The sequence below is a fragment of the Triturus cristatus genome, chromosome 7, assembly GCF_964204655.1.
Source record: "Triturus cristatus chromosome 7, aTriCri1.1, whole genome shotgun sequence".
Classification (NCBI taxonomy): domain Eukaryota; kingdom Metazoa; phylum Chordata; class Amphibia; order Caudata; family Salamandridae; genus Triturus; species Triturus cristatus.
Genome location: NC_140590.1, coordinates 1,672,253,807 through 1,672,325,895, shown reverse-complemented (window position 1 = coordinate 1,672,325,895; position 72,089 = coordinate 1,672,253,807).

The following is a 72,089-nucleotide window of genomic DNA, read 5'->3' as shown; positions in this document are numbered from 1 at the left end:
CCTTAAATGTTGCATCTAGCGTAAATTTCCTTGTTAATTGGATTCTGGAAGACTGGTGCCGCAAAATGGTGCATAATACATTTGCCCTTTTTTATATTCGCGTAAATATTCTGTTATACTGAGACTTAGCGTATTTCCTCTTTCCTTTTCTCATCTTCCCTTTACACTCTAATCCCCTAGTCTTCCTCAGGGGATTGTAAAGAAACATGCAACAGGATCCATGGCTTTCCTAGCAGCTTGTTGTTAAGGGTGGGCGTAGTTCGCGAAGTAGCACTTCGCGAAGCTACGCAAAGTGAAGTTCGCACTACGCGAGCTACGCGTAGCACTTCGCGAACTGCGAAGTAACATGTTCGCACTGTGCAAGATGTTGTTTTCAATGATTGCACAGTGCGGACAAGCAACCGGCACTGTGCAATCATTGAAAATGGCATCTTGCACAGTGTGAGCTGTAGTTTTCTGCTGCTCGAGTAGATTTTTACTCGAGCTGCAGCTTTCTCAACGCGAACTGGTAGTTTCTCATCGCGAGCGGTCGCGAGCATAGGCGACCCCTCGCAATGAGAAACCTGACCTTCTCGCGTTGGGAATCTCGCCGGGAGGTTTATTTTCCATGCTCGCGATAGCGAACAAGGAAAAAGTCTCGCCAGGATGTCATTTTGCTTGCTCGCGGTCGCCAACTTGACGTTGAGGACCGCGAGCAAGCAAAAAATGACCGCAGCACTACGCAACACTACGCTACGCGTGTTCGCACTGTGCTACGTGCAGTTCGCGTAGTGCGAAGTAGCGCGAACTTCGCAAACGACGCGAGCGTAGCGTAGTGCTTCGCCCAGGCCTACTTGTTGTGCGATTTCCACTGTCATTCACAGCTGAGAAACAGTTTTGCGTGGGCCTCACCACACGTCCTGACTGTGCAAAAATATGTAACATTCTCATTAAATTAAAATAAACCACGTACTGCTCTTCCTTTGACTTCAAGATTGTGTTATAAAATATATTTATTACCACCAATGACCACTCAGCAAATTATCACTTCAAAGCACCTCTCCAAATGTCTCCTGGGTGGTACCATTCTTCCACAAAGACAGAGAATACTTAAAGATGCCTTCTTCAGTCCTACTTATAGATCTGGTCAAAGAGATGCAGGAGTTGTATGCTTCAGTATCTGTAAGGCTGCCCTCTAGAGCCCAGTGGGAGCAATTACAGTCTTCCTCCCTGGGAAGATAACACGGCCTTGGACCCTCCAAGCCCACTTCACGGCTCTCCTGGGAGTTCTTCAGTACAGCTAACTCGAGAGAACAGGTGTCAGGGGAGCTCATTGTCCTAGACTTGGTTTTGTGAAATGCTTGTTTGCACAAATAATTACTGTGCCCAGACAGCATGCATCTGTGTTTGCAAGGAATAGAAGCAGCAGTGTATTTGGGATGAGAGACAGTTTCCCTGACTTTTGGAAAGGTGTGCATCTGTTTGCCATGTCCTTGCCCATGTGTCGCCCGAAATGCATCAGCTGCTATTTAGCCCTTATTTTTCTTATCCATTCTATCTGCAAATCTACTTTTAAGTATCACCTTTGCTGCTATGTAGAGCACTTCAGTGAAAAGGACCGCATGTTCTTTTAAACAAGCCTTGGCAAAGCCAATCGATCTAGTGATGATGCAGTGAATGTAGCAAATGACTGATCTTACAACAGACTAATGGAAGAAGATGGCTGCCTCAGAGCCCCTATAAATAATTTTTATATGCAATTTTATTAAAAGAAAATATACAAATGCGCATTTAGTTACCCTCTGGTGTATCTTTTATGGCAAATGTGTTTGTAAACCGGCCTACGCAAGTGCAGATAAAAGACACGCAACAGTCTCAGAAGTTGTTTATCCCAGTGACTCTGGCTTGTACGTATATCACCCTCCAGGCCCAAGATCGAGCTTTGTCCTAGCCGTTCGTACCTTCATGGAGTCTTCTATTGAATTTTTTAATTATACCAAATAAGGAGATTTCAATTTCCACCTTGATAAGAGTGATAACTCTGACACATCATATCTGATAGACTGCCTTTAGGACTTTGACCTACACCAGATAGTGAATCTTTTAACACATAAGGCCAACCACACATTGAATGGCATATTCACCAGTAATCCCAAGCTTAGCTTTGACTGTGTGATCCCTTTATTTGGACAGATCACAAAGCAGTCCACTTTACCATTTCAGTCCCTAATAAGGGTAATAGCAATTCTAATTTCCCTTAAACCATAAATAGGCACATCTGGCAGAAAGTTGATGGTGCAGAACTGGATCAGTTATTAAACCAACATTATCCAGATTTAAATTGAAACATCGATGCTACCACCACCAACTTTACCATTTGGCTGGAATTAGCAGCCTCGAAGCACATACTTGCCAAAACTCTCAAATGCTTCAGGAAATCCCCCACTGTGCCCTCAGATACTTCAGAGCTGAAAAAGCTAAATAAAAAATAGAGGGGCATATTTACAGGGGCTTTATCTCCGCTTTTTTGGCTTACAAAGCCAAAAAAGCGGTTATATAACCAGCGCCCTATTTACAAGAGGGTGCTAACATGCATAATCGCATGTTAGCACCCTTTTTCCAACGCCTCCATTTGCATCTCCAATGAGATGCAAAGTGGGCGTTACTGGGCGTACCCCGGATGGACTACCTTGCAAATATCGCTGATGTTTATATCGCGATATTTACAAGGCAGCCCACATGATTTTAGCAGACGTTAGATTTAGGCGAAAACAGCATTTTTCTTCTAAATCTAACGTCTGCTAAAATCCTGCCTTAGCTATCCTTAACATAGGGGGTGGATTATGCTGATACGACCACAGGGTCGTATCAGCAAGGTTATCGCCGTTTTGCAGGGAACATCGCTGGAAAATCAGCAATGTTTCCTGCAAAAGGGCGATAACCTCACTATCTCTGGAATTTTTATCGCCCTGGAGAAACGTGTTGTTAATAACGCGCTAACAGGGCGATAAATTCCAAAGATAGCCTGCAATAATATTATTATCGCTAAGCACGGCCAGTGATAATTATCCCTGGCCGTCGATAATATGCCCCATAGGGTTTTTGAAAGAAAGTGGCGAACTGACTACAGTGATGAGAAAAAAAGCTCAATATAAAACTGTAATAGATGAGTATAAAATGCTGATTGTGGCAGAGAAATGCAAATATTTTACTGATATAAATTCTCTCTGCTTAGGTCTCTGCCAAAGAATTGTTTAGGACAGTTACCTCCCTTACAAACTATAATAAAACTTAATCTTTTACTCCTATACAAGAGTTCCACAACAGGCTAGCAGAATACTTCTAGGGATTTTCGACAAATTTTCCTCTCTATCTAATGGGCTTTGCTCAGACATGACACCAAGTTTCATTTCCCTCTCCCGTGTGCCTATGAAAGATATAATACCAAGCCAGGCTCTTTCGGACCATTCCATCGCCTTTTCAGAGGACAGGATACATATCGAGTCTTTGGGAGACCACCAAATCAGGCTCTCCACTGGACCCTTGTCCACCTTGTGTCCTGCACTTGGTACCTAATATGGTGGTTAAACACCTTCCTGTATTCTTTAATAGAGTTATGACATCAGGTCATTTTCCAGCTGAATGGAAACATCTTCTTTCTGCCCGTAGCTCAAAAAGCCTTCCTTGGACCCCACTGCCATGAAAAGCTATGGACCTATCTCTAGACTACCTCTACCAGCTAAGATTCTGGTGAAAGCCCTTAATGCTGACCTCATGGCTTTTTTTGATACTAATAGCGTCTTGGACTCCTCTCAGCATGGGTTTAGGTCTTCCCATTGTCCCGCATCTGCACTGCTGGTTGCCAGAAGAGATTTGGAGACAGATGGATCCAGGTGGTAGGACTGCGAAGATTCTTCTCGACCTTTCTGACACATTTGATACAGTGACTCACTCACTGTCAATAAGCCGGCTAGAGAAGATCGGGGTTAGAGTCTCAGCCCAAACTGGCTTGTCTACTCCACTGAAAATGGTGAAAGTCTTCCAGGCTGGTCTCCAGTCACGTGCACTAATCTGTGTATTTCTAATGATTGAGTTTGGAACGTGAAATTATCACACTTTATATTCTGAAAAATTCAAAATGAGTTTATTGATCACTTTGATGGTTGCTTGTAGTTGCTAGAATGAACACATGCTACTATACATTCCTCTTTATGTCTCCAAGTGGCTAATTTAAAGAGAGGAGCGCCCATTTGGAGGAGCACCACTACATTTAGTCAGGGCTTTAAGTGGGCCGGGTCTCACCGGGTCTGAGCACTGGCAGTTTTTTAAGGGGGCCTCGAAACGATTCTCTATCGGGCTCTGTTTTGTGCGCTGGTCACAGGTGGTCCGTTTTTTTCCGGACTCACTGCAGTCCGGAAAAAAGTATCAGGGCGCAAAACAGAGCCGGATAGAGACCCGTTTTGAGACAGCAGGCACATCGATGTACCCTGCTCACACTACTCACAAGTGGAAAGTTACTGCATGACGTCATGCCAGGTGAGCGTTGTAGGGTAAGGGAAATCCTTTTAAGAGTCATTTTCTCTCTGGATTTCCCTTCTCTTTTTGAAACGCAAGAGCAGCAACATTGTCGTGGTGTCACCAGGGCTTTAAGTGGAAGCTTTTTCAATATTCTATACAAGCCATAGTTGCTGTCTTTATCTTATGCAACTAACAACCATTGACAAAGCCAATAGTCCTGACTTGTAGGTATGATGTTACATGTTGTATCATATACCTGGATGCAATGACAGAAACAGCAAAAAAAGTCGGGCGGCACACTATGCTAAAAACAGATTTTGAACGTACTGTTTTTAAGCCGCGCCCTCAATTACATTGGCCACTCCCCTTGAGAGACCCCACAGTTTTTTCATCCAACTATGGGGCATATTAACAAGCCAGGCAATACAATTATCGCCGCTTTAGCGGCAGAAAACTGCCGCTAAAACGGCGATAACGGGCTGGATAATATGCTCGATGGAATTCTAATTGAAGCCCGTGTTAGACATCCTTCACATTTAACATGGGCTTCAATTGGAATTCCATAGAGCATATTATCAAGCCGATTATCGCCGTTTTAGCGGCAGTTTCCTGCCGCTAAAGCGGCGATAATTTTATCTTCTGGCTTGTTAATATGCCCCTTAAAGCCTTGCATTTAGTGCCACGAATACAGACGCACGTTAACGTTCGAATGTGTGAAGATGGCCTGTAAACTCACAGTCCCGGGTGCCCTGCTGTATTTTCTACCCTGCTGATTCAAAGCCGCCGAACTCCGCGAACCGGAATAATGTCAGTGGCCTCGTGGCACTAATGAGAAATCCATTCTCCTCGCAGACGCCGCCTGACGTGACATGGCCGCGCGCCCTTCACTGCGCAGTGGATATATTTTTACAGACACGCTCTGAAGGCTGGAAGTGCTTTGATGGCTGAGCGGCTCGTCTGCGCACATCAGCTTGATGTCTTTTGACTTGGCACTAAGGTGTCCCCCAAATTTGATTTGCCGGCATGTCACTTCCATTATGTCTGGCAGGCATTTCAAACATTTTGACAAGGTTCTGAATTAATTAGACATTCTAATGAGGTCACATCAGACTGCATCGCCGTGCTTTTTACATGGCACAGATCAAACCCCGCTGACCGTGTTTGCGGCGTCGCAGGAGTATAATACCTATGCATAGAGGCGGGAAAGGCGGCACGGGTGCCCCTGGACTGTTGGAGAAACAGAATGCATTGGAACTGTAAGGAAGGGCAGGCGGAAATAGGTAATTTGCATTTGAGTAATTATGCCGCATTTCAGGAAAATTAAGCAAAATCCCGCAAAAATTTGAACTGACATTTGGCGCTATATTTTAGCATGAAATGCATCCTCCTGTCCAGAGGTATGGCGGACACCCCTGCAGCCCCTGAGGTGCAGGGGAGAGGTTGACTTTTCAGGGGGCCCCAACCCTTCAAAGGGGACCCCGCTTAGACCAAGGCCAATTAATATCTGTGAGATCAGGGGCTCCTTATCACATTCCGTAGGGTACCCGTCATTTGTGTAACACCCCTGCTCCTAAACGTTTTTGAATGTAAGGACATTATTTTATTATTAATATATTCTTTTTATTTTGATTGTGAGGGCACTGCTTTTTGTGCTAAAAAAATAGTGCAAAACAACGCAGGTAGGGTGAATAACATTCACTCACGTGCTGTCATTCTCGTATATCCTATGCAGTAATTACATGACATGTCATGATGCCAGGAATTTTGCGTAACCAGAGTAATGCGAATTTACCGAAATTATACAAGATTGCACTGCGAATTTTAAGTTTGTAGTGCGTGTGCCTTCTAGACCTGTGTGAGTGAAATTAGCATTGGTATAATTACTCTTAAATTACTGCAAAAATGCTGTAAAATTATGTGATTTTACACAAAATATTTTAGAGCTAAAAAGGCATCATTGTGTCCATTTAGGTTTTTTGGCTTGATGAGACTTTTAGTGCTAAAAAAAAAAAAAAAAAAAATAGCACAAAAAACATAAATGAGCAAACTAGAGCTGGTCACGTCCTGGTCCTTCACACTGTTCCTGTGCTCCCATGCCACAATTGTGCAAGAATGCAGCATAATTATGCCACGTGACATAATGACACAATTTCTGGTACGGTGTGTGACAAATTTATTGTAAAAAAGCACTAAATTACAGAAGATTACGCCAGTGTAACATATATTTTGTCAAGGCATATTGCCTATATTACATAAAACAGTTTCCCTAAACAATGTAAATTGCTATACAGGAGAGTCGGCTGCCAGGGCCAGCTTTAGTGCTGGTGGCTCCTGGTGCAACCATCTTTTCTGGCACCCCCTAATATGACCTCCTCCCTGGATTCCCTCACTTCGACCCGGCAAAAGTGCCCCTCATCTCTCAATAGCCCCTTTCTCAAATACTTTTAATTTGTTTTAAAGCGGTGGTAAAGGCTGGCTTTTCTAACCCACTGAAGCAGGTGCTTTAAAATCGTATGTTATTGCTAAACACAGCGCCCCACTGAGGTCAGTGCCCCCCCCCCCCAGGTCAGCGCCCTGTGCGACCGCTCCGGGCGCTCAGCCCTAAAGCCGTCCCTCAAGGGTGCTCTAGCGTGCACGTCTGCACTCTCTAAGACAACTCTCTTGAGAAGGAACTTTGGTCTACCTGCAGCAAGAAGGATGTCTCTCTGCGTACACTTCAGTTTCCAACACACATGCGATTGGAAAGCTGCATACAGGCACAATGGACTTCTTCAAGCATTGATTGCCTGTTGTTTTGTAATGCAATACTGAATCTGGTATATAGTACTAGGTACAGGTGCACCTAGGAATGGGGGTAACCTGTTAATAAAATATATTTCACCCATTCCAAACTGCAAAACTAAGACTCTACCTGTAAAGACAGATACCACCAGGTATAGAATTTGCCAGGTGCTGTATAACTTCTCAATTAAGAGTACTGCACCCTGGAATGGGGGTAAATTGGTAATAAAATATATTTCACCCATTCCAAACTGCAAAACTTAGACTGTACTGGTAAAGATTGGTACAGACTGGTTTAGAATTAATCTGGTTCTCTATTTCCTACATGTGACAAGTTGTGAACTTCTGAACAGGGTATAGCATGGTAATAACAAGTTCCCCCAATTCTGAACTGTAAGTCAGAATGTGATTGTAGACACCCATAGTGGGTACAGAATTTACCACGCTCCCCTATTCCGAGTTCTGCCATTTGAAAAAGGGGATAAAACAGCTATAATAGGTTTTCCACCTTTTCTAACTAGAAAACTTAGAAGTGATAGTGCAATGCCTGCACAAATTCTGCCCTTTTTTACTGTCAACATTTGGCCAGAGAAAGGCTGAGGTATTACCGCAAGTATTGCACTCACGATTCAGGCACAAATTGCGGTTTGAAGACCTAAGAAAGAGAAATGCACACTGTGGATCACGCGAATCCAGCACAACTCGCGGATCATGAGTATGGAAACCAGTCTTTGGGTCCAAATGATGGCATCGAGTGGCCTTCCGCTGTCTGAGACAGAGTCTCCATAGACAGATGGAAATAGTACACATACAAAAAGGCACCGCATAGAACGAACAGGGGCTGGTGACAGTGAAGAGACCTGACAGTCAGGGCCGCCTGGGGATAACAATCATTCTCTGATCATTTTAGGCTCAGTATGAGTTAACTGGGTGGTCGGGAGGTGATTAAAAATGTAAGACCCTTGCTGCCTTTGGTAGCCCTATGAAGTCAAAGAACAATCGTCACATTTTTTCCTTCTGGTCCAACTTCTTTAAGGAGGGAATTTTATATTTTTGAGATGATGGGACAAGGTGTATGCCACAGCGCAGCCGTGAGGCAGACAAATCGTGTAAAGGTGTTATCTAGTGGAGAAGTGGTATTTCTTGTTTTTTAGTACGGAAATTAGGCAAATGCTTGCAATTATTGAGCCTTTTGTAATTAGTTTTTAGCTTTCTTTTGGCTCCTAAACAGAGCAAGTGAATGCAGTGGAAGTACAATTTCGGTGTTCTGCCTCCTACCACATTATTAAGTAGTGTGGACATGGGGCTAATTTTCCAAATTCCATGGATATGGAACAAAAATACTTGTATTTTTGTTTATCTTGCGGATATTACGAACATGTACCTCTCCATTGGTATCCGCAAATTCCTGACTGTAGGGTTAGGTGTGACAGGAAGTCCAAAGATGAAGGCAGTGATCAGATTCGTCACTTCTGCTCCACAAAGTGACATTTCTTTTATCCCTTCATCCAGCTAATATTTTTACCTCTGTGTAGCTTCCCTTGAAAAGCTTTTTTTAACTGGGTCCTAACTGCCAGCAAGTCAGTGAAAATTTATCTAGATTTGTATGAATATATATCATCAAAAATATATATAATCACATCCACATGCACATAATAATAGATCATATTTGAAATCTTTTTATTGAATTTTCTTTAACTTCATGATGATGGTGCCTTATTTCTTGGCATGAGCATACAGAGCTACTTATACACAATCATCTGTTTAACTGTGGTCTCATGTTCATCTTACCGTCAATTTTAGGTAATTTATTCCATTACAACCTCAGCTATACACCCAGAATCTCCTTCCATCTACTGCCTGATCATCTATAAGGAAAATAAGTTATTTATCCAATTGCCCAACACACCCTAGCAGTGAGGTATTCTCTTTTAGCGATTGCTTGTTCAAATATGACACCATCTGGACGTCTTCCCCATGACATCCATGAAGTGTGGAGCTTCCAATGAGATCTAGCAGAGTATGATCTGGATTTGAGCAACCAGCAGAAGGTTGCTTAGTTTCTCTTCTTCTACTGTAGTTCTCTTTAACCTTGATTCATCAACTCCCAGGCTGTTGGTCTTACGGTACAGAGGGAAGAATGCCTTCTATTGTGACCTCAAAAGTCAGTGTAATGATCGCGGATGTTCTGCAGGAGCGTCCGGAGCCTTGGAGAAAAGTCCACAGTCGTCCCCCACGTTCCTCCGACTCTATCAAACTCTAGAGTACGGAGAACCCACTGGGGAAAACAGGGAAACAAAACAAGGACAGGTGGGGGGACAGGTAGGTCTTGACGGGTGATCCTGGCAGGAGGAACAGCAGGAAGTTGATGGTTCTTGGCTGGAAGAATGATAGGGCCTCTCAGCAGGGTTATCGCCAGCCGCTCTGGTAATAGTCTGCGGGAATAAGTAGGTATGGCTCTGCACGAAACACCTGTGATAAATCCCCAGAGTAGTACTCAATCTCACTTTGCGTAAGTAGTCACTTTTAGGGCTTGCTTCTTATGAATAACTATGGGAAACCTAACCCACTGCTCAATGGTCCTTGCAGTAATCACCACCTGACACCTGATACCTGTTCAAGAGGACGTAGGGTAGGGATACGAAGTGGAGGTAAGGAAACTTAATACGTGGTAAGAACACAAAGTATGACTCCAACCATTCAAAAGACACGGAGTCGCCTTAACAGCAGGCTAAACACAACACAACTCAAGCCTAATAAGGCTTATTCTGGATTCAGCAAGAGAAGCAGTGAAGCGGGAGACCCCCACACTACTAACGTACAAGCAGACCTTACTTGGGAAGGACTTCGTCTGCCTCCACAGCAGCCAGAGGTAGAAGGCACAACACGCGCGGCCGCTCTTAGGGATTACAAGCAGACCTTACTTGGGAAGGACTTTGTCTGCCTCCACAGCAGCCAGAGGTAGAAGGTGCAACACGCGCGGCCGCTCTTAGGGATAGACCACCGTTACGCTTCACCAGGACCAACAGCTTGACAACCACAGGAGCCGGGACTCGTCCGCTTCGACTCGTCCGCGACTCGAAACGGGAAACAGGAAATGCGTCAACCGGAAATCAGGCACAAATACACGGGACGGAAATGGGGCTCAGTGCAAGAACGCGAAGCGGCGTTTGCACGCTCTTCGCCGTTTAAATACTCACTGCCCTCAGGGGCATGACCGCGGGGCATGACAGCCAGCAGGATTAGGATTGATGTTTTATGATTCAAACAGTGCTTAATTTGTGCTGGTGGTTGCATGATGAAGGCCGGAATTCTTTTTTTTACCCACATTTGACATTGAGCAAGAGAAAGGCTGGAAAGGCATAAAGCGAGAAAGGGAAGAAACGAAAACAGTAATAACGTTAGAAAGGGATGGAAAAGGACCTAAACGAGCGCCTTAAAGAATCAAGTGATGGAGAGTTGTGGAAGAAAGCGACATGAGTGCAAATCGAAACATGGCAACTTAGGGGCTGAATACAATGGCGGACGGACTGTTGTCCGTCCGCCATCGTGGTGGTGACTGGGACCGCCCGCAATACATGCGGCGGTCCCGCACACCCAATTAGGATGTGACCGCCACCTTGGCGGTAGCATTTTGCACTTTAACATTGCCGCGGGTGATGTTGACTGCAGCACCCGCTGAGATGTTCAAAATGCATGTTGTGCAATTCACTGCACTACGTGTCAGGCACCACATGGTGCCTGCCACTTGGTGCAGTGAAATGTAGGGGGGTACCATGGGAACCCCCCTAGTGCACCCACACCTCCCCAACACAAGGGGGGCCTGCAAAGGGCCCCCAAAAACCAATCACCACTAGCCTTTTCATGACGGTTTCGCCGCCATGGAAAGGCTGGCTGAAGACAGCATCCTAATTTGGCGGAGTGTGCCTGCTAGGCACCGCCACCATTTTAGCCTATCTGGACCGCCCGTGAGGCAATTGTAACAATTGCCTGTGGCGGTTCAGTGGCGGATGCGTGGCGGACGGTTTTTGCGTCCGCCACGGCCGCAGTCTGGATACCCCCGCCATAGTAATGTGGCAGGGGGGAAATTGTGGTCCGATGGTGGAAGGCCTACCACCGCACGGCTGGCGGTCCTTCCGCCATCGTAATGACCCCCTTAGTCTTTTGGAAAATCCACCATTCAGCAGAACCAATGGCGACCTCCAAAGAAATTTGTGTCTCTCATAATTGAAGCACTAGCCCGAAAGTGCTTGACAATATGTGCCTTAATCTGTCTCCTCAATCTTGTAGGGAATACATTGTCCCCCGGGACAGAAGTGGAGGCAGAAATAAGAACAGGCTGATTTTCGCAGAGACAAGGATATTTTTCAGATTATTGTTTGTACGGTTTGTTACCGTACAGGCATTTATAGACATGAGTGCACAGCTGCATTGAGAAGAAGAGGACAGTATATGTGCATGAGATCCATGGATAGAGGCATGGACCTTTGGCATATGGAGTCATAAGCAGACTAAAGGACATTTTTAAGGATGTTATAAGAGATAGTGTCAAAGAGATGAGGTGAATCTGTATCAGTTCAGAGGAAAATTTCTGGAAAGAATTTGAATAAGGAGTCCTTGGTGTGCATGGCAGGGTCAGTGACATCAGTTATCGTGGATTAGAGCACAGTCAGATTAAAAGGATTATGTGAAGAAAGGCAAGGGTTTTGTTTCAAGAATCACCCATTTTGTGTCACGCTACGTTTCATTTGAAATGATAATGGACCCAATCCCCGGCAGTGGTTTTCTGGGAAGCCTAAATACTTTACCACTCCTATATCCTAGCCTCTTCCTCTTCCAAAGACTTGGATGGCATTTTTCGTATCACACATCATGCGCGTCAGTTTCAACCAGCCCATGTTTCCTGCCTGAGTACAAAATGAGGGAAATGAGAGGGATTAGTGGTTCATCGCACGTCCTCCCTTGATATACCGTACATATATATAGTGTGACGTTCTGGGGAGAGAAGAGGCATAACAATGAAAAATGTTGCACGTTGGCTCAACAGGCCACAAGGTCTTCCTTTTTAAGGATACACAGACCCTCACCCACCGAGATGGCATACTTTATTCCCAGGTTGTGCTCCACGTTGGGTGAGTGGTGCAATACTCAGAGGGGGGCAACAAGCGGCCCTTTGATAGACAGCTTCTTTCAGTGTGCATTGGCGAGTAACAAGCTCATGCCCTTGCTTGTCTGGAGCATGATGGTGTGTGGCAGACTGGGAACAATTTAAAATCAACTATTTTATTCGAAATGTTATTTATTCTTGGGTGTAATCCATAACAAGATTGAAAGCAAAGGGTTGAGTTCAACTGAGTGGTCAACATGTTGCTTGCCATTTTTGCCCAGGGTGTTTCAGTGGCAATTCATCATGATCTGTATAACTTTTTTTTTTTCAACACAAACTTTATTGCATTTTCACTAAAGGCTTGTTACAGCAGGACGTCATTCCGGTAAATAAGTAAGAGCATTCAGAGTAAATCGTTGAGATATGTCTTCAGTGCCGTATTCGAGGTTTTCAACTGGATCTGTCTAACCTTAATCTACTGATGTGGGCAGTCGGTGAAAACAGGGTGTAGCGTTTTCACCCGTTCAAAAAGTGTAAATACTCATGTTTTTCTGCCAACAGCTTTACGCCTCCTTCTACTTTTACATTCTGTTTTCTCATTGCAGAATGAACTTGGAACTAAGTTAGTAGGACCAGCAGGATTAGTGTTGTTGTCTCACAGAGCTAGCATGTAGAACTGGGTGTCACTTACATAGTTGCACTTGTTATCCGGTCTTCTGTAGCAAGAAACAATGGAGGCATGGGAGTCTAATTTGACTAGAACATACTTCATATTCTTTCAGGAGAGATATCCTCAAAGCTCACGTTTCAAGACTGAACATTTTGTGCTTTTGTAAATCAAAATATACTTTTTCAGCTTTTACTAATCATATCTAAATTTTTCACATACCCTAGCATAATCACCTTCTAAATATGTCTAAAAGCAATTCTAAAGCATCCTATGTGTGTTGCATTAAATCATTAAAAGGTATTAACACACTTTACTTTCTCTGTTTCACTCAGATATTCACCAGCATTACAATGTAGTCAGATTGAAAGAAAAGCCCAGGACAGAGATGGCTGGAGAGTCCTGTTTGATGGCCTATGCCCCAGGAGGGGTAGTAGGCAGAAGTATTACAGTGCAAACGGCTTTTAGGGGATCATTAATTTGGGCAATATCATACCTTCAAAGTTACCTGTGCCACATGAAGATGATTTTGGGCCAGATGTGTGACCATTTTTAGCAGTCTCAAATGGAAAATCAGGCTGTTTGTGACTGCTAAAAAGGGTTGTAGCATGTGAAAACCCCATTTTGCGAGTCTGTAGCCATCTACCGACTTGCAAAATAGGATTTAAGAGTCGCTATTAGCAAGCGGCGTCCCTTCTTATATTGAGTGGCACGGGGATGTATGATTGTGGTCTCAAAGCAATCGCAGTTAGGCCAGTTGCAAACAGGAAGGGGTCCACAGGGGACACCTTCCCCGTTGTGTTTGGCAGCGAAAATATTTTATTAAGAGCAGGCAGGGGTTCCATCCTTTCAGCTCAGGGTCACACGGCTGGTCCTTCCTCTCTGTTGCACACACTTGCCATCAGAGGTGCAACTAGAACCAAATTTCGGGAGGGGCTACGGAAAATTTCGGGGGTGCTACGAAAAATTTCGGGGGGGGGGGGGCCTGACTCTTCCAGTAATATGCAGAGTGTCGATGCAGGGGCTCTAAGAAGGGGTGAAAAGTAACAAAGCCTCATTAACATGTAAATGGTCTTTTAAAGACCTGTGAAGTACTCGGGTGCGACTGTGTGTGTGCCCGGGAAGCTGTCTCAGCCCGGGCTGCCACACACGACGGGGGGGGGGGGCTGAAGCCCTTTTAGCCCAATGGGCGTTGCGCGCCTGCTTGCCATTGAGATACGGGATCACAGAACATCATAATTTGGATGCAGCTTTTATTCTTTTGCCACCAGGAGCAAATGAGAACTTGCATTTCTCCTTCAAAAGCCGAGTCCCAGGAGGTCTCATTTAACTCAGGGAAGAAAAAAGATAAATCTAAACATTGCCTTTGAACTAAGAAGAAAAAACAACAGAAGCATGTTTTAATGACTCCTTAGATGCAGTTAACATAAAAAAAACTTCTCTTGTTTCAGAACTTTAACCTTTGAGAAAATGTGTCAATTATAAATGGATTCCTGATCCAAATCTTTATTATCAGATTCACATCTTGGCCTCTATCTATATGAAAAAGGAAGCTGTATTGATAAAAGGCAGCACATGTTTCTATTTACTTGGCATTGAGAACATTTCTCTGATACATGCTGCACAACTATTGCCAAGCTTTGCGTTGCATAGCAAAATAGGTTAAATATATACAATGAGATGGGTAGGCAATTTTAAGGCAGTGGAAAACACTGCATAATCATATAGTAGCCTTTTTGACTATGGAGACAAACTTTCAAGCACACCTTTCTTATATAAATGACCAGCATGGGCGGCTCCTCCGCAATGGCGGAGGTGCGTCGCCCCACTGACTCAGAGGCAGCAGCTAAAAAATAAAACAATATTTCATTATCGTTTTATTTTTCAGCAGCTGGCTCAGCCTGCGTGTAGGGAGGGGCAGGGCTGGGCCATGGGAGGGGGGAGTAAGAGTGAAGTGCACTCTCTGAGTTCGCATGTGTGTTTGGCCGGCTGTCTGAGGTTGGCCAAACACACGTGGACACTCAGGTTTCTCTAACCAAGCTGCATTGAAAAGCCAGGTTATAGAAACAGGGTTCACTGACAAAATATCGATGTTAAAAATATAGAAGTAAAAAATATCGATGCAAAAATATAGAATGCAAAAATATCGACTCCCTATACTTAAACAGCTAAGTACAAAAATATCGAAAACAAATATTGATATAAAAAATACAGTTGTACAAAATATCAAATTTTATATATCCATATATATAAAGAAATATGTATATTAAATATCTTAAATAATAAAATGAATATAAAAAATAAAGTAGATTTAATATAAATGTAAAAAAATATAATAAAGTTAATTAAAAAGTTAAACACACATACATAATAATTCATATATATTTACTTTAAAATAATTAATTAACTATTAATTTTAATTTATTTTATAATTTTAAAATTATATAAAGATTTACAAATATATATATACAGGGCTCTCATTTGGAGGCCACTGCAGATCGCACCACACTTTGCTCCTGCCATGCTGCCAATATTAGTAACAACACTTCTACTAACCATCACACTTATACAAGTATGACAATTCAGACTATTTCAGGTCCCCAAAGCTATAAGATTGGCTTGGGAGGCAGGTAATAGTCATTTTAATGTACGTGTAACATGGGGTAATGGAGAAGGCTGCAGTGTTGCCTTTATTGACTCTGTAGAGAATGAAGATGTATGCGCACCTTGTGTTTGTCGGCGTGGTTGAGGGGGCCCATGGGAAACAATTTTTTTTCCCAAGTAGGGTCACCCGGGTCACTCGCGACCACCTCTCAGTCTTCCATACCAATGAAGAGTCCGTCGGACAGTAGGGAATACAAACCAATATATTTATTCAGATACGCTCGAGTGGATCCCAGTCTGCCCATTCTCTAAAGATTTCTGCAGAGGGACTGACATCAGCAAACATGGAGATACATTATGCACACCCATAATGGAATTTTCCAGGCAGATGTGGTTAAACTAAGGCGCACAGAAGGATAGGTTTTGATTCTGTGGCCCGGGAACACACTATCTCTTACCCAATGTCACTCTGTCCGTGCCCGCCACTAGACTAGTGGGAGAAGGCGTTTATCTAGTGGGAAAGGTATGCGCTAATAAGAAAAGTGCATTCATTAGCAAAGCAAGGCCGAACCCTGGAGAACAGAAAATTACCACAGGCCGTTTCTCTGGAAGAAGCTAAGGATTATTTTCGATCATGGTCCAAAATGGCAGCCGAACATAAAATGGTGCAGCGAATGCTAACTTACATAGAATAATACGCAGACAAAATAGTGAAAACATTTTCATTCCAACACTCCCCTTTCAAATTCTCAGTTTGTGACGAGACGCTAGTTAGCGGCAGTTTTCTTACCGCTGTGAACCGGCGAAAACTATCGCCTTATTAGCGACGTATGAGCAAGATGTCGCTAAATGCCGATAGCTTCAGGAATCATCGGTGAAAACTGCCGCTAACATTAGCGTAATGGCGATAGGAATTCTGGCGTTAGCGGATGAAAACCAACGAAAGGTCCATTAGAAGCAAAAAAACGCACGTTAGTCAGCCCAAAGTGAGTTTTTTTGCCTCTATTGGAAGAAATTGCCTATCAGTCTTCCTCCAATAGAAAATAAGCAAGAAAAACAATGAAATGCAGAATGGAGCAGCCAGGTCCAAGTGTAGCACATATCAACAACCCCCTAAAAGCCACCCAACATCCAGGATGACCAGGATGAGAGCCTGGATGCCTCGCATGACTTGCGCCTGGATGCGTCACTGGACCTGTGTCCGGAGCCTAAATGCCTCGCTGGACCTGCATCTGGAGCCTGGATGCATCACTGGACCTGCGTCTGGAGCCTGGATGCCTCTCTGGACCTGCGTCTGGAGCCTGGATGCCTCACTGGACCTGCGTCTGGAGCCTGGAGTGGGATGCAGAGGAGCTGTGGAGTCGATGTGCCGTGGCGGTAGACTTTGAGATGCAGCAATCGCCCGTATCTGGTGGTGAAGTCTGGCAGGTCACATGGAGATACTTTGCTGACCTGTGTGAGAAGACCTCCTTGAGCCCCTTGGAGCTGTGAATGGTAGAGGCGCTCTTGCTCACCAACGTAGGGAGGTCTGTATCACATACTACGATTGACCACTACACAGGGGTGCACAGAGGGGATTGCCAATGGTGGGTGGCGCTTCTCTGCATCACAGGCCGGATGATGTTGCGCTGGCCAGATGCTGTGGAGGGTGAGGCCCCTGAAATGTGCCGAACTTGTGTGGCGGGAGCGCTGCAACTGCACGCCTAAGGGGGCCCTGTTGCATCAACTGCATTGGGAGATTCACCAGCGGACTTGTCGGGGACTGCTGTACCCAAGCTTTTGAAATCCCACCTAGCTGAGGCTCCTACTGGCTGATTCACAGATTTGGAGAGAGTGCAGCGGATTGTTCCACGGTATCAATGTCAAGGTAAGGAGAAGGTGGGACGCGTAGTGGAGGAGGCCCGGGGGTTGAGTCGCACAGGCCTAGCACCTGTAGATCACACACCGCCAGTGGCGGCTCATCAGCTATGGCCGAAGAGCATCGCCCCACTGCTTTCAAGTGCATATGATGATAACTTCAGGATGTAATCGTGCTATATTTCCTTTGCTAATAGGGCTGCTCCACTCACGGAGCAAGGCAGGGGTGGAGTAGCATGCCCACTCAAGTGTGCATTGACAGTTTGGTCGGCCCACTCAGGCTGCCCAAAGCAGTCATGCGCACTGTCCTGTCCGCAATGCAGGCTGCATTACAGCCTGCATGAAGAAAATGCCCACCACTCAAGCCCACGGCTTAACGCCTTGTCCCGGCACCAATGACCAATCCCAACGCCGCATTGCAGCATTGTGATTGGCTTAGGGGAGGGAGCCTGGCTGCCTATTTCCTGTTCCTGGAAGCAGACGCAGGAGCAACGAAGACACGGGACCCGGCTTTGAGGTAAGATTTCTCTTATTTAAATATTTACAGCACCCTCTCACACACACACACCCCACGTGCACGCCCCATCCAGTGTCCTTTCCGGCGTTTCCCACCTCCCAGCTGTCCAGTCCACCCGCAGCACTTCTCAAGTGCGGCCATGCGCAGCGGATGTACCACTGGTGTGCCAAAGGTATATATGAAGTTAAGACGCATACCATTACATCGCATTCCATTACAATGCATACTAATACTAGGCGTATTGCAACAGTAGGGAAGGTGTTGGATAGCAGAGATGTAAATATTACTATTCCCACTGCATTGGGAGCAACACTAAAACTAACCCTTGCACCACAAAGCAAACCCTGAACCCTAAAATTCATCTTTGAGCCCACAAAATACACCCTAAAAATCATATTTGACCCAAATGCAAACCCCAATTTTCATTTTTGACCCAACTGCTCACCTGCATTTTCATGATTCACCCCAAAACACATCCCAAATTTCAAATTTGACCCCATGAGACACCCCAAATTTCATCTCCGACACCCAAAACCCATACCCACACTAAAACGTAAAAATACCCCATTACTGACCTCACGATGCGCTGTAATTGAATGTGATGTAAAGGCACCTGCGTTGTTGGAGGTGCGTTGTAAAAGCATTAGAGATGTAATGCCTGCATTGTATTGGACATCTCCCGTGCCAAAGGCAAGCTGTAAGCAAGCCCGCCTGCGTCCGTCTGCCCCTGGACCGCGCTCAGAACCAAGGACCTTTCCTCTCGGACACTCCACCACTACGGCGCCAGCACCCTCCTCGCTATCAACCCTGGACGCCACATCGCCTGCAAGGACCAACATCTGCTCCGGACCGGACATCACCATTGCCATCACTGACAGCTGCTAAATCACCCGCAAGTACCATCCCAACCTACGGAAGCACACTCCGACTGACCACGCACTCTAATGACCCAACGGTGACCATTGAACACCTCAACTTCCAGATCCAGACCAACCCCAACCCCATCCTCTGCAGCACCCTCACATGCAGGCCCCTCGGGCCATGGGCATCCATTCTCTGATACCATTGTAGAACTCATTGCACACCAGGCTCTCCCATCCACTGAAGACATCCTACTCGGCGAACTCCAGTTTCACCTGGACAACCCGAGTGACCAGAACACCAGCTCCTCCTGGGGAAACTCCCCAATGTCAGACTCAAGCAGCTAGTCACCGCAGCAAACCAAATAGCAGGACACACAGTCGAGCATGTCACTTCTGCCAGCGGCAACTTAAACTACAGCCACACCACCAGACTCTCCTGGACCAACCATCATAGTATACATCACGTCTTCACCATGCCCACCATACACCATCCCCATCATCGCCCCCCCCTCGCAGCTGGATCAAGGCCACCGAACGTCTCTCAACTCCCTCAGCACCACCACTCCGCCACTGCTTGCAGACGATGACACCACAGCGTACAACCGCCACCAATGGATCTCCAACTGCGCCGACACCCTGGAATCCCTCAAGAATGGACCAGGCAAAACTAGCACCACGTTGACCCGTATTTGCAAAGTGATGCATGTAGGCATATGTGTGACCTTGTGAAACCCTGTGCCACATCATACCTGCATCAGGTATGATGTACCCAGGGTGTGTGTTCCTACGCGACAAGGCCTTATAGGAGTGGCACAGTGAAATCCCTCAGATTTCAGTGCGACAATTGTAGGACGGCACTGCGTCAGTACCTTACGTCTGCCTGATGATAGGCGTAAGGGTGACTCAGTGCCACAGGTATACGCTGGCCCCATGCATTGCTGGAGTTGCGTCATGCTTGTGACACGACTGCAGCAATGCGTGACTTTAGTGCAGACAGATACATCAGCATTCCAGACGTATCTGTCATTACTTGCGTCATGGAGCGCTGACCAGTGAATACTGCGCATCTGTGGTGTCGCAAGAAGGGTGTAGTGAAAAGTGTTGCAACGCTGTCTTGTTGCAGCGCTGCAACACTTTTTATGACTGAGGCCCAGGAATATGCACTATCTTATTGATGTTGTGCATTCCTGCCCTGTACTTTTGGCGCAGGGCAGCGCTGCAACATTGCTTGCAGAGCTGTCCAGCACCAAAACCTGCTGCAAAGAGGCCCCAAGTGTTATCACCATTTTTAAGACCAGCTATTTTCTGGTCTTAAAAAACTGCCTCTAACTGCAGTTAAACACAGTTTTTTTGGTCCTCCAAAGTTCAGAAATTCCCTTGTAAAATCGTGAAGTGGGGTTAGCGGACGTTTTTGCACGGGAACGCCTCCATTGCATGTCATTATCACTAACAGAAGTGGTGTTCTTTAGAAAGGACGTTTTTGGCGGAAAACTGCCGCTAACAGAGGTTAGCGACACCTTTTACATATAGCAATAAAAATATTGCCGCAAAACTGTCGGAAAAGTGCAGCTAAGGTGGCATTAGCCCCTTGTGCATATGCCCCAGTAGTGTGCTATCTTAACAGTTCACCTTCTAGTAATAGAAGAGATGCCTCCTCAGTAGTTTGCTACAGCCATTATATGTGGTAATGTCCTCCCGGAAATAATTTGCCTATGATTCGCTCCCAGATTATAGACCTTGGATTTAGATTCAGCTGGAATGGCTCTCAGAATACTATTACTTACATATTTACCTGCTGTTACTAATTGGAGCAGGAGTGATATTTAGAATAACAGTTCAAGAGAACCAATTACTTTCGTTCATAAGTACTTCTCTTATGCTTTTCTTGATATATGCTGTGGTATCACAAGACATTTGTATGAATTACAGTGGACTGTGGGAAGATATTTCCCTTATTGGGCGTATATCAGGCGAGTAAAAGGTTTGGGTGCTTTTTTTTAATGATCCACCTGTTGCCCCTACCTTATTGTCTCTATTTCAGTTCCTGTTCCCTTGTTGCCTACCAGTCTGAACAGGACAGACAGGTGTGTGCCACTTTTCGCCTCCTTCTCTGACTATTGCTGCCTGTCTCCAGCCAAATTCCTGTAATTTTTTAGTTCTCAACTATAGACAGCTTTAACTGTATGTTTTGAAATTCTATTGTCACTAATATATTAAAATATATATTAGATGTCTTCTTGTCTATCTCATTTACCTGCTTCTTATTAGAGGGCCTTCCTCCCTATTCATTCTTTGTCCCGCCTTTGGAGTCTGTATTATTTACCTGACTGGATGACGTGTCGTTCCATTGCTGTTATTCAGGAAGCTCTCGATATTCAGTTCTCCTCTGCCATTTACTCCTCTGTTGCTCCCCCACCCCACCTGTCACTGTCTTCATGTTCTTTAAAATAACGTTTTTCAATACATTTGGAAAGCTCGACAACTACAATTTGCTAAAAGTATGCTTCTTCTTCACAATGTGCTTTTGAGTACATAATTTTTTTATTTACCTGTCCAAGTATGGCATCTGCAATACGGATTGGGAGATAAATAAAACAAAATGGGAGCTGCATCTGGCCAATACGTGATGACGCATGAGTGTATGCACGTCATCTTGCGACACACTCGTCTGTGCGTGATGACGATACGCGTATATTGATCATTTCACTTTTGTTTTCTCTGCTGATGGTGGACAGCATTGGCTGAAAATCATTTTTATTCTCTTTTTGTCAATGCTGAAGAGCAGTGGCAACATTTTCATAAAGCAAATAGGACTAGAATGGCAGCCAAAAGGCAATATCTATTGGCTTTTCGAAAACCTTCCTACATGGTTAGTAAGAGTTTGTTATGTTAATATTAATAGGAAATGCGTGGCTCTAGGGTGGACTCTTTGCCTGTGCACTGATTGCAAGTGGAACATTGACACCTGTTTAAATGGGCTGCTGTGCGAGCTTTCGAAGGAAATAAAGTTCCGAAGGAAAGAAGATGCTAGAAAATATCAGAAGTGTTGCAGAAGGTTTCATTCATGCTTTTAATGAGAGCACATATTCAATTTAGCATTATAGAACACCACCAAGGTTGTCATCTGTCATATACCAAGTTATAGGCCTGAGCCACAGACATTTAATGGAATAGAGAGGCTGTAACCACTCTATTGCCCGAGGCAGAAGAGTGACAATGTTCTTAAAATATTACATCAGTTGACAGCAGAACATTCCAAACGGTGTAGGCAGAAACAGAAGTAGAAACCTTATAATGTGACTGCAAAATTGCTGCATCAGCCATTTGTTCCCCTCTCTCATGCTGTTGTCTTTAGTAGGTAATTCTAATGATGCCATTAATTGTTATTGCCCCACGCTCAGGGTTCTAACAGTGGTCAATGCACACTGCAGAAGTGTCACTCTTAATTACCATTATGGGCTTTTACCATAGGTGAGGGCACATACATAGGCAGAGGGCACTCATTAGTGGGTTTCACCTGGCAGCATGTGGCAATAAAGCTATTGGACCCGTGTCTTTTTTTGCACCCTACACTGGCAAATAAACACCCCTATCTCTTTCTGCTTCATGTTCTTGCTGCTGAACTTACAATGTGTATTTATTTATTTAACAGATTTATACACCGCTCCTATTCATAGTGTGCTTATGATGTGAATGATTGATACATCATTTTGCAGCAACAGTTATAAAGGATTTGAAAAGATGAGAGGCTTGATAACAGCAGCAGAAAACAACAACAAGTCATTGTCATTTCAGATGGATAAGGTAAGCTCCTAAATGCCATTTGATTGACATAAGAGAAGGTTTGTGTCCTTCAGTTAAGAGAAAGAGACTGACAGAAAGCAGGTTTAGCTCCAGAGAAACCATGGCTTTGAGCTTGGGCAGTTCTGCAGATTGATTTTTCAAAATTTCAGTTTCTTAGTTTTTTTTTGTCCATGTAGGATATTGAGCAGCTTCCAGTCTCCTGAATGATAACTTAGGAGAAGGTGATCCCCACAGTTGAGGGCTGACTGGTGTTTTGCCTTTTGGCAGAGTTGGAGCTGCACTGTTTGACCACTTTACACAGTGGTAAATGGTTGTTTGTCTTGGGAACATTAAGGAATGTACTGCTTTTGCTCGAAATGTAGTAGCATTTATAAACATATCTAAAGTAAACAACATAACATAATAGCAAAAACAAGAAACATAAAAACGCAATGAAAACGTAACCAGTCAACACCCATCAAACAGTCAACCACAATACACCTTAACAGCATCACTCCATAATAATACAGAACAAGCATTGGCATAGCCAATAGGTCTCGCTTTTGGGACCTTATAAGTATTTAGTTATGCAGCACAATATCCTTGGTGCAACAACATCAACTGTTACAAGCCTAAACACTTATAAGGTCCCAAAGGCGAGACCTATTGGCTATGCCAATGCCTGTTTTTTTGTTACACTTGTTCGTCTCTAGTCTGATGGGTTCCTTTCTGCGGGTGTGAGCCACCGGGAGTCATATAGGAGGGGTACCAGTCGTGATAGCTTGAGCATCACAGCACAGTCTGAAGCCTCCGCAGACCTAGTCATACGTTTGCAACTTATGCAGATATCCCCCTCATTACACTCTATCCAGAATCCCCATGCACACGCCCAGTAAATGTGTGATTGTCACAGACTGCCTGTTAGATGCGCATAGTCCACAACACTGCTAGCATGAAACGTCATCAAGGAAAATCTATTGTGTAGCCTTAAATTAAATCCCCTTTTTTCATAAATTGAACACAATTTACATGGTAAGACTTATTTTTCTCAGACCCACTTACAATAGGTGTGGCGGGTGGCCCACACTCGCAAAAGAGAGTCCACGTCGTCACACAAACAGAAGCACAAGAATGCACACACACACAAAAACTGGCACACACGGAGACAAGGAAGCAAGCAGGGGGGTAGTGGAACGTATAAATAAGCATACACAATGACAGACACACAGGAACGGACACAAGAACACATGTACACACAAACAGGGAATGAACACAGGAAAATAAACTTACATTCACAAACAGGGACACATCCACACACAATCAGGAACAAAGTCATAGATGTAAACGCACAAACAAGCAAGGACACTTACACAGGGGTAAACAACACTGCAGAGACACTCGCAAGCACAAACAAATGAGACAATAATAGGGACATCAGCACATACACAAACACATGGCAGGCAAATAGGGATGGACAAAAAAAGAAACAGCCACACACAGGATGGACACGGACAAATAAGGATACCAGCAAACAGGAAATCAGACAATGGCACATACCTACAGACACAGACAGGTGCATCGAAGCAGACACGCAATGAATGCACACAGAGACAAGAACACACACAATAACAGCAAAAGAGAGGGATGCACACATGCACACACAGGGACAGGCTCGTGCACAAAAAGAAATTACATAAGGATCAATAATTATAGAAATGCATGCACGGACATGCAAACAGGACAAAAACTGCACACAGGGACAAGAACACACACAGTAACAGACGCACAGGAGGATGGGGGAGTGCGTGCGTGCTAAAAGTAAAACAAGACGCGTGGCCACGAGACGCGCTCTGTGGTGGGGGAGGGGCGGGCGCAGTGTACCCGGCAGAGGCGTTAGTGGCAGCATTTTACCAGCGGTGTTTAAGCCAGAAGCACTAGAGCCGTGCAGACTCCTCTCCCGCGGATGGCGGCTTGCAAGTTGCCACTAGTGGGCGCCGTTGCCACACACAAATACAGTAGAGCCAAGTCGCAGCCGCAAGGACAAGTGGTATGTGACGTTAGTGGCTGCCGCTTGGCTGTGACTCACCGGCAGGCTCTTGGGAAGGCGTGGGATCCTGGTCTCATAGAGCGCCACTCCACGGTGGTAATGTCTCCGCTGCAAGAGCTGGTCAGAGACCCTGGTAGGCAAGGAATCGCAGGAGCACGCTGCGTCTCTTCACAATTATAGTCCGACACTAAAAGGATTGGTGGAGTGTGGGGGGGTGATAAAGCACTACGCAGAAGCTATACAGAGTGCACCATTCTGTGCAGGCAGCCAGAACACATCCAATGTAGGTGTGTACACTATGAGCAGAGCTCTTGTCTAGATCCAAGTTAACCACGCATGTCCAGTGTATAGTTGCAAAACAGACACAAGCTTAAATCAAAGCAAGCAAGACGCGCGGCCGCGAGATGAACTCTGTGGTGGGGGAGGGGGAGGAACCTTGAAGAGTGTGCTTGGAAGAACAATCGAGAGGAAAGCCAGATGGCGCCTGATCGAGCAATGCGAGGAATGCGCATTACTGTGCGCGTAACCGCACGCTCTAGGCCAGCAAAAGCTTGTGGTGGCTTTTCTAAAGCCCACTCACTAAAAGTCTCACCAGCCCAGCGCATGCACTGGCTCAGGCGAGACCTAACAAAAACACAGCCGCACAGCAAGCAAAGGAACACATTGCCACCACAAATGCTACTCAACAAATATGCACAAACATTAATTTCACACTTTAAAGAACACTACTTTCATAATACACTGCTTCTACCTACATTCCAGTAAATAAAATAGTGCTAATAAGAAAATGTTGTGACAAATGGCCTATTAGCTTAAATATTTTTGAGAATGGAAGTGAAAATAAGCAGTTATTGTAATTCTTTTTATTTGAGGAGCTAATGGAAGAGACAAATCGAGACTGAAGTCTAAAGATTTCACCATAGGTAAGTCTTTTTTTTATTTTTTTACAATGACTGTACCAAGCAGTATTTGATAAATTATGTTTTTAAGTTTTAAGGTCATACGAATGCACTCCGTTTTCTGGCGACTGAGCATTAATGTTTCAGCCATCCACACTTGGAGTTTCTACCGGAAAATGCGTGGGATGAAAATATAATTGCTGGAAGACATTTTGAAGTAGATTTCTGTGCCATTCACATGTTGGTGTATGAAGATGCTGATGTCACAAGCTACACACACAGGATACCGGAGGACCAGCTGTGGCCTTGGCCCCGAATGCAAGCACAGAACAGTAAGTTGTAAGTGACAGCTTTCTAAGAATTCTGAGTGGCTGGTCCAGATTCAATAGTACATCCATTGTATTGTGTCCTACTATGTAAAACAGTAATAATATGACTAATGGGCATTTCAAAGGTTGTTTTGCACACAGGAAACCTATCACTAGTGGCATACTGGAGGGATTCAGTAGCTCTGGGCAATCCAGTTATAAATGACAATATTGGCACATTACAGCTATGTGTTATTGAAAACATACGGAATAAGTTTGGTTTCTTAATTGTATAGTTCTTAATAATGTCATATATTAATTATGTTTATGATTGAATAATGACATCTCAGAGAGGGAGCTGACTATTACTCACATGGCAATCCAAAAGTATGTGTGTCAAAAGTGTCACTGAAATGCATAGAAATTCAAGTGAATTATTTTGTTCATTAGTTTAATGATAATTCCTAAAAATCTAACAGATAAAAGACATGAAGGTTTGATATTGTGATAAATGTAATGGAAATATGTAGACATTTTAATGTATAAAATTAATTTATTGGGTATATATTTCCTTCGCAGTACTAGACCAATGATGTTTTGATTGTAATTATAATTTCATTCTATATTTTAATTTATTTTAGACAGTTTCATTGTGACAAAATATATGATTTAGTTTAGGCCTCTTCTTGCAAAAATGGGACTTTATTTTGAAAATTAAAGCTACTTTAATGTCTGATGCGATAAACCTGCAGTGGTGGCTGGCACAGATCGGGGCTGTTGTGGCGTAGGGTGGGGGAAGGAGGGAGGGGAAGGGGTAAAGAAAAATGAATAAAAGTTACCTCCTCTCCGCATATTTCCTCATTGTTCCTAGTCTTGTCCCTCTGCTGCGGTAGGAACAGGAAGACCCAGGCCTCCCCTAAGCCAATCACAACACTACAATGCAGCATTGTAATTGGTCTGAGCACCGTGGTTCGGCACTCAGCCAGGAAAAGGCAGCCAGTGCATATTCTCCACCCAGGCTGTAATGCAACCTGAGTGGAGAACATGCAAAGTCTGCATGCCTGTTTAGGCGGACCGAGACGGCCGACCAAACATTCATGCGCACTTTACAGAGTGCCCACCACTCCTCTCCCTGCTCTGAGAGCAGAGCAGCCCTGTCCTGTTCCGCCAAGCTGCCACAGCAGGAACAAATAAAAATGAAAATAACAACGAGTTATTATAATTTTATTTTTCCTTTATTTCCACTGCTGAAAGCAGAGGGACAATGCCTTTGTGGAGGAGCCCGCACTGTAAAACTGGCCAAAGAAAAGTGGCACATTTCTTTAAAGAAATAGAAAGCTATTCTGTAAGCTCTGAGGTAAACTCTTCCACATGGAAAAGATAGAAAGCTCCTCTGCCTCAGCAGATTTCAAAGAAATCGCAGGAAACATAGCAATTGCAGTAGGTAATAACCTGATTTCTATATGCGGCTTGTGCCGTTTCAAAACTCTGTAAATAGCAGATCTTACCCAATTTATTGTACTCATTTTATCTACCTGCTGAGTTTGCGTTGCCCGGGTTTGAGCTCTTGCTCTCCAGGGCATCCCTTTTGACAGCATCAAACATTCATCTCACTGAGTCATCCTCCCAGCAGAAGCACTAAGCTCATGACCCCACATATCCAAGAGTTTCCTCTATTTAAATAGAGTAGCTCAGAGTCCTGTTTTATATCTTTGACTTTTGGTGTTTCACTACAATAATTAGTATTAGGAAAGGAATAGTTACATGTAGTTAAATACATAGGAAAACAAAACACTAACTTTGCCACTTGGTTTGTCTTTCAATAGTCTGTTATGTGTTAATATTTTGGTGTTCACTTGCACAATTTAGTGAGATAAGATGAGAAGTGTCCTTGTTCTAAGGGCAATAGTATTACAAATAATCTGGCAGATGAGATCACATATTGCCTTATCCTTAACACTATGAAAGAGACAACTATGAAAGAAGGTGGCCATGTGCATAGCGCTGAGTCGCAGGGGCCAGGATTTTGACCATGTCTGTTGCCCAACCTTCAGCCATGGGTGTAGTATATTTTACCAAATACCAGAAGGTTGGCCAAAGAGCCTGGCAAAAGGTTTCTTTTCTGTGACAAATATATACCTGTAAACCCCTTGGCAGTAGCACCAGCTACCGAATGGGGGTAGTGGGGCGGGGATGGAAGTGGGGGAAAGAAGAAAAACCCACTTATCTGAATACCGCCAACTGACGCCTCCAATATGTCTTCTCTGCAGCAGAAAGCACACAGCCTCCCACAATCTTCTGGCCAATCATGACGCTGCCTTACATCAGCATGGTAATTGGTCTGAGCGCCAAGGTTCGGTGCTCAGAGAGGTCTAACTTGTCACTGGCAAAATAGGTTCTCACCTAGGCCTGACTACACATGGCTCTTTAGTCAAGCTGGTACCAATCCCAGTGGGGGTAGAGGAACTGACCAGAACTGGTTTAGGGGGTTGACAGAAGCTTGTCCTGCACCCGCAGGCTTGCACTGGGCGTGAAAGTGGACTCCCACAGTCCTCTACTCAGAACAATCCTGTACCTGTGGAGGATCAGAAGAAGTATTGTCCTGCTGTCAAAGTACCTGAAGGAAGACTAGGTCTGCTTGCCTTGAACTCCGGACTCCAGAAGTGACTCCAAGGGTCAGTTGGCTGACCTCCTGCTACAGCTAAAGGGGCACAATAGCTGACCAATTCCATGGACCTGGCTGCTGACGTGTGTTGGAGTGAGTCCTAACCCCCACAGCACCTGGACCATTGGCTGATGTTAGAGTACACTCCTCCTGTCCACACTGCAAAAATTGGGACTTAAAATCTATTTGCAAACTTTCTGTCCGGAAAACCAACAGATGCCATTGTTGCGTAAACTGAGTTTCTGGCTCAGCTCTACTAAGTTTATTTTCACATCCACATGTGACATTAATGAACATAGTTTAATCACCAAAACTTGAATTTGAAAAACAGGTTTTTTTAGCCCCATAGAACCCCGCCCAATATATAGTTGAAGTGGTGCTTTTGGGTTACTAACAGTCCCTAAACAGGGATCCTGGGACACAGTAGTGATTAGAAACAAATCTTTTTCATTCTTCTCAATAACACACACACAAAGTGCGCTAAGAAAAAAGCACTTTAACTAAAAAGCATATTTATTTCAACAGGTGCACCATATTGGTAATTACATCTAAAATAACCACGCATAATATGAATAAAACAGCACAAATGCATGTTGCAAAAAACGAGAATAAAATGAACATTTCTACCATGGTTAAAATCTAATCTAAAACACCCTACAATCTACTTGTATGTACTACACTAGGAGAGCATGGAGTAGAATAACTTTCATCTAGATTTTCTTAGGGAGAATGAGAGGACTGCATACCTATTTACAGCAAAACACTGAAATTACCTGGAGTGAGTGAGGAGGTGTTCCCTGAGAAAGGCAAACACGCTTCACATCAGCATCAACTCCTTCAGGACTCAGGCTCAATATCGACTTTCAGTAGAAAGTGAAAAACAGCCGCATTTCTCAGTCAGAATCTCCTGTACCAGAATCTTGTGCTATAATCTGGGGCAAAGGACCTCATCTGACAAGTGGTCTAGTGGCAAGACTTTTATTCTACATCTTATTTAAGATGGAATTCCCAACATGACCTTAGGAATGTTTGATATAAACATGAGCATTAAGATGCAAGTCTAAGGCATATATTCTTTAAAATAATTAGGTAAAAATATGACATTTCAAACTAAATTATTTTGGTTACTGTTCTTATTTGACCTTGAAATTAAGATAACAAGTCTCTTGTCTCAGACTGATTTTTCATCAGGTGTCTTGTTGATGTCTATATCGGAGTGACTTAATGCTTTCACTGGTTCTTGGAAAGATAAGGATAGAGGACATCTGTGTCAAATGCAGACATGTTAATGATGGTGCAAAAATTCAGAAAATAGAGCCTCAGCCTAATTATAATGGAGTTGGCCTCATGTCTTTGCATTACTGGTATCGCAGTTGAAGCCATCGCATTTGAAATCAGATTGATGATCGACATTGCCTTGCTGGTTTGACCCACTGAAGGAGATCTGACAGAAAAGTTCCTAAGTCTAAACGTAAAAGGCTTCATTGAGACCGACGTTGAGCAGCAAACCATCAATGCCGAAGCCTTCCTGGGCATAGACTTTGGACTTCGCCCACTCTGAGCTTTACTACCTTCATCTATGTCTGCACCAGGACCCTGTTCTTCAGCAACTTACCGTTGTTGAGCTACACATTGGATCCAGCTTGCAGCGTACCTTGCCAACAACTCGTCCAATACCGCTTTTTCTTCATGAAAATTTCTAAGTCCGAAGGTAAACTTTGTACCTGTATGAAATTGGTCCCTATATACAAACCATGTGCCATCGTGGTCTCCCCTAACTTTTGACTTTGACCTGGTCTAGCATGACTCGATACATGTAGTTGGCGCATTGGCCTTCTTGATGCTATCTTTAATTCAAAATTTAAAAATACATATCTATGTTTCTACTAATTAGATTTTGTAATTTTGGTGTCATTCCATTTGGTAATAATTACTCCGTTTCTCTGAATTAGTTTGGAGGTTTTCTTGTGTTGCGTTTTCACTTCAGTACAGTTTTAGCTGCATAAATACTATACATGCTGCCTCTAAGTTAAGCCTGATTAGTTTGTCCCAAGCTACCTGAAAGTTAAACACAAGTTTATTTAGTGCTTTAGTTGTTCACCATGACAAGGATTGTGGTTATTATTTGAGCTTGGTTCTCATCCCCCCCCCCACCTTATACTCCAATTTCTATATTAGTGTTCAGCTGTGGGATTTAGTATTTGTGTTGGTACAGTGCCACTCAGTGGTTTCTGTAAAACCAAAAAAGCTCTAGCAGTGTTTCCTCCCACAGCCTTACCCCTGAGGAAATGGAAGACAGGAAAGCTGAGAGAGAGCTGAGTCTGGAACTGGCCACTCTGGCCATGGAGGAGGGGAAAGCTGAAGCAGCTGCAGCCAGGACCTGGAGAAAAAAAGGCAGAAGCTGCGAGCAACCTGAAGGTGAACAATGCAGAAACTGACGGAGGGAAAAGGTTAGTTCTGGGGGAGAAAAAAGATCTGCCAGAAAATGAAGTAATCCAGATGTAAATGGACCTGAAAGCCCTGAGGGTCACATAGTGCAGTGAAGATGGTGGCAGTGACAATAACATTTCTATGAAGCCTAAAATGTAGCTAGCTCTATGAATGCACAGAGTCTCAGAGGAGGATTGGGGGGGCAATCTCTGGAAGCATATGCCAGCCACGAGGAGAGATACCCTACTGACTCCATATAAAGCTGACAGGATGAGGTATGCCCCCAAGAAATATTCTCAAGTTTGATCTTACCCCAGAGAAGTACATCTTGAAGTTTTAGGGACAGCCAGAAACTGTCTCAACAGTACTGGGTGAATTTCATGGATTATTCCAGTAAGGAACTAGATGGGTTGGTAGGGGTGGGCGGTGAACTCCACTCCGCCAGTGGAGTTTGCAGAGTTTTGCCTGCTCTGCTGTGAGTGTGGAGTTCAGCAGAAATCTCTGATTCTTCTGCCTGGTGGAGTTTCCCCCCGCCACCCATCCATAATTACAACAGGCCCATTTTCTAATCATACTCCCAGCGCAGATCCCTTGCACCTCATTGGCACCGAGCTAAACAGCCACTCACTTTTGCCCATTTGTAGATCAATCAAAGTATAAAAACGGGCAGGAGTGAAGAGCAAGCTCCACCCTCATTGGTATTCGGGCATTAGTGGTATAAGCTCCTCTCCATTACTTCTGAAGTGACGTCCCCTCACCGCACCGGCTCTATGGACATCACAAACGAAAAGGCAATCACCATTATGCTCCAAAGTGCTCCAACCTAGGCTTCCTTGGAATTGTGTTTGCCAACAGCCGAACTGGTGTCTACAATTGGAAGTATCTAACAAGTTGAAAGTTACGAAGGAGGCCTGCTGGTAGGAGAAGGTAAGGAGCCTGGGAAGATCTGAGAGGGGTGGATATAGGGGATGCTGGGCGTGGGGTACATTTGTGGGGTTCATTAAGCTTCAGAACTCGCTCCAGGCCAATGAGTGTCTGGGCTCCGGAGGGAAGAGGCACTGTGCCAGATTCAGGGCTGAAATGCAGGCAGGAGGAGGCAAAGATGGACTGGCGACTGAGCTGCAAGCTATTGAGCAGAAGTCCTGGAATCTACCACTTGGTTATACTAGTTCACCAAAATATTGTACCTTTCCATTTCCCGGTCGGTTAAAGTTCCGATCCCGGAATATACATAGCAAGGGTCAAGTGAACACTTCTAGAGGTTTAGTTTTAGTATGCCAACAGTAGTTCTCACGTGCACTCCTCACGCCAGAGTGAGCGACCCTTTACATCAGTGTCTGCGTGAAGCTGTTGCAGATGCGTGCAGGATGGTGAACGGTTCACGAGTTTAGTAGTAGTCTACGCCTGGTCTGTGACCAAAGAAGCACCTGAGAAAACAGAACCAAAACAGCCCTCGCCCACAAAAGGACATGCATAGCATCCTTAAAAGCCACTTTTATGCTACTACTTCTGGTGCACTAGGGCAGAGTGGAACTCCACGTAATTTCACCAAGTTTATTTGCAACTCCATGGAATCCCGCGTAGTGAAACTCCACGAACTCCACCCACCCCTAATGGTTAGGTGAAGGAAAACAATGTGAGTGACTAAGATGGACTGTACAATCTATTCATGAGAGACCACATGCTCAGTAATTGCTTTGCAGAGCAGCACCAAAACCTGATTAACTCAAAGCTCACTATGCCCAGAGAGCTTACAAAGGAGGCTGATCTTTAGGTTAGTACAAAGGTGTCAAAGAAGATACCAGTGATGGAGAGTTCCAGGCTAAAAGAAACAAGTTCTACAAATGGTCCCCACAGTAATGTGGGTGAAAGGATTCCCAGGCCATGTCTGAGACGAAGAGAGATGTTGTGATGGGTGGCTGCCCTTGGGCCAATTTTCAAGCCCAAACTATTTCACTATTTCTAATTAGGTCACAAGTATTGGGTGTGCATAAGTTTCACTCAATGGAATTACGCAGACCTAAATAAAAACTCTGCAACACCCTGTCACTGCTCTGAGGGATGCCTGTGCCAGTCAGACCATGGTGGTGGAAAGGCTGGTTTACCCAGGGCAGTATCTTCCAGGATGCGGGGTGATCAAGGCACATGGACAGGACCTATGGCTACGGTCTCTCTGGAATGGTGGTGGTCCAGTGGAGGGTCATTGGCAGTCTACAGATGCCCATTAACTGCATGCTGGGAAATAAACTGCCACAATGAGAGAAGAGCTGGTTGGAGCAGCCACCCAGGATGTCTGAAAAGCTCAGGTTTCTTGGTGTTCTTCTCCCATATGTAGAGGGGTAGAAGGTGGAGGAAATTCAAGGTAGGTTGAACAATGGGTCAGAGGTTATCTGCTCTGAGAAAAGCACCCCAAGACTGACCCTGGCAAAACCGAATATAGCATGTTACTACGCATGTTATTACATTGCGTGCTTTTACAACACGGTCGTTACATAGGCTGTGTTGTTAGTACGGGATACCTTTACATCGCAAATCATTAGAACCACTTGCTGTAGGGGGCGCACTGGACTTAGGAATAGTATTATTTACTATTCCTATCCCAGTTTGCACAACAGCAGGGAAGGTGTTGTATTCTGAGAGAGTGTCACTAGTGTTAAGATTTGTAGGGGTGCACCATATTCACTGTTAGTCAGCACCCGTATATATCCGAGAGTGTCTAGAATCATCATAGAAATATATTAGTCGATATAGAGATGTAGAAATGTAATCAGGCCTCGAAAGAAATAGTGGCCATCAGTTATTATGAAATGTATTTGTATTACGTTTTAATGTTTAAGTTCTGCAAGGATGCGATGTATTAAGCAATTGTAGATCATGTTAAAAGTTAGAATGTAGGTTGCTCTCGTATAAGTATGCTGAAATAATGATTGTAATGCGTTTTATTTTGCAAGGCCTAATTGTCTATGTAAAGGAGAAGGCCTCTTCGTTCTTTATTTTAGTTTTGCTTATTAGGCTGACAGGGCTTTTAGTAAAGCTTGAATTGCAGTGAAATGTAGAACTTCATGATGTGTGGGTTTTTCTGTTCCCTGTTTTATTGCAGGTGCAAGGACATTTAGCTCGTTAGTTAGAATAAGTCTTTGTTGAAGGAATCGAGACAGAAGGAGTAGACTGGAGGGGAGTGAATTGGAATGTGAAATCGCAACTCCTGGTACGGAAGGAGCCTGGGACCCAAGGTCGAATAAATGAACAAAGAAAGATGAAAAAGTCTGGATGGAAAATCACAGAAGGAAGACCTGCTTGAAGGGGTGTGCTGAAGGGCGTGTACCAAGTTTTTGGGGTTTCGTATTAGGGACAGTGCCCCGTGGGTTGGGCAGACGAGACTTAGGAGGGAGGCTAGAAGGACCACCATAGATCGAGCTCTCATTAAGTGAAGACTTCTCAGGAAGTTTCACTGCTGACACCTTTTTTTACGCTTTGCTCACCTGAAAGGGAATGTTATGTAGGGATGTCACTTTAGAATAGAGTAGGGACAGAAATGCTTTAATTAATGACTTTGAAATTTGACATCACGATAGCGATTTTGTACCTGATGCTTTTAGAAGCTGTAATCCTTTTAATCCTTAGTCGAATGCGGATACTTCGTTGAGTAGCATTTGTGTTAGTTCCTATTTATCTTTTGTGCCTTGTATTGAGTTGCCTTTATATTCAGATGTTTTTGGTGATAATAAAAGGTCAACTTCCCAGACTTTGAGTCATCCTTTACGAGTAATGTCAAGTTGCTGTAAATACGTTCTGATAATTGTGTATCTTCCCTCTACGCTATTAAGCAAGTAAAAAGATCCTGGCGACCTGAGTGGATTCTTGTAGATAATTGGGCAGAAACGAGAATCCGGCTTTATCAGTTGGTAGCAGAAACGGATGGTTTATTTCTGGTAGCGAGGGAAGATTTAGACTAGGATAAGTGATCCTCGAGGCCCATAAATACTAAGTGACGGTGAATCATCAGAAGGTGGGCAGCAGACGACCTGGCGGACGGACATTGATGGCGAGTAGCAGTGCGGCAGAAAGCAGCAGTTCAAGGAGTGAGTATGAATAGGATGCGATGTTGTAGATTGCGGTGTTGATTTGTGTGAGATGTCCTGCGGAGTTGGTGTGAATGTTGAGTGATTGTGAGATCTGGCTGTGATCGCGCGCAGCCCGGGAAAGTCTTAGGCGATGAGAAGCCTAAGCGATTGGGTGTAGAATACACCCGTGGTAGATTTTGTTGACCACCCGAAGGGGATCGTGAGGTACCATCGATCACCTAGACCGAGATAGGGGGAGCGAATGTGTGAGTGTATGACAACCTGACGCTGGTCGTGGGTTGGTGTATGTGGATTTGAGTATCTGTAACCTATCAGAGGCGATCTGTCTGCCCGGACGGGGACAGATAGTTGCCAACCGAGGTCGACAATTTCGAGAGACTGTGGACGGACAGTCAGAGGCTGTGGACGGAAAGCCAGAGAAGTAACTTGTTTGGGACAAACGGTTATTTCAGTGTATGGATGGGACGAATGCAAGAGTACGAAGTGAGTTGAGAACAGGGAGAACGGCTGCGAGTGGGGAGAGAAGTGACGTCAAGAGGTGTCGCGCTGCTATAGGTTGGTTGGTGTGCGAGACGTTGTCATTGGTGGACAGTTACCAGGAAGTAAACAGAAAATTGTACGCGTTCAGAATTTGGCCATTATGAAATGTTTTAAAGTTTTTCGAGAGTTGTGCAGAGGTGATGAACATGTGGTTACTCGTGAGGGAGAAGAAGCCCCTCCCGAGGATACGCCAGCACACTACATGGCAAGAAATGTGGGGTTGCATACTATAATTTGGCTTGAGAATTGGCACAAATTGACCCAAAGTGAAGGAGAGTTAGCTTTCCCGAGGTATGGCTCATTCAGGTTAGCAGTGTTGTATCAGCTGAAGTCTGTGATGGCGGCTTTGCGACCTTTGCCAAGGCCAACACAATTTGAAGCACTACATGCGTGGATTAGAGCAGCGCATGATAAGACGAGAGATAGACACCAGGAAAGGATGAAAAAGTCGATCAGGGCTTTTCAGGATGCTAGATGGGATGCAGCAGAGAAAAGATGGAGAGTACAGGCAGTAGAGGGACACAAACTGTACCCCTTGTTTGTACAACCTGACAACATAAAAGAAAAGTCGAAAGAGGAGGAAGAGGACAGTGATACGGATGACAGCTTATTGGAAAGGTTGTTGTCCGAGAGGCCACCTCCGTATAACCCGGAGGCCTCAGAGGGAAACGAGACAAAGGAAGAAGAGAGTAGGGGAGCACTACCCCGTTCAGAAGTAAGGGTGGAAGGAAAGATCTCGATAGGAACCGAGAATACGAGGAATAAGTCTGTAACTAGCTTCGGGGTTGAAAGAGGCGTGAGGTTACCGGATGCTTTGAAAATACCGGTTATTATCGGACCTATTGAGTTGCTGTATGAACTTGAGCCAGAGAAGGTGGAAAGCTCAGAGCAGTCAGAGGTAGGGGTGAGGAGTGTGGTCGAAGAAAGTGGGTCGGTGAGGAGAATGGAGCAGACTCCGAAGCCTGTAGAATGGAGTACGCCGCTGCCATCTACGGCCGACTCCTCGGGAGGACAGGGAGAGTCAAGACCTGGTAGATGAAGGTCTTTAGCTGAGTCAAGATCAGACTTGAGAATGTGGACGCCACCAGTGAGAACCCAAAGTCAGGGCGTGTTGCAAGCAGAGAGGGAACGAGGGATGGTTGTAAATCGTTCTGTTCCCATGGGTATGTCAGGAGAGAGTAGGCCACAGGAACGAGAATGTGGGTACGACGAAAGAGATGGTGCAGGTTGTCGAGAAGTCCTGAGGGGAGCCCTGAGAGGGAGGATGCTGGATGTCGTAAGACTAAAGGCAGAATTGGACGAGATAATATGTGGAAATTTACCCCTTGAGAGAATGTTAACGTACGAACAGGATGAATTACTCTTAGTAGCGAAAGATGTGACTCGCAAAGCGAGGACAGCACATGAGAAATTGTCAGAGCTGGCAAAGAGATATGGGGTGGACTTGTCGAAGACTAAAGCATTGCAAGGAAATCACAGGTTACAGTACAGTGAGCAGGAATTGGAAGAGAAAAGAGTCATTGGTTTGAGAACCCATGTCAAAGATCTAATCATAGCAATGAGGGCATGGATTATGCTTGATAAATGGGAAGAAAGGTGGTCAAAGAAGAAAAGCTCCAGGGGTGTAGTGGGAGAGACGCCACCTCCGGGTGGAGGCATAACGGAAATAGGGAACTTCCCTTTACGGGAGGTACAGAATGGAGGGTACGTTCATGTACCTCGGAGTAGGGGGGATTTGGCTGCCTTTACGAATGATTTTCCCCGTTTGAGAAAAAAGCCTGTGGAGTGGTATAAGCAAGTTGATCGCTTTGTTAAAATTTCGAAAATACTGTGGATTGATTTGAATACTTTGTTTGACATAGTAGTTCCGGGTGATCTGTGGTCGGCATGTAAAATTGCGGTTGAGTGGCCGGCCTCGGAGCCTGACAGGAACCCGATTACAAATGGTCCGTCGCCGATAGTGATGAAAAAGTTCAAACAGGTAATCACATGGTTGAAGTCGAAAATCTCACCTCAAGACATTGACTGGGTGAAGATAGACAGGACAGTGCAAGAGCCTAAGGAGACAGTGCATGATTTTTACGAGAGGCTTTTGCAAGCTTTTAAACAGTATAGTGGATTGGATGCGTTGGATACCAAAGACATGGGACAGTTTGTTTCTAAATTTGTGTTGGGGTTGAGGCCAGAGGTTAGCCTCATGATACAGCAACATTTGATTTGTTGGCAGAACACGCCAGTGGATGAGATTCTACGGTATGCTAGATACTGTAGCGATGAGATAGAATCTAAGCACAGGAAATTGAAAGACAACTTGCTATTGGTACAGATGCAGACAGCCCAGGGACAGCCTAATGGGGGAACTTTGGGAAGGAGGCAGGGAAATTATCAAGGAGGAGCACAGAATGCCCAGGGACAGGGAAGGCCAAGGGGAGTAGACCCTAGAACAGGAATAGATGTGGCGATATTGAAAAAAGACCACAGCTTGTCATCTTTGTCATCAGATTGGACACTGGAGACGCGAGTGTCCTTTGAACCCGATGAACCAAATGCAGCAAGAAGGGGAGATAGCTCAGGTCCCTGTGGCGGAGACAGTCCCTACAGTAAAGCGACCTAGGATGACAAAAGGGGGGATGGGTGCTCCGCAGGTGCAGGTTCCCCAACCGCCCAGGATACCGAATATGCAACAGGGACCTCGGACCTATTTGCAGATGCCCCTGTTCGAAGTAAATGGGGAAGATGACCCAGATTTAGTGGCGAGACCCTGCTGGGAGAGAGGGGATGATTGTACGCTCGGAGCTCTCTTAGAGGTAGATCAGAAGGGGCCCTTTGTAGAAGCTGAGATCAATGGTCACCCTACGACCTTTTTGGTTGATACGGGTGCTACGCGATCGACTGTAAGATCTGCAGCGGTTCCGGACCTACCCCTTTCTCGACAGATGTTCCAAGTTATTGGTGTGGCAAATAAGAAACTGACAAGCCCACTGACGGAACCCATACCCATCAGGATAGGGAATTTCAGGGATCGACACCAGTTTGTGGTGTGCGATTCTAGCTCGGTCTGCTTGTTGGGAAGAGACCTATTGTGCAAGCTTAACTGTGCAATCTACTGTACCCCGAAGGGAGTGTAAGTGCAGACGAGGGACGATGATGCGACCTTTAAGGTTGCGAATCAACGTTGGTGTGTGGAAATGTATCCAGCGCTAACAGTGGACAAACTCCCATTCGATTTGAGGGATTCCGTGTCAGTCGATGTATGGGACCTCAGTGGTGAAGAGATTGGACTAGTTAAAGGAGTAGATCCAGTGAAAATTCAGGTCAAACCAAATGCAGAATACCCAAGAACACCCCAGTATAAGTTATCCCCTGAAACTGTTGAGGGAATTAGACCTGTAATTGAGTCTATGATTAAGCAGGGAATTTTGAGAGAGATCATGGGTAGCCCATGTAATTTGCCCATTATGGGATTACAGAAACCTAGCAGAAAATTCAGGATAGTGCAAGATTTGCGAAAAATCAACGACACAGATGTCCCATGTTGTCCCATAGTACCGAATCCATCTGTGATCCTATTCCAAATCCAATGTGAAGCGGAATGGTTCACAGTGGTCGATCTGTGTCAAGCCTTTTTCTCGATCCCTCTGCATGAGGAGAGCCAATTTCTGTTTGCGTTTCGGCTGGAAAATCGTGTGTTAACATGGTGTCGTATCCCACAGGGATATACAGAGAGCCCGTCTATTTTCAATCAGATTTTGAAAAGGAACCTTGAAGGTCTTGTGCTTCCACAGGAGTCTGTCCTTGTGCAGTACATTGATGACCTGCTCGTGGCGTCAAAAACTGAAGACGCCTGCAGGATTGATACGGTAGCGTTGTTGAACTACCTGGCGGAGAATGGGCATAAGGTGTCTCCGAATAACTTACAGTACTGCTTGAGTGAAGTACAGTATTTGGGTCACAGGATTGAAAAAGGTAATAGGAAGGTGTCGCCAGATCGTATAGACGCTATCTTGAAAATGCCTGTTCCAACTACCCAGAGGGCAGTTCGAATGTTTTTGGGAATGGTTGGTTATTGTCGCCAATGGATCCCAAAATTTTCCTTTGAAGCGAAGCCCTTACAGCAGCTGACGCGCAACGATGTGAGTGATCCGGTACCATGGGATGAAGATTGTCTAAGGTCCTTTTTGAGACTGAGAGAGGCCTTGTGTTGCGCCCCAGCTTTGGGGATGCCGGACTATAACAAGGCATCCACACTATTCTGTTGCGAAAGGGAAGGTTGCGCATTGGCAGTGTTAATTCAAGTTCATGGGAATGTCTGTAGACCAGTCGCCTATTTTTCGGCTACTTTAGATCGAGTAGCCTCTGCGTTGCCCGGATGTCTCAGATCCGTTGCTGCAACAGGTGTCAGTATCGAAAGATGTGAGAGCATTGTAATGGGCCACCCGCTTACTGTGCATGTACCACATTCTGTAGAACTTTTGATGACCAGGACTAAAACACAGCACCTCACGAACAATAGGTTGACGCATTATGAACAAGTCATCCTTGCAGCAGAGAATGTAACTTTGAATAGGGGTTCTGTTTTGAATCCTGCCACATTGTTACCTACCCCAAATGTAGATGATGAAGATTGTGAGGATCATGATTGACTCGATGTGACTGAAATTTGCACCAAACCTAGACCTGACATTGTCGATGAACCACTTCCAGAGTCAGGCGAAATCTTCTTTGTGGACGGTTCATGTTTGAGAGACAGTGCTGGTCAGTTGAGAGCAGCGTTTGCTGTATGTACCATCACTGGAGTGGTTGAAGCCGCTTGCCTAGAAGGGGTATACTCCGCACAGGTGGCTGAGCTTATTGCCTTGACTCGTGCCTGTTTGGCTGCTGACAAGATCCGTATAACGATTTATACAGATAGTCAGTATGGGTTTGGTGTCGTTCACGACTTCGGACAACTATGGTCCCAGAGAGGGTTCATGACGTCATCTGGGTCACCCATCAGAAATGGGGATTATGTGAGACAATTGTTGGAAGCGTTGCAATGTCCAGATGAAGTTGCGGTTGTGAAATGTTCTGCTCATACGAAGGGAAATGATTTTGTGTTGTTAGGCAATAATTATGCGGATGAAGTTGCTAGATTTTCTGCAGAACAGGGATGTAATTTCACGGAAAGACATATAGAGGGAAGCCAATAGAGAACCGACTTTAGTGTGATGTTAGCCATGGCTGATACATGAGAAGAGCTAAAACAGCTGCAGGACGAAGTGTCTGACCAGGAACAGGATAGCTGAGTGCCAGCTGGATGTGAGAAAGGAGATGTGGATGTTTGGGTTTCCAATGATGGGAGAGCTGTGTTACCGGAGTGTCTGTTGAACCCAATGGCAAGACTAATACATGGTGCTGTACATATTGGTAGAGATGCGATGGTACGAGTGTTTCGCCAAACATGGTATAATACGAAGTTTAGAGCAGTGGCCGAAGCTGTGTGCCAGAGGTGTGTCACTTGTCAACAAATGAATGTAGAGAAGAGAACAGCCGTGACAATGAGTCATATAGGGAGATCAGGTGGGCCTTTCAACAGGATGCAGTTGAATTTCATTGAGATGCCGAAGTGTAATGGGTTGAGGTACATATTAGTCATAGTATGTGTCTTTTCAAGATGGGTGGAGGCTTACCCAACACGTAGATGTGACACACTAACTGTAGCTAAGTTACTGCTGAGGGAGATTATTCCGAGGTTCGGTTTCCCGACCTCTCTTGAATCAGACAGAGGAACGCATTTCCACAGCGAAATCATGAAATTGCTTTGTGCTGCCTTAAATGTAGATCAAAGATTGCACTGCAGTTACCGACCTGAGGCTGCTGGGATTGTGTAACAAGTTAATGGGACATTGAAGGCCTGGATGGCAAAAGTGTGCTCTTCGACTTCTCTGAAGTGGCCAGACGCATTGCCTTTGGTTCTCATGAGTCTCCGGAGTGTGCCTGATAGGAGAACTGGATTGTCACCCCATGAGATCCTCATGGGGAGAGCGAAGCGTGTGCCAGCAATACCTGCCTCTGCTTTGATTAATATCACTGATGATGTAATTCTCGACTACTGTAAAGGCCTGGCTGATGTGGTCTGTTCTGTGTCCCAGCAGGTGCAGGCAGTAGCTGTTCCAGCCGCAAGTGACCTGTGCCACGACTTGTGCCGAGGCGACTGGGTATTGGTGCGCAAACACGTGAGGAAGAGTTGCTTGGATGTTCGGTGGCGTGGGCCCTACCAAGTCATCCTGGTCACGAACATGGCAGTGAAGTGTGGGGGATTGCCGAACTGGGTGCATGCCTCCCATACCCGTAGAGTCCCAGCACCCTTGGAAGATACAGCCCCTCTCGTGAACGAAAACCCAGCTGAGGTGGCAGAGCCATCTGAGAGGGCAAGTCAAGCTGTAGGGGTGGCTGACGCAGCTGGTTGTGCACTAGACCGAGCTGAAAGGGAATGTGAGAGTAACTCTGAATCGGGAACGGAGGAAGGAGAAGTTGCAGTGGGCGGCATTGAGTCAAATTCTGCCGAAGGAGAGAGCAGTGCACAGAGTATCCGAAGGGAGAGCAGTGGTGTCACCGAAGGAGAGAGAGTTTGGCCCGTGAGTCAGAAACGGGTAAACTTGAGATTGGCACCAGGAAGAGATCTTGCCCCAGTATCTGAAGTGACAGAGTCAGAGCAGAGTGACGAAGATCAAGCCCCGCATGCTCTGAGAAGATCGAGGAGAACAAGAGTTCCGTGTCAAAGGTACACCTCGCCAGAGTGGACATACGTAGTGACAGATGCCAGGTTTGCAGAATACGGGGAGGCTGAGATCGATCACACTGGTCAGCAGTTATCCGACTCCGAAAGTGGAAGTGCTGCTGAAGATTCCAGGCTTGGAGATCGAGGGGATATTGACCATCAATATTCCGGATCCACCGCTTTTGAGTAACGTCCGTGGTCTGATCTTGGATACTTTGGCTTTCCGGACATTTGCTGTTATTCCCGCTCCCCAAGAACTGAAAAATCTCAAACTTGAAATCTTACAGGGGGTCCTAGAGCTGTTGGGACCGGCAATTATTCTGGACTAATGAGGAACTTTGTTGAGTATAAACTCGAAAAGAAGATAACCTAGACCCGAGTGGAAGAAGAATACATTTAGGGACTTTCCCGTTGGAGATACCAAAAAGGGTTAAGGAAGCCTTTTCTGAACCGAGTAAATAAGGAACTGAAATTTTGTTAGGGAACACTAGCTACAAAGGACGATTGCTTTGGGTTGAGACGCAGGTCTGGATGAGGAGGAGACTCTCGCCCATTGTCATTGAACTGGACTTTGAGCACAGTGGGAAGATGGCTGAAGTTGGAAATTCTCACCGTAGAGCCAAATTAGTGATAGGTACACTTTTAGGGGTAGTGATAGTTGCTATTTTTGCAGTAGTTATAGCGTCTTATGTAGTGGCACACAAGCAGGAGGAGGAGGTTCAGGGGACACCTACAATTACCACTTCCAGTAAAAAGGGGGATGCCATAGGAGACCGAAGAGCTGCGATGCTAGAAGAGAGTCGTATGTTTCATATAGATCTGTCTAGAGGCGATTTCAAACTTAACGCTTATGCAAAGCTGTTGTATGAGTATGTTGATGCGATGGATGCGAAGGATTGCTATGTGTGTATGCAGCTGCCTGCTTCCGTAGATGAGGGTATTAGATACCATCACCTTCCATTGACATATGGGATTTCAAGTTTATTGCTTAGTCTGTTTTATGAAAGGAAACAGTTCGAGTATTATTTTTCTAATTATGACACAGTGCTTCCTGATGTACCGGCATTTAAGCATTTGAATAAGTATGATTATTATAAGTCAGAAGAAAGACTTCGGACTTACTTCATTCCGACTACAATATTAGACACAGCTTGTGCGCATAGACATAATCTGACGTGTTCGTTATCGGACACCGAAAAGAAATTTATTGGTCAAGTTGAAGACAGGTATAGAAAATTAACTCAGAACCAAGATGGAGGAAAGAAGTCAGTAGATTGGACTGATGAGGAAAAACTACATAAGTAAAAAGGAAGTTATGGACCCATAGCTTTAGACCATGTACAGAAGGGGAATTTGTGTGTTGCTCGTCCTCAGTCTCATAAGGACAAAACCTGGGTTGGACATAGTACGTGTGATCATACCTTTACGATGGAAGACTCAGCTAGAAATTTCTTGCAAGGCCCGGTACAAGTGATTCCAACAGTGTATTATGTATGCGGAAGGAATGCGTACGTGAGATTGCCTGCGCAGTGGTATGGTACTTGTTATCTGGCTGTTATTTTCCCGAAGATATATCATGCAGAAGATTTGAATTTGTTGGAGACTGGACAGCATTCTAGAGTGCGGAGAGCTGCAAGTGCAGGAGTAGTGATTGGTGATATTTTTGGAGCAATGATACCCAGTTTGGGCGTGGTCTTGAATGATGTGAAAATACGAAAGTTAGCAACCGTGGTTGATGAGTTGTCAATGAACACGGCGAAATCATTGCTATTGGTGGAAGGAGAGATGTTATCGATAAGAACGATGGTTTTGCAAAATCGTCTTGCATTAGACGTATTATTGGCAAAAGAGGGCGGAGTCTGTAAATTGTTGAAAGTTCAGGAATGTTGCACGTATTCCAGACAATAGCAAGGAGTTGAGGAAATATATAGTTAACATTACTACGATTCACCAAGAGATTGCAAGTTTGGCGGAAGAGAATGTGTGGGAAAAGATTGGCAAGGGATTTGGGCACGTAGGAAACTGGTTTGCAGATTTGGGGAAAGGAGTTCTCGGATACGTGCTGAAGCCAATAATCATTGTGGTGGTTTGCGTGATTTGTTTGTGGGGACTTGAAAGAGCGTTTCAGTGGTACAGAGGAAATAGGGCTGAGAGGACTCTCAGAGCGCATGAAAGACGAATGGCGCATATACAGGATAGCCAATATCAGGACCTTAAAAGAATGGAGGGCTTCCGACAGAGCAGGATGGCTACCACTTCAGTTTAGATGGATTTCGTCAGGATGAAATAAGATTGAAATGATGTGATGACAGTTGTCATCAAAGGGGGGAACTGAGAGAGCGTCACTAGTGTTAAGATTTGTAGGGGTGCACCATATTCACTGTTAGTCAGCACCTGTATATATCCGAGAGTGTCTAGAATCATCATAGAAATATATTCGTCGATATAGAGATGTAGAAATGTAATCAGGCCTCGAAAGAAATAGTGGCCATCAGTTATTATGAAATGTATTTGTATTACGTTTTAATATTTAAGTTCTGCAAGGATGCGATGTATTAAGCAATTGTAGATCATGTTAAAAGTTAGAATGTAGGTTGCTCTCGTATAAGTATGCTGAAATAATGATTGTAATGCATTTTATTTTGCAAGGCCTAATTGCCTATGTAAAGGAGAAGGCCTCTTCGTTCTTTATTTTAGTTTTGCTTATTAGGCTGACAGGGCTTTTAGTAAAGCTTGAATTGCAGTGAAATGTAGAACTTCATGATGTGTGGTTTTTCCCTTCCCTGTTTTATTGCAGGTGCAAGGACATTTAGCTCGTTAGTTAGAATAAGTCTTTGTTGAAGGAATCGAGACAGAAGGACTAGACTGGAGGGGAGTGAATTGGAATGTGAAATCGCAACTCCTGGTACAGAAGGAGCCTGGGACCCAAGGTCGAATAAATGAACAAAGAAAGATGAAAAAGTCTGGATGGAAAATCACAGAAGCAAGACCTGCTTAAAGGGGTGTGCTGAAGGGCGTGTACCAAGTTTTTGGGGTTTCGTATTAGGGACAGTGCCCCGTGGGTTGGGCAGACGAGACTTAGGAGGGAGGCTAGAAGGAGCACCATAGATCGAGCTCTCATTAAGTGAAGACTTCTCGGGAAGTTTCACTGCTGACACCTTTTTTTACGCTTTGCTCACCTGAAAGGGAATGTTATGTAGGGATGTCACTTTAGAATAGAGTAGGGACAGAAATGCTTTAATTAATGACTTTGAAATTTGACATCACGATAGCCATTTTGTACCTGATGCTTTTAGAAGCTGTAATCCTTTTTATCCTTAGTCGAATGCGGATACTTCGTAGAGTAGCATTTGTGTTAGTTCCCATTTATCTTTTGTGCCTTGTATTGAGGTGCCTTTATATTCAGATGTTTTTGCTGATAATAAAAGGTCAACTTCCCAGACTTTGAGTCATCCTTTACGAGTAATGTCAAGTTGCGGTAAATACGTTCTGATAATTGTGTTTCTTCCCGCTACGCTATTAAGCAGGTAAAAAGATCCTGGCGACCTGAGTGGGTTCTTGTAGATCATTGGGCAGAAACGAGAATCCGGCTTTATCAATTCCATATCCAATACCTTAGCGCCCCCTACAGCAAGTCATCCTAATTACTTGCAATGTAAAGGTATCGCGTACTAACAACGCAGTCGTTGTAACAAGCGTGTTGTGAAAGTACTGCAATGTGATGACAGCGTTGTAAAAGCTGTTTCCCGGCAAAACCATTTCTGACCAGGAGTTTATTTGTCCTTATGTTTCAGCTTACTAAGAACGACTCACTGAGCATTAATGTTTCAGCCATCCTAGCATGAAGTTTCTTCAGAGCAATGCATAGGGTGAAAATATCATTGATGGAGTTTGCGCTGCAGAAGATATCTGTGTCATTCACATGTTGGTGTACAGAGACGCTGATATCACGACCTACCAGGTAGCAGCTCATGGTACCAGATGACCAGCTTTGGTCTTGACCGTGAATGCAACAAAGGAAAGTAATAAGTGACAGCCTTGCAAGAGTTTGGTTGGCTGATCCAGAATCAGCATTATGTGCTGCATCCTCATATATAACAGAGCAACACTGTGACTAATGGACATTTCAATGGTTTTTCACACAGAACAATTATAACTTGTGACCTATTAGAGAAACTTAGTAACTGTGGAAAATCTGGTTAAAAATTACAATATTTACATTTTACTGCCTTCTGGTATTGAAAATACACATGGGGGGGTCATATGATGGCAGACGGACCGCCACCGCCACCGTGCGGTGGCAATCCATCCACCATCAAAAGTGGATTTACTGCCCGCCAGATTAGGATGGCAGCGGATCCACACTGTGACCGTGGCGGACGCAAAGACCATCTGCCACGGAACCGCCACAAGCAAATGGACCGATTGCCTGGCGGAGTGGTCTGCATGCATAAAATGGTGGCGGTGCCTAGCAGGCACCGTCCACCATATTATGATGCAGGCTGCGATCCAGCCTTTCCATGGCGGCGAAACAGCCATGAAAAGGCTGGCGGAGGTGTATGTGTACCTACATTTCAGTGCATTAAGTGGCAGGCACCGTGTGGTGCCTGCCACCTAGTGCACTGAAATGCCCAACTTGCTCTTTTGACATCACGGCCATGGTGGCGGTCACATCCTAATTTGGTGTGCGGAACCGCCGCATGTATTGCGGACGGTCCCGGTCACCACCACGAGTGTGGACGGACTCCAGTCTGTCCATCATTGTAAACGGCCCCATAATGTGTTTTTGTTAATTGTATGATTCAAAATAATGTGATATATTAAATATGATGATGTTTTCATAATGACATCTTCGAGCGTGATGTGATTATTGCTCACATGACAATCAACAGATGAGTGTGTTGAAAGTGTCAATGAAATGCATATAAATCCAAAGGAATTAATTTGTTAATTAGTTGAGTGATAATTCCTAATATTGGAACACACGAAGGACATCTAAGTGTGATATTGTGATGAATTTTAATGGAAGTATGTAGACATTTTAACGAATCTAATTCATTTATTGGGTGTATATTTAATTCACAATAGTAACGCAAAGATGTTTTGGTTGTGCTCTTTTAGGAAAGTTTCCATGTGATATAAAATAAGATTTAGGTTGAACCTTTTCTTGCGAAAATCGGACATTTGTTTTTGAAAATTAAAGCTAACTTAATGGCTGATGCATTAAACTTGGTCAAAGAAAAGTGGCACATTTTTTATTTTTTTTAAATAGAAGGCTGCAGTGTGAGCACAGAGTTAACCTCTTCCACATGGTAAAGATAGAAAGCTCCCCTGCCTCAGCAGATTTCAAAGGAGTTTCAGCATCAAAGAAATATCAGCAAACATAGCAATTGCAGGAGGTAATAACATGCTTTCTATATGAGACTTCTGCCATTTCTAAGCTCTGTAAATAGCGGATGGTACCCAATTTATTGTACTCATTTTATCTGCCTGCTGAGTTTGCGTTGCCGGGGTTTGAGCTCTTGCTCTCCAGCACATCGCTTTTGACAGCATCAAGCATTCATCTCACTGAGTCATCCTCCCAGCAGCAGCACTAAGCTCAGGACCCCACATATCCAAGGGTTTCCTCTCTTTAAAGAGAGTAGGTCAGAGTCCTCTCTTATATTTCTAAATTCCGTTGTTTCAGTGCAATATTTAGTATTAGGAAAAAAACAGTTACATGTTCTTAAATGCATAGGAACACAACCACTAACAATGCCACTCGGTTTGTCTTTCTATAGTGGTAAAACATTAGTCTCTTATGTGGGAAGTTTCTGGTGGTCAGTTGTACAAGTTATTGAGTTAAGATGAGAACAATAATGTTAAAAATAAGCTTAAAGATCAAATCACATCTAGTCTGACACTGAACAGTATGAAAGAGTTGACAATGAGAGAATGTAGCATTATTCAGGAGTTGGTATGCTTTTACTTCATTACATTGGGCTTTCTATGTATTCTTAATTATTAGGATAACTACAGTGACGTGAAAGGTTTGTATTTGGTGTGCGAGTTATGATTTGCAGGGAGGTTGCATAATTGCCCACTACTAACAGATGTTTGGCTTTTAATTTACATCCATAACCACACTTTAACTCTGCTTTTTAAAAGTGACTTTCTACGGTGCTTTTAAACATAATGAAGGTGTTATACCCAACTATAACCATAATTTGACTTCAATCATTGGTTTCTTCTAGTGAGTTTTTATGTTTTACGCCGATTACGATCTCAGTCGGAATGTTCTGACCGAGATCGTCGGTTTCACTTCCGACCGCCTAATTACAATTTAGGCGGTCGGAAGTGAAACCGGCCGGTCATTACGGCTGGATTATGACAGGCTCATGGAGCCCGCCGGCCAGTCTGAGACCGGCCCGTAATCTATATGGACGGCGTTTTACGTCATCCGCATTACGATGCTCGGTTTCTGGCAGGCTTTCCATGCCAGGCTTTCTGACATGGAAAGCCTGATGGAAAGCGAGCTCGGGGGCCCCTAGCAGGGCCCCCTTCAACTAGTAATCTACTGTTGGTGGCCATGGAGGCACCTATGGTGTCGCCCTGTTGATCCCTGCACAAGCTCCCATACAGAAAAGGGAGCGGTCGCATCGTAATTTAGCGGTCAGGATGCAAGTCCACCCAACAATGTGATAAGCCCCATAGATGTGTCCAATCACAATTGTGTACAGCCGAAGGCTATGTACATAGGGTCTGACCAATGCACAGTCTTTTGTGTAGTGTATTTTATGAAACTATGGAGGGTTGTCTATAGGGTCTGGTAGAATGTGTCTTTTTAGTGGCAAATACACATCTTTATTCAACTTCTTGACTTAAAATGTGGGTCATGTTAAGCAATTGAGATGGCGATCCCACTAAGGTGAATAGAAAATTGGAAACATGTTCTAAGAAATTGGGTTACTGTTTGAGGGGGCTGCACCAACCACAGTCCTTGTCAGGGTGAAGTCAAAAGCAAACCCTCAGCCATCTGGTATCTTCGCACATTGCAGTCAGACTTAACTTAGAGTCAATGTCTAAAGTATTTATGCAATATTTCAAACAGTAATACAAGACACAAGAATAATCCCACACCAATTTAGAAAGATAAAGTTTATTTAAATAAATCAAAAACAAAACAACACAAATTCAATCAGTAAAATCAAAGATATGCAGGTTTTAGGACTTCAGTGAAAATAGTGCCAAAAATCACAAAGAGCCAACTGTGGCTATCTGGTCTCACCGGACCGTGATATAGTTGCAAGCTCAGGCAGAATGCAATGGAGGGCGGGCCGGCTATAGTACCCACTTGAACACAGTGCCTTAATCCTGGTTGAAAAGAAATGTGGAGTCCCACATCGAGGATGCATCAAGTAGCATCGATGACGAGGAGTCTGAGCAATCAGATGCATTGTGCAGTGGTGTTTCCGGAGAGCTGAGGAGTGCAATGCAATGTCCTTGCGTGGAGATACATTGTACAGCTGCAGTACAATGGGGTTTTGGAGGTGATCAGAATTCTTGCATTGGGGAAGTCTGCGCCCTAACGGTGATCTGTCAGACAGCAGAGACTATGTGCAGGTTCTGAAGAGATGCACTGCAGAGGAGATGTGTCAGTTCTACAGAATATACAGATGGGCTGGCAGAGCACCTTCAGGCACACTTCTAAGTGTCCAGAACTGGAATGTTACCTCTTTTTTTGTACCATAATACAGAACTATGAGTCTTTCTTCATTGTAGTTCGATACTTTCAAGTCTCGTCACACGATCACGCATTTTCACTAGCATATACGGTTACACGCCAGTCAGCGATTACACTTCCGGATACACCACCAACGCCTGACACGCAGCAGACACCGATTACAGAATCTTTGAACCGTAAATTCATATCCGCTCTTTTGGTTCTCCTTTGCACCTTTCTGTTAAGTTTCACACCCTGCTGATCCACGGTGACCGCATTCAATCCATTTACCATAGTCTCCGGTCACTCTTTCTTTGATACCGGAAACCCACACACAACTTTACCATGTGAGCACCCTTACCGTTTTTTAACACGCTGTTTAACCGACACAGTGCTTTCGATACCGTGTCTCTTATATTGCTCACGAACGAACGGTTGTTGTATTTCAATTTTGCATGATGCACGGTGTTGAAGCGACGAACCTTGCACTCTGGGACGATCAGCACCGACCACATTTTTTAATCACTAGCACCGCGGTTCACATTTACAGTCACACCATTATAAGTGGTTGAACACTTACACACATTTCACTGTCAGTAACAGGCTGATTACATGTTTTCCTCTTATTTACAGTGTCGCCCCTGACAAAGGCCTTTGACAGCCCAAAATGCATTGGGCAACCAGGTTATTTTGGATAACATGTGTAATTTCAAGAGAATATTGGAATTTACATAAATCAAAGAGACTATTTGAATAAGTTTTTATTCTGAATGTTCAATAAACTGAAGAAATTTTGGGAATAACGCTACAGTTTACATTCTCATTTAAGCTAAGGATTAATTTCTAATCGTGAGTGCAAAACGGGAGACACGCTCCTAATCTAGGAACGTGCATTCACCTATAATCCTTTCAGTGGCACAGTAGTCTTCTTCCTGCAGAGTCCACAGGTCCAGAAGTGTACTGAAGTATTGGGCCTAAGGATGCAATAGTTATACCTGAGGCCCACTTTGAAATAGAGGAAGCTTCAAGAGGTTTCCACCCCACTGAGGTGTCAGGCATTCAACTTCCTCGCTGTCTTTGCTCCGACTTGTCTGGGGTCACAATAGACCACTATCAAATACTTCAAGAGAATGCTCAGGTAGAGTCTTTTTGATGTGCGAGTGTGGTAGGTGACAGATCCACCCCCTCATCAACCCTATCCTGCCAACACCTAGCTTCATTTTGTCTCACTGTCTGGGAGCAATACACAAAGGCCAGCTGCAAGCTACACCTAGTCATGTGACTCAGGATCAAGCTGCTGGCACCAAATGGTTAGGACAAGAAAAATGCCAATTTTCTAAAAGTGGCATTGTCAGAATTGTAATTTAAGTTTGTTACCTGCTCCCAAATGAATGTTATCACTTATTAATGAAATAAAATAAACCAATGTTATCTCAAGTGACGGTCGTTTGACAAAACCACAAATGCCATTATTAGGCATGTATTTACAATGCTGTCATTACAACAAATGCGTCTTAACCACACATGCCTTTACCATGCAAGTCTTTACCACAAATATGCCTTTACCATGCAAGCCTTTATAACAAAAACATTTGTTGTAATGGCATGTATGGCAAAGGTATATGCGTGGTAAAATATTTCAGGTGCCTCTCTCTCTCTCTCTCTCTCTCTCTCTCTCTCTCGCTCTCGCTCTCTCTCTCTCTCTCTCTCTCTCTCTCTCTCTCTCTCTCTCTCTCTATATATATATATATATATATATATATATATATATATATATATATATATATATATATATATATATATATATATATATATGAAGAGAAGCAACACCGCTTCGAAACGCGTCAGGCCAGGGATTTTAATGGGGAAGTGAAGCTGTATGCCTAAATAAAGAAGTTGGTAACTTACTTGATGTGGAGTGCGGTCCCACAGCTGGGGAACTTTGTGGTGTATATATATATATATATATTCAATGAAAAAACCAAAGGTTTCACACATGTTATAGTTAGCTGGACATTTCACTCGTAAAAAACCAATGAAATTCCCCCGTTATAGTTAGTTCAGCTAACTATAACTCGCGCGCCCGCAATGCACTGCTGATGACGTCACATATTACAACACTCATGACATGGTCAGTGACATCACTCATGACATCACTGATGACATCTCAAATGACATCACTGATGACATCACTGATGACATCATCCTTGTGATAGAGTGGCAGACCACCTCTGCCCCTAATATAACCTTTGATACACACATTCAAAAATAGAAATTAAAATTTTAAAAACAATGGACATACCAATACCAGTTACAACAACCTATTCAGTAATTCTAAGATCCACATACACATCCACTCATTCACCAACAGTCCTGTACAGTCACTCATACATGTACTCACTCATCATATGTACTCATACACGTATACATCCTGTTACACAATGCCACTCATCCATAGAGGTAATCACACACATAGTCACTCATGCTAATAAAGAATCAAACATACATTTACTTGCATATACAGTTATACACACACCGCCACACTTACTTCTACAGAAACTTACACATACTTAGTCTTTTAAACAATCACTTATAGAAACACATACTTATTCATACAGGAACTCTTCCAATCTCTCACTCTCACATATACTCGCTTATATACACCAATTGTCACATATACTAGTTTAAAACATATGTAGTTACTCATAGAGACACTATTGAGACAGTCATTCACTCACTAACACACCCATGCACACACTCATTCACCCATAGAGTCCTGCACACATGCTGTCTTCAACACATACAAAGAGTGAGTCACTCATTCATGCACCTATGCACTACGTAATACCCCCCACCGAACCATACAGACATCAGACACTGATACTCAAAAAACCAACTAATAACCTATATAGACACCCATGTAGCTACTCACCAACCCATGCAGCCACTTATACACAAAGTGAGAGACTGATACAGATATTTACATATTTAAACATTACTCACTAAGCCATGTATTCACTAAGATACACTTAATCAGTCAGATATACAATCAATTTTTCAAAAACAATTCATCCATTTAGACACTTACATACCCATTTATTCTTCCATCGACCTTGAGATATACATATATAAAACATATGAAATTTCCTGAAAAACACACATTCTCTGAATGATGTCATCAGTGATGTCATTTGAGATGTCATGAGTGATGTCACTGACCATGTCATGAGTGTTGTAATATGTGACGTCATCAGCAGTGCATTGCGGGCGCGCGAGTTATAGTTAGCTGAACTAACTATAACGGGGGAATTTCATTGGTTTTTTACGAGTGAAATGTCCAGCTAACTATAACATGTGTGAAACCTTTGGTTTTTTCATTGAATATATATATATATATATACACCACAAAGGCAAACATTGCTTAAAAACCAATTGGGAATCATTACACAGTGTCCAGCCTTTTTCACATTTAAGATAAACTGTGTAATGTCCAGAAGTAACAGTAGGTCCTTCATGGAAAATTATTGCAACAGTTACAAAAGTTTTTCCTGAAATTGATAATTGCTGTCCTGTAAACTTCTTTATTAAAGTATCCAATTTTGAACCATCAGCTCTACATCGTTGCATCATTAAAATTACATACTGTCCGTATTCCTTTAAAATTAATGTTGAAAACATGTCAGATTGACACTCACCGCATTGCATGCTATGATTAGCATCTTTAACTAATTTAGCAAAAGTGACTGTTTTAGTCTCTGGCAATGTCAAAAAAATAAACCTTTCATTATCAACATTAGAGCCACATATATTATAACAGTTTTCACAACTATGTTCCCATTTATAAGAGAGACCAAATAAATTATCAATTGCAACTTCTTCTTCTTCCAGTACCTGAAGAAAAAACATCAAAAATCCGTGTGCATCTTGCTGTTCATTTTGAGAAAACTGTGTTCGTCCTGAACATACATCTAAAAGTTTTCTAATTTCAGTAGCACTTTCTATTTGAGTTTTATCATTACTCAGCTTTTGAAAAAGGAGACTCAGCTCTGAACAGAATCTTTTTCCCTGATTTACTATTATCTGCTCTTGCAAACTTTCCAGATAAAATGCAACATTCAGCACTACATTTGCGTAGCAGTTGACACCAGAGCTATTTTCAAAATGACATCCTACAACCTGTTCTTCTTTTTCCTTACTCTTTTTGCTTGCAATTACATCACTCCTCTTTTTTTTCCTCCTCTGTACATCTTCATCACAGATATTCTCATTTCTCCTTTTACGAGAAACTACACGTTTCTCCAACACAGGATACTGACCTAAATGAGGAGCATAGCTTTTTCTTAATCTATTATACTCCTTTACACAATTTGTATCAGCACTAACTTTTGAGTCATCAAAGTCTATCATGAATAAACCTGATAATGTTTTCACTCGTGACAAAGCAACATATGCCATACCTTCTTTGAACACAGTTGAACCAATGTTCACAAATGCACAATCTACAGTCAATCCTTGAGACTTGTGAATAGTTACAGCATATGCTAGCGAAAACGGAAACTGCTTCCTACGTACATATAAGTCTTTCACAAGCATGAAACGAACTGTACAACGACAAATGTCTTTAACTTCTTCTATCTGATCAAATTTTATTTTTAAACATTCAATTCCATCTTTTTTCTGATAATTAATAAAACCCACAACTCTTCCCATAGCTCCATTAACTAAACCTTTTTCAACATCCAAATTTCTCCTTAAAAATACTCTACAGTTCATGCAAACATATAGATTTTTTTCTAATCCAGCTGTTTTGGAAATGTTCTTCTCTAGTGAATCCAACTTATTTTTCAGTGTGCCTGTTACTGTGACAGTAAGTCTTCCATCCTCAATTTTGTCCACTGCTTCTAATTTCCTGATCTCTTCCTTTTCCAATTTCAAAAGCTCCTCATTGAATATTGAGCATTCACGTAGAGTTGGCATTAAGCAGATGATACTTTTGTTTTCTGCAATGTTCTTGTATATCTTCTCTGCAACTATTTCTTCCTTTGGAAATAAATTATGTAGCAGCCGACTCTGTAATGCTTTTTTGCCAACTTCTGTGAGTAGTCCAATTCTGATATCTTTCAGAATACTTCCATATTCTTCATCGCTTGCTTGCCTCATATTAGTAGTAAGTTCCTTGTACTCAAAGAAGGACCAAATATTTGTATTTCCGATGCTTCCCAATGACTTCTTCGTGTCTTCATGTGTGACAGTATTAAACACTGGTTGTCCTTTAACTGGAGTAAGTTGCAAAAGATCTCCAAAAACTATGACGTGTTTTCCACCAAATAACATGTCATAGTCTGTCTTCAGAATTTGCTGCATTCTTAAATGCACAAAGGCAAGCATTAAGTTTGAAACCATGCTCACCTCATCAATAATGAGAACTTGCATCTTCTTCAAGACTCTTGAAACTTCCAAGGATGCTTCTCCAGTTAGCTTGTTGTATTGTATTTTGTTCTCATGCTCCACTGGTAACATTAGCAAACGATGTAAAGTGATTCCTTTTATGTTATATGCTGCTAACCCAGTTGGAGCAGTAACCACACAAGACAAAGTAGAATCCGTTTTTTGCTGTAGGTAGCTTCTGATGACTTTAATTAGGAAACTTTTTCCAGTTCCAGCTTGTCCGCTTACATACATCCTGATTGGATGAAATGATGTGCATGAGCACTCTTTTTTTTCATGTAGAAATCCGTGATCAATTTTGTTTCTGATCTCTTCATAAATTTGTTGCTGCTCTTCGTTCAGTTGTCTTTCCAAATTTTGTAAGTCTATAAATTCTTCTTGAGCTTGATTCATAGCCATTTCCACTTCTTTCATGGCTATTGATGCTTCATTTTCAACGATTGGTTGTCCTAGGGGATCTTGACTGAGTGTTTCTGAACTTTGGCTGTCCTGAGAACTGTCTCTAGCTATTTCTGCTGCAATTGTAGTTTCCTGTTCAATTTCTTCATTTAACATTTGCAGATAACTTGAGAATGTACTGCATTGTATGCTGTCTTTGCAAGCATTAAAATAATCTTCATAGCTTTGAAATTCTCCCAGTAGTTCATCCTCTGTACGCCATGGTTTAAACAACTGTAAAAGAGCCAAGTAGTAAAATTCCTTCTTGTCAGTAGTGTCGCAACTCAGCTTCCTGTGATTGATCAAACTTCCTTTTGTTTGCTTCACCAAACATCCTTCCTCACCAATGACTTTATATTTTCCATTGTTGATGTCTTCTGCGGCTTTCCGTGAATAAATGTAGTTCTGCAGCACTTCATAGAGACACATGTTCTCCAGATGTTGACTTCTCTTGGGATAATATGTGTCCAACATGTTTGATTTCAAAATATCTGTACTTTCTGGGTCATTCTCGGCCAAATATTCAATTTCTCCAACAGATTTTAGTACCCGATTTCTCATTGCTGCAAGGCCTAAACTTGCCCAAATTATTCTTCTTGACTTCGAGTAGAGACTTGCAGAAGATAACCTATCTGAACATTCGTAGGATCCAATTTCTCGATGCGATAACATCTTCAAACTGAAACTGTACAGCTTCTTACTGACAGTCTTCTCGTGAGAAATCTCTTCCCACATTTCCTTCAATTCTGTTTTTTCTGATTTCGTAATGTAAGACGTTACATATCGAGCAACAGCAATGGAATTGTCAGCTACATACTGTATATCCATGTTAGCGTTCCACATGGATAAAATGACTGGGTTGTAGTCATTTATATTTTTTGATTCTTCTTTTCTTTTAAGGTTGTAGGTATTCTTAGGTGATTTTCTTGTGATAGTATGTCTCACAGCTGACATAAAACTGTTTCTCTTCCATTTGAAAGAACAGGTCTAGGAAATCCAAATCGACATTTAGTGTAGTATTTATCTTTGCTCTTGTATTTCCGTCGACAGTATTTTCCACACCGATGACTTTGGAAACGAAAAACTTGCTCCTTTAACTTTTTCTCTTCTGTGCTTTTTGGTATAGCACATGTTGCATATTCTTCAATGTAAGATAACACTGCTTCATCAGTATCTGTTCCAAACTTTGGGGCATCGTTGATCCACAACAGCATATGAATATGAGGAGCACCTCTTGCCTGGTACTCTTTTCTCCAAAAGAAATCTACTACTTCTCCAAGAGGTGGATTTTTTTTATTGCAGATGAAGGACATCATAGCCTCAAATCTATGATTGAAATATCTGCAAACATTAACCGGATCCAATGAGCACAGTTCTCCTGCTGTCTTGTATTCGATGTTTTTAATGTTTGAATTTGCCTCTCGTAGAAAATCCAGTAAATCATCCCAAGCGTACTCGGCACAGCTTAGTGTAACGAACCATGTTGGTGTTCCTAAATTCCGTAACATGCATTTTAATTCACCATGGCGTCGGTACCAATATTCATTTGTCCCACGCTGACAAGCCATCAGATTGATCAGTTGTGTTTCCAAATGATCATCTCGGTGCTGCACTTTCTCCATAAAATCCTTAGCAGACACATTTTGTAAATGTACTCCACTTTTTAAAATGTGATTTACTGCATAAGACAGTGCAGACAAGTCGCTTTCAAATAAAAGATGGAACAAATAAGGAATACTTTGTCGAAATCTGGGATCTTCAGCATATAGTCTTGTAGTCCGATACTCAGAAGCTGGAATCTGTTCCGGACGTTCATCGTATCGTCCTCCTTTTCCTTTAGGAAACAGCTGGGGAAAACATCGAGCTTCCAAGCTCTCCTCCCATACACTCACGGGAGTTCCTTTTGCTTTCTTCATCTGAAAGAGATCAATATTGTCTCCCATAACTTCTTTTGAATGAAGAGGATGTATGCTAAAATGTTCATAAATTTCTTCTTCCTTTGACTTGTCCACTTTTTCAATTTGTCCAGTTGGTGTTTCTGTGTCTTCTTGTAAATCTTCTTCTTCTTCTATATAAATTGATTCATACCATTTGTTATTCCTTTTCAAATACAAATTTGCTCTTTGTACTTTCCGCACATCTACCAGCTCCTGCCAAATCTTCTTATTCTTTGTAGGTACACCATTAACCAGAATAATTAATGGTTCAGTTTCCAAAGTATCCGCATCAATAGTTTCCATATTTTTTTTCAAATCCAAGGGCAAATACACCACTCTACCTTTTAAACCTCTCAGTAAATCGGAAGGAGGTAATTTACCAGTTTTGGGCTCCATACGTACTATGGTCTGGAACGGATGAACACATTGAATGAGTATAGACTCATATGTATTTAATTCAGAAAGTTCAGCAGGAATAGCATCCAATTCTAAATTATTATGTACAGCTCTGGTCGGCATTCTATTTTCCTCTAACTTGTTGTAACAGTATTTACAAATACGCTGATCTTCACCCAAATCAAAACAATTTTCAAGAAATATATATGTGGCAAAATCCTTCCACTTATAATTATCTTCATTTTCACTCTTTCTGTAGAGATCAACATTCCTAGTTTGTTTTCTATAATGAGTTCTGCGGCAACAAATACAAGTAAAATTTGGTCTTTCATTAGAGATTATTGCAAATTTTGTTATGTGATCATTAAATGTGTTACTTACAGAGGGTTCTACATTCTCTTCCACTTCTTCCTCATTGACTGTGTCCTTCTCTGCACTGTTTAGTTCAGGACCAAAGTAACAAAACTGAATTTCATCAACAACCTTCTCTACATCTGATACCGTTCCTCGGAACAGAGCCCTATTCAATTCATTTAACTTTATTGCTGGACTTTTGGCAAAATACAACCGTCTCACAAACTTTCTCATTTCAGTATGATGAACAGCCAGCATCCTAAAATGATGGAAAACACTATTACACACTTTTCTAGATAGACAAGCCAGAGAATGACCCTGCAAACCAGTATTCTCTCTCACTCTGCATGGATCCAGACTTTGAAGCACCTTAATCTTCTGTTTTATACTTTTTTTACTATATTCTCTTAGAAACTCACGAAATTTGTCAATAGATTCCTGACGCACAGTGCAAATACTACTACAATTCCAAGTGTACACTGGGGCCTTAGGACGTCTCCCCATAGCCTCATCTGCCATCACTTGTACCTCATCTCTTGGAACCATTATCTCCTTCTCCATTATGCAACCATTTTTTACTTCGTAAGCACGACCTCTGGTGTCAACTGCATGCAGCAAACTATTACTTTGAAAATAGCTCTCTTCATTAAAAAAAGGTTCACTACTTGAACTATGCATCCACTTTCCTAAAAACACTTTACAAAAGTTTGTTCTGTTCACTACTCTTTTCCTTTTGCTATGTGATTTCAGTACATTAACCATTTTATCTAATGTACGCATCCTATTCAAAATTAAAATGAATAGTTTCCTTTTTAATTCTAATGCCTTTGCTGCAATGGCTTCAATTTCTTTTTTTCTTTTATAAAACTTAGTCTTTTGCTTATATTTCTTCACATCCTTTATCAAATTGGACATAACTCTTCTCTGAAACATTTTTCTACGTATCTCTTTAAACGCTGTTTTTCTATTTATGTAAATCTTTTCAGTTGCAGAAGGTATATTTGCATTAACTAAATTCTCAATTTTTTCCTGTCCTTTTCTTTTCAAAACATTCTTTCCAGTACAGACATTTTGTACATTTTTCATTCTTTTGAATATATTTTTTAGAAATTGTTTTTTCTGCTTACCAGAAGATTTTTTCTTTTTCCCAACATGAGCATCTTCTACTAACTTTGGTCCTCCAGTTGTCTTCAAATATAGGTTTTTTTTGTGAGTTTTTTGAACTCTGGATTTTGTAGGCATCTTAAATTTTGTTCACTGCTCTTCAGCAATACCTGAAAAAAACTAAAAAAAAATTCCTTTATTTTATTTAAATATATTACTACATTTCTTTTCACAATAGTCACAAAACGTAATTTCTTTGCCAATTTGAAAACACACTTATTACTCTTTTTTTTGGCAAGTGATAATCACTTTTACAGACTGACACATTATAAATCCACTTTTCAGATTTTTTTAAATGCACATGTCCAGACTGCTTTTTCAGACCACCACCATGTGTATCCTGGGTGACTGCCTACACTCCAGCAAGGGCAACCAGCCTTAGTGATGCTGAATGTATTTGCATTACAGACTGAAACCTCAAACCCCACTCGCTTGTAAATACTGTGCATGATTATACATGGAAAGGAGCTGGGTGTGTGCTAAGAGTCTGCTTCTGCACCAAAAAATCGCTCCCCCTTTTTCCTACTAATGCAACTGTGAAATCACCAGAGCAAAACGCAATAAATCTCTGCCTGTAATTCCTATTTGCACACAGAGTCATGTTTTCACATTAGTCACAAAACAAAATTTCCTTGCCAATTTGAAAGCACACTTACTGCTCTTTTTTTTTGGCAAGTGATAATCACTTTTACAGACTGACACATTATGAATCCACTTTTCAGATTTTTTTAAATGCACATGTCCAAACTGCTTTTTCAGACCACCACCATGTGTATCCTGGGTGACTGCCTACACTCCAGCAAGGGCAACCAGCCTTAGTGATGCTGAATGTATTTGCATTACAGACTGAAACCTCAAACCCCACTCGCTTGTAAATACTGTGCATGATTATACATGGAAAGGAGCTGGGTGTGTGCTAAGAGTCTGCTTCTGCACCAAAAAATCGCTCCCCCTTTTTCCTACTAATGCAACTGTGAAATCACCAGAGCAAAACGCAATAAATCTCTGCCTGTAATTCCTATTTGCACACAGAGTCATGTTTTCACATTAGTCACAAAACGAAATTTCTTTGCCAATTTGAAAGCACACTTACTGCTCTTTTTTTTTGGCAAGTGATAATCACTTTTACAGACTGACACATTATGAATCCACTTTTCAGATTTATTTAAAAGCACATGTCCAGACTGCTTTTTCAGACCACCACCATGTGTATCCTGGGTGACTGCCTACACTCCAGCAAGGGCAACCAGCCTTAGTGATGCTGAATGTATTTGCATTACAGACTGAAACCTCAAACCCCACTCGCTTGTAAATACTGTGCATGATTATACATGGAAAGGAGCTGGGTGTGTGCTAAGAGTCTGCTTCTGCACCAAAAAATTGCTCCCCCTTTTTCCTACTAATGCAACTGTGAAATCACCAGAGCAAAACGCAATAAATCTCTGCCTGTAATTCCTATTTGCACACAGAGTCATGTTTTCACATTAGTCACAAAACGAAATTTCTTTGCCAATTTGAATGCACACTTACTGCTCTTTTTTTTTGGCAAGTGATAATCACTTTTACAGACTGACACATTATGAATCCACTTTTCAGATTTATTTAAAAGCACATGTCCAGACTGCTTTTTCAGACCACCACCATGTGTATCCTGGGTGACTGCCTACACTCCAGCAAGGGCAACCAGCCTTAGTGATGCTGAATGTATTTGCATTACAGACTGAAACCTCAAACCCCACTCGCTTGTAAATACTGTGCATGATTATACATGGAAAGGAGCTGGGTGTGTGCTAAGAGTCTGCTTCTGCACCAAAAAATTGCTCCCCCTTTTTCCTACTAATGCAACTGTGAAATCACCAGAGCAAAACGCAATAAATCTCTGCCTGTAATTCCTATTTGCACACAGAGTCATGTTTTCACATTAGTCACAAAACGAAATTTCTTTGCCAATTTGAATGCACACTTACTGCTCTTTTTTTTTGGCAAGTGATAATCACTTTTACAGACTGACACATTATGAATCCACTTTTCAGATTTTTTTAAAAGCACATGTCCAGACTGCTTTTTCAGACCACCACCATGTGTATCCTGGGTGACTGCCTACACTCCAGCAAGGGCAACCAGCCTTAGTGATGCTGAATGTATTTGCATTACAGACTGAAACCTCAAACCCCACTCGCTTGTAAATACTGTGCATGATTATACATGGAAAGGAGCTGGGTGTGTGCTAAGAGTCTGCTTCTGCACCAAAAAATCGCTCCCCCTTTTTCCTACTAATGCAACTGTGAAATCACCAGAGCAAAACGCAATAAATCTCTGCCTGTAATTCCTATTTGCACACAGAGTCATGTTTTCACATTAGTCACAAAACGAAATTTCTTTGCCAATTTGAATGCACACTTACTGCTCTTTTTTTTTGGCAAGTGATAATCACTTTTACAGACTGACACATTATGAATCCACTTTTCAGATTTTTTTAAATGCACATGTCCAAACTGCTTTTTCAGACCACCACCATGTGTATCCTGGGTGACTGCCTACACTCCAGCAAGGGCAACCAGCCTTAGTGATGCTGAATGTCTTTGCATTACAGACTGAAACCTCAAACCCCACTCGCTTGTAAATACTGTGCATGATTATACATGGAAAGGAGCTGGGTGTGTGCTAAGAGTCTGCTTCTGCACCAAAAAATCGCTCCCCCTTTTTCCTACTAATGCAACTGTGAAATCACCAGAGCAAAACGCAATAAATCTCTGCCTGTAATTCCTATTTGCACACAGAGTCATGTTTTCACATTAGTCACAAAACGAAATTTCTTTGCCAATTTGAATGCACACTTACTGCTCTTTTTTTTTGGCAAGTGATAATCACTTTTACAGACTGACACATTATGAATCCACTTTTCAGATTTTTTTAAAAGCACATGTCCAGACTGCTTTTTCAGACCACCACCATGTGTATCCTGGGTGACTGCCTACACTCCAGCAAGGGCAACCAGCCTTAGTGATGCTGAATGTATTTGCATTACAGACTGAAACCTCAAACCCCACTCGCTTGTAAATACTGTGCATGATTATACATGGAAAGGAGCTGGGTGTGTGCTAAGAGTCTGCTTCTGCACCAAAAAATCGCTCCCCCTTTTTCCTACTAATGCAACTGTGAAATCACCAGAGCAAAACGCAATAAATCTCTGCCTGTAATTCCTATTTGCACACAGAGTCATGTTTTCACATTAGTCACAAAACGAAATTTCTTTGCCAATTTGAATGCACACTTACTACTCTTTTTTTTTGGCAAGTGCTAATCACTTTTACAGACTGACACATTATGAATCCACTTTTCAGATTTTTTTAAATGCACATGTCCAGACTGCTTTTTCAGACCACCACCATGTGTATCCTGGGTGACTGCCTACACTCCAGCAAGTGCAACCAGCCTTAGTGATGCTGAATGTCTTTGCATTACAGACTGAAACCTCAAACCCCACTCGCTTGTAAATACTGTGCATGATTATACATGGAAAGGAGCTGGGTGTGTGCTAAGAGTCTGCTTCTGCACCAAAAAATCGCTCCCCCTTTTTCCTACTAATGCAACTGTGAAATCACCAGAGCAAAACGCAATAAATCTCTGCCTGTAATTCCTATTTGCACACAGAGTCATGATTTCACATTAGTCACAAAACGAAATTTCTTTGCCAATTTGAATGCACACTTACTGCTCTTTTTTTTGGCAAGTGATAATCACTTTTACAGACTGACACATTATGAATACACTTTTCAGATTTTTTTAAATGCACATGTCCAAACTGCTTTTTCAGACCACCACCATGTGTATCCTGGGTGACTGCCTACACTCCAGCAAGGGCAACCAGCCTTAGTGATGCTGAATGTCTTTGCATTACAGACTGAAACCTCAAACCCCACTCGCTTGTAAATACTGTGCATGATTATACATGGAAAGGAGCTGGGTGTGTGCTAAGAGTCTGCTTCTGCACCAAAAAATCGCTCCCCCTTTTTCCTACTAATGCAAATATAAAATTACCAGAGTTGTACACAATAAATCTCTGCCTATATTTCCCAACATGTGTAACCTGGGTGACTGCCTACATTCCACCAAGGGCAACCAGCCTTAGTGATGCTGAATGTATTTGCATTACTGAGTCCAACCTCAAACCCTTAAACTATTCATTTTTTATACCAATACACCTTAATTTATCGTGAAAACATAGTCCATATTATTTTACATGTTCCTCACATTTAAATTTCTCCCAAAACAGAAAATAATAAACGCAACTTCAACAAAAAGAATTACATTTCTATTATTCATTTCTTAATTTACCATATACATCTCCTCTCAAACTCTAACCTCACCTTTAAAATTAGTTAGTTGTGAAAGAAATGTGGCACTCAAACAACAGATTATCAGAGCCAGGATCTCTGTTCTCTACACCTCTCTCCTCTCAGCAGAACCAGATAATGGCAAAGTTTCCCTCTATTTTTCCACACATATACATGTAAGTTTCAAATCTCAGTGCTTCCCCCTTTTTTTCAAATGTAATCACACATTTCTATTGGTTGAAAACCAACCCTTTTCCAAAAGTACCCTTCCCCCAACTTGACTTCTGCCTAGTACCCTTCCCCCAACTTGACTTCTGCCTGCTACCATAGCAACAGCTCATGGAACACTGCTGTGTGGAGTCAGGTCAGAAGTTCGCCAAACAATGTTTCAATTCCACAGAGCAAGAGTGCTTGACTTTTCAAACCTAACAGCAAATCCATAGTACTGTTCTTTGGTAACACATTTTTCTGTACCAATACAAAACATGCTTCTATTAATTTACACATACAGCCTAGTTTTTATTCTAGAATGGTATGAAACAGCCAATCAGTTCTTTTTGTTTTGAAAAAAATATGTATGCCTCCATTTCCAAACTGTCTTTCTTTTCATATTGCCATTCTACTGAAAGACACCTCCTGAGTGCATCCAGTTCTCCTTTGAAGATGTTCACAGTGTGGATTGTAGGGCACAGCTATGTCTTCTGGAGTGAAAAGTTTGCAGAGAAAACAGGTATGGTGAGAGACCTTGCTTTGCCAAATGTAGACATTAAATGGATTGGTCAGAGAGGGTTAAAGTGGCACCAATTGATGCCATTGGTGAAATCCTTCATGCAAATCCAACACCCTGACCTCATAATAGTGCACTGTGGTGGCAATGACCTAGGCACTTTGACTGGGGTAGGTCTGGAAATGCTTATGAAGGACACCTTTGCACAACTTTTTTCACTTTTCCCTAAAACTGCCTTTGTGTTTTCTAACATATGCCAAAGGCAAAAATGGAACTGGTCCAATCATTTCTGTCCGCAGATTGACAAAGCAAGAAAGCACGTCAACAAATCTGTTTCTGCTTTCCTCCGTGACTATGGTATGGGTTCCATTTACCACAACAACTTGCGTTACGACATGCAAGACATTTATAGAGGAGATGCTGTGCACTTCAATGATGAAGGGAACAGAGTCTTCCTCTTGAACCTTAGACTCTGCATCGGTACTTACTTGTAGGTACCACTAAAAAATCACTTAATAAACACAACGGCTCTTTTTAGAGCCCCCTAATATCTAAACACTTAAATCTGAATTTCATTTTTTTTTTTACCGTACGCTTACCGTAAGCTTACCGTACGCGTACCCCGTGATTTTTTTAAACATCAATAAATGTTTTCTTTGTACTTTTCTGTCCTTCTTTGACCCCCTTACAAATGTTAGGGGGTCTGTAACTCTCTCCCTTGCCCCCTTTTCAAGATATCACTCTTTTTTACCGGAGTGAAATACACAAAATTGCGGCCGCCGCTTCCTGGTTTCGACCGATTCGAATGTTTACTAAGATCTAACAGCCAATCTTATTCGCGCTCGCGCACGCCACCGTACGCGTACGGTAAGCTTACGGTAAGCGTACCGTAAGCTGGCTCAGATATATATATTGATTTAAAGGCTATTTTCTCAGAATCTACTGAACAGATTTACACCAAACCTACAAAAGGCACTTCCTTGACCTGAGGACTACCTCTCTGCCAAATTTCTAGTAATTCTGTTCAGCCGTTCGGGCTGTAGCCCTGTCTAAAGGTCCTATGGAAAAATGCATGGGAAAAACGCGTTTTGGGACCCCCCTTTTATCTCAGCCCCCACTTGACGAATCCCCCCGAGACTTTCAGGGTAGGAGCGGAGCGTAGCACCCCACCTATTTTGAGAAATTCGCGAGGATTCGTCGACCAGCGCCAAAGTTATTCCAAATAGAATGTTGCGGATTTCCTATGGAAACAGGGTCCTAACTATAACTACCTACTGGCGACCGCCAGTAGGTAATATATATATATATAATAGGGGGTCCCAAAACGCGTTTTTCCCATGCATTTTTCCATAGGACCTTTAGACAGGGCTACAGCCCGAACGGCTGAACAGAATTACTAGAAATTTGGCAGAGAGGTAGTCCTCAGGTCAAGGAAGTTCCTTTTGTAGGTTTGGTGTAAATCTGTTCAGTAGATTCTGAGAAAATAGCCTTTAAATCAATATATATATCTGAGCCAGCTTACGGTACGCTTACGGTAAGCTTACCGTAAGCGTACGGTGGCGTGCGCGAGCGCGATTCTGATTGGCTGTTACATCTAAGTAAACATTCGAATCGGTCGAAACCAGGAAGCGGCGGCCGCCATTTTCTCTCTCGCACTCTGAGGGGGGGGCTGTAAATAAAGGCAAAAAACATATAAAGGGGCTGTTTAGACAGCGCCCATGCACATAGCCATGTTAGTTGAGTCCTCAAAGGCCAAAAACGGTAAATTTTTATTTTTTGAAAATTTCGCCGATTACGCTTACCGTACGCGTACGGTGCGCTTACGCTAAAAATTTTAATAAAAAAAAAAAAACACTCTCTGTGCATGGCATATTATTGTCATCACTTACAAATTAAATTTAACAGATTACCTATCACAAGGAAGCGCATAATATGTTCTCCATGTGCGCACGGTGCGTAACGTGGGCACGCGGTGCGCGTAGCGCACTGCGTGCCCACCTTGCGTGTACGGCACTAACTGCGTAAAGTGGGCGCGCGGTGCGCGAAGCGCACCGCGTGCTCACCGTGCGCGCACGGAACGAACTGCGTTAAGTGGGCGTGCATGCCACGAATGGCGTAAAGTAACTTAGCATTTAAAAAACCGTACAAATTCACTGAAAAAACCATAGGTTTCACACACGTTATAGTTAGGAATTAGCATTTAAAAAACCTTGCAAATTCACTGAAAAAACCATAGGTTTCAGACATGTTATAGTTAGCGGAAATTTTACTGATAAAAAACCAATGAAATTCCCCCGTTATAGTTAGTGCAGGCAACTATAACTCACGCGACCGCAATCTTCTGCTGATGACATATGTGTCTTTATGAAAAAAAAATATTTCGAATATATGTATAGCTAAAAATTTATGGAAGAAGACATGGGCAAATAAGTGTCTAAATACAGTATTAGCATCAGCAGAAAATTGCGGTCGCGTGAGTTATAGTTGCCTGCACTAACTATAACGGGGGAATTTCATTGGTTTTTTATCAGTAAAATTTCCACTAACTATAACATGTCTGAAACCTATGGTTTTTTCAGTGAATATATATATATATATATATATATATATATATATATATATATATATATATATATATATATATATCCACCAAACCTCTGCCAGCAGCCAAAGGATGACGACGCCGTGTCTGAGCTCGATAAAGTTTTATTCAATCAGCCGATTTGTACGCGTTTCGCCTGCCCAGCAGGCTTGATCACCAACAATTCAACTGAACTCGAGTGCCTTATTTACATAGTTTCTTGTGCTCGTGACACGTCACATGATATGACTACAACTCCAGTGCATTAGAAAACAGACTCGTAGTCCAACGGTACAAAGACTCTTTGCTTACTAGAGCCTGAGCAAACATAAACAATATAATATTAATCGATTAATGCAAAATCATGCAGCATCTTGACAATTTCATAACATGCCAAACTTCAATAGTTGCTACATTTTAACATTGCAAAAAATTGCCTGTTTGCCACGTGTACCACGTTTAGCGTTTAATGCCCAAGTGGGCATTCGTTAATTACCAGTAGGACGTATCTTGCTATAAACTATAACAAAAATTTGCATAAAAAGAAAAGAAAAGAGAATTTATGTGTGTGCACACCATAAAAATCAAAACCAAAAAGCAACAAAGAAACACTTTTAACAAATTTTAAAACACAGTCGAGGGGGATTGCTGCTGCCATTTCCTTTGACTTCTAAACAGATCCTATTATAGGTGTGTAATAAGATCTTCCTCAATGTTGAGACCTGTGGGGGAACGGGTATTGAGAGCCAAGATGTAAGTTGACTCCAATCTCCTCAATTGCCTTTCCCTATTGCCCCCTCTCACATTACGCGGAACACAATCGATAACAAAGTAAGAAAGTCCCTTCTCGTTCTTCTCATGATGAGACTCAAAGTGGCGGGCCACGGGATATGACCTGTCCCCGTTCTTGATGGCCCTCAAATGCTGCAAAATCCTTTTATGGGCAGGATGGATTGTGCTGCCCACGTACCGCAAGCCACAAGGGCATTGCAGGACGTAGACAGCGTAATCCGTCTTACAGGAAAGGCTCCCTTTTATTTTTTTGATTCGTTTAGAGAGGCCTAATGTGTAAGAAGTCGTGTTTTTGCCATGGCTGCAGGCCTTGCATTTGTTGCATTTTATGAAGCCCGCTTTTCTCGCCAGCCAGGCACTGCCCATGGGCAGCTGCTTTTTGGATGTAATCATATTAGACACCAGCATCTGCTTGAACGAGCGTGCCTTCCTGAAGGACAACAATGGTCTTTTCTGTACCAATTTCCCTAATAAGGGATCGTTGCGGATCAGATGCCAGTGTTTGGAGAGGATACCCCTGATCTGCTTATGGCTTTTGTTAAACGTGGTGATCATCCGTAATTCATTGATGTTACCTCTTTTGCGATTAATTTGACCACGGCTCTCATTGAACAAAATGTCTTCCCGGGTTCTCTTTTTGGCTTTCGTAATCGCTTGCTCGATCACATCTGTTGCATAACCTCTAGCTTTAAAACGGTTTTGCAAACACGAAAGCTCTTTCTCAATCACCGGACTCTCACTGCAATTCCGGATAGTTCTGATACTCTCCCCGTACGGAATGCTTTTAATAAGGCTAAAGGGATGGAAACTCTTAGCATGTAACAGTGTGTTAGTCGAGGTAGGTTTCCTGAATAGTTTAGTTTGTACTTTACCCTCACTGATGTAGACCGTGAGATCAAGGAAATTTACCTCGGTTTTACTGATTGAACTGGTGAAGCTAAGGTTCAAGTTGTTATTTTGTAGCCTTTTAATGAAGTCTTGCGCTGCTGTCTCCGACCCCCTCCATATTATGAAAAGGTCGTCGATATAGCGACTCCAAAGTAGCACATTCTCCTCCCATTCTCTCTGATGGCTAACCTTGACCACCTGCTCCTCCCACCAGCCCATATGCAAATTAGCATAGCTGGGGGCGAAGCAGGTGCCCATCGCTGTACCGCAGATCTGATGGTACAGCTGGTCGTTGAAGAGGAAGAAATTATTCTTCAGACAGGTAGAGATCATGGAAAGCAGCATTTGTGTATGTGACCACAGTTTAATAGGTCGGTTGCCCAAAAAGTGCCTAACAGCTTGGAGGCCGTCCTCATGCCTAATGCTGGTATACAATGCAGCCACATCTATTGTAACCAACAGCAAATCTTCCTCCCAAGGGAGGTCATAAATCTTTTTCAGAAAATCGCCAGTATCCTGGATAAAGGCTGGTAGATTTCTCACCAAGGGACATAGAAAAGAATCTAAAAATCTCGAAGTGTTCTCAAACGCCCCTCCTATGGCAGAAATAATCGGCCTCCCGGGGGGGTTTTGTTTGCTCTTATGGACCTTGGGGATCAGGTAAAAAACTGGTACAACCGGATTCACAATCTTCAAAAATGATAATTCATCACGTGTCAACAGACTTTGACTGTACCATATGTAAAGTTGATCATTAAACATTTTATAGCTTGACTGCATGACATTTTCTTTGATTTTCGCATAATTATTGATATTATTAAGTTGTTTATGCGCCTCTGCAAGGTAGCTACTCCTGTCCCACAGGACAATGTTGCCACCCTTGTCAGCGTTCCGCACTATACAGGTGTCATCTGTTGCAAGTCTATTCACCAATGCAGTGTATTCTTGTTGATGTTTCGTGAATGCTTTATTCTTGACGCTTGTGCATTTTTCCAGATTTTTTAAGTCATTCACAACGAGGTCATTATAGACATCTACCGCATCTCTTGCGGTTAGCGGGATGAATCTCGAGGGTAGTTTGAACCTAGTGGGGTCACTGCCCCCAATGTCCACCTCTTGTTCCCTGGCTACTTCCTGAGCCTGGGAAATCGATACTAGTTCATCTGTTGTATCGGTTGCAACAACTCCCATAGTAGTGTCAGATGCCTCCTCCATTGGTCTTAAATTCATGAGCAAGTCCATATCGTTTACCACTAAGCCCGCTGGATGGACTTCCTCCGATGTATTGGGCTGCGTGGGATATGCTCTCTTATCCAGATTTGAGGCAAAGTGTTTTTTTAGTTTCAATGTTCTCACGAACTTGAAAACATCTACTCTCGTTTTGACATAGTCAAAGTCTGCCGGCGGGCAGTAGGATAGGCCAAGACTTAGTATATTCTCCTCTTTTTTCGTTAGTTTGATGTTGGTCATATTGATTATTTGATTTTCATTATCAGCCATTCCATCCATCATTGTTTGTTGATTTTTCCTCTGCCAGAGCTTAGCCCCCTTGCGCCTCTGTTGCCTCTGCCTCTTCCTCTTCGTGTGCCTTCGTTTGTCTGGGGCGGACGTGGACGGAGATTGAATCTCCTTTCGTGCTCTAAAAAACTAAATTAATCTATTATTGATGGTACTGTTGTGCCAATGGGGCGGGTAGGATTATCCTCAATATCCGTATCCACCTCAGAACTCTGGATACTACTGAGTTCTGCCTGGGCATCTGTCTGTGTATGGCTTTGTGGGTTCATCCTCTGTCTGCGAATTGTGTCAAATTTCCTCGCAAAGGTGTATATTTGACCACGTTCGTAGTCATTTTTATCACGAATAAATTTTTGCGCTTTTCTCTCCTTAATCGTTTTTTCCAGTTTGAGAAGTCGTTCTTTCATTTCCTTCTCAAACTTCTCAATCGGTTCTTGGTTACTTTCCTTGGCCAGCATTTCAGAAATTTGAGAAATTTCTTCCAGAATTTTACACCGATCAATATCTGCATATTTCACTAGAATCACCAGCATCCTGCATGACGACTCGAAGTTGTTTTGTGCCCATTCATTCAGCATTGCTGGGTTTGGGTCTTCATATGTCGGGGCCACCATAATTCGAAGCCCCCGGGGAATTCTCTTCACCTCTAGATAACGTTGGAGGGACTTCGATTCCCACCACTTTGATAGTTCACTGCGCTTGAGTTTTTCCAAGCGTTTCAAACGTGCTTGTACATCCGTACCTTTGTCCCCGATTGTGTACTTGCCAGGTTTTGCCGATATTACACATGCGTCATCGAAAATGGCAAGTGCAGCCTCCTCCCTCTCTCTCAGTTCTTCGGCTGACATAATGGCATTCAATATACAGCTGGCCGCTGCGAGCCCAGAACCGTCAGCCACTACACAGCACTATTGCTTGCAGTTATTGACTACGATAGCAGACTTCCCCTCTTCCCGTTACCGCTGTACAGGGAAATTCGTACCTGGCACGGCACTGGTGTCCAGCGTCGGTAGACTACCCCGCCAGTCTCCACCTCGTGTCAGCTGGTACAAGCCCTGGAATCCCCCTCCGGGGTGCACGCCTGCACCTCCGTTGTGATCGGTACGGGGGGGCGGCGGTCCAATCTGTTGCTCCTCCTCACTCGAGTAACTGCCGCCGCACGCCAAACCAGAGGGTGCGTCGTCTAACGCGAACTACTCCAGCAAAGTTCGCCAATTATCCACCAAACCTCTGCCAGCAGCCAAAGGATGACGACGCCGTGTCTGAGCTCGATAAAGTTTTATTCAATCAGCCGATTTGTACGCGTTTCGCCTGCCCAGCAGGCTTGATCACCAACAATTCAACTGAACTCGAGTGCCTTATTTACATAGTTTCTTGTGCTCGTGACACGTCACATG